The sequence below is a fragment of the Anoplopoma fimbria genome, chromosome 21 (assembly GCF_027596085.1).
Source record: "Anoplopoma fimbria isolate UVic2021 breed Golden Eagle Sablefish chromosome 21, Afim_UVic_2022, whole genome shotgun sequence".
Taxonomy (NCBI): domain Eukaryota; kingdom Metazoa; phylum Chordata; class Actinopteri; order Perciformes; family Anoplopomatidae; genus Anoplopoma; species Anoplopoma fimbria.
In genome coordinates, this window is record NC_072469.1 from 18,076,592 (window position 1) to 18,148,680 (window position 72,089).

The 72,089-nt window shown below is 39.9% G+C and overlaps 3 protein-coding genes across 5 annotated transcripts; all 3 read left to right on the plus strand.

Moving 5' to 3' along the window:
* Positions 1 to 1,352: 1,352 nt before the first annotated feature.
* LOC129110742 (TLC domain-containing protein 4-B-like) lies at positions 1,353 to 17,786 on the plus strand. The gene is made up of 7 exons (XM_054622933.1): positions 1,353 to 1,651; positions 4,368 to 4,537; positions 5,800 to 5,889; positions 7,657 to 7,715; positions 8,297 to 8,391; positions 13,958 to 14,031; positions 14,337 to 17,786. Exons 2-7 carry the CDS (start codon positions 4,383 to 4,385, stop codon positions 14,653 to 14,655), a joined length of 792 nt encoding a protein of 263 aa, XP_054478908.1. The 5' UTR covers positions 1,353 to 1,651; positions 4,368 to 4,382; the 3' UTR covers positions 14,656 to 17,786.
* Positions 17,787 to 21,945: 4,159 nt separating this feature from the next.
* Positions 21,946 to 26,907, plus strand: bco1 (beta-carotene oxygenase 1). The gene is made up of 11 exons (XM_054623211.1): positions 21,946 to 22,009; positions 22,103 to 22,231; positions 22,323 to 22,452; positions 22,887 to 23,034; positions 23,136 to 23,286; positions 23,639 to 23,859; positions 24,005 to 24,262; positions 24,373 to 24,478; positions 24,616 to 24,710; positions 26,060 to 26,171; positions 26,397 to 26,907. The coding sequence occupies exons 1-11, from the start codon at positions 21,946 to 21,948 to the stop codon at positions 26,549 to 26,551; spliced, it is 1,569 nt and encodes a 522-aa protein (XP_054479186.1). The 3' UTR covers positions 26,552 to 26,907.
* A 9,160-nt stretch (positions 26,908 to 36,067) lies between these two features.
* Positions 36,068 to 43,810, plus strand: zc2hc1a (zinc finger, C2HC-type containing 1A). Of its 3 annotated transcripts, none has more exons than XM_054623057.1 (10): positions 36,068 to 36,150; positions 36,719 to 36,792; positions 37,402 to 37,518; positions 37,675 to 37,722; positions 39,611 to 39,752; positions 40,196 to 40,338; positions 41,306 to 41,411; positions 41,539 to 41,614; positions 41,845 to 41,949; positions 42,539 to 43,810. In XM_054623057.1, the coding sequence occupies exons 1-10, from the start codon at positions 36,132 to 36,134 to the stop codon at positions 42,666 to 42,668; spliced, it is 960 nt and encodes a 319-aa protein (XP_054479032.1). In that variant the 5' UTR covers positions 36,068 to 36,131; the 3' UTR covers positions 42,669 to 43,810. The 3 variants fall into 3 exon arrangements, with proteins under 3 accessions (XP_054479032.1, XP_054479033.1, XP_054479034.1); XM_054623058.1 differs by having other exon boundaries at positions 37,696 to 37,722; positions 42,539 to 43,808; XM_054623059.1 differs by lacking the exon at positions 37,675 to 37,722 and having other exon boundaries at positions 42,539 to 43,809.
* Positions 43,811 to 72,089: the final 28,279 nt, after the last annotated feature.

Below are 72,089 nucleotides of genomic sequence, written 5' to 3' on the forward strand. Positions count from 1 at the left end.
AAACAAACAAAACTATGTGTGCCGTCTATTGCCCCCGGTGGGTTGCACAAAGCCCAGCAGATGTTTATTGTCTCTGCTTAACTTGACACCTTATCTCCTCATGTTTGCTTTAGTTGTCATAGTTAATGTTTTTCAGCAGCAATAAGGTTGAGGACAAGGATATGAGGGTAATAGCAGGTGCTTCTTTTACAGCGAAAAAACACTCCTATTATTGAATTCCAAATATCAATATTCACATGAGGGCTGCACGGTGGTGTAGTGGTTAGCACTGTCGCCTCACAGCAAGAGGGGTCCGGGTTCATTTCCCGGGCTAGACGGCCTTCTGTGTGGAGTTTGCATGTTCTCCCCGTGTCAGCGTGGGTTCTCTCCGGGTTCTCCGGCTTCCTCCCACAGTCCAAAGACATGCAGCTTAGGTGCATTGAAGACTCTAAATTGCCCGTAGGTGTGGATGTGAGCGTGAATGGTTGTCTGTCTATATATGTCAGCCCTGCGACAGACTGGCGACCTTACCAGGGTGTACCCTGCCTTCACCCATTGACAGCTGAGATCGGCTCCAGCACCCCTGCGACCCTTAACTGGATATGCAGGTTACGGAAAATGAATGAATGAATATTCACATGACCCTTTTTCATGTGTGAGTGCTCTGCTGATTGTGATAAAGGCCTATCCCTATGCTGTAAATACACTGGCCTTTCTCGTTCGATTTATAGGCGATATAATTTTAAATTGCTGACACTGGTCATTTAATCTGTCATCTGCTCCTTTGGTAATGTGTATTGGTGGACTCGGCACTATGGCTGACATCTGAGAAGGGACAGGGGAGGGGACCACGGCATCATTCGCTTTATAAGACACTGGGAGTTGAACCTGCTGTCGTTTGTATTCGAATAGTCCCCTTTTAATTGTCTATGAATGTAGCCTCTCATGAAACTACAACCCAGTAAGAGACCATGTTTACAGCCCTCTGATGCTGTCTCACCAATTCTCACACAGTAGCCACCTGGGCCACTCATCAGGCCATGCAGACTGTGACAAATATATGACAAAACATTGATGAATGTCAAAGATCGAAGTGGTGTCAGTGAAGGGATTGGATTTGAGGGGCCAATCATCAGAGGAATCATTGATACTAGGACTAGGTGGGCTGCAGTTTGCTTTACTGGCTACCCTGGTCTGATTTACCCCCGGATCACTTCAGCAAGGCCTTGGCTATAAATAGACACAGTGAGCGTTCCTGGGTTAGACCACTGGGGTGGTGTGCATGGCAGTGTGTCTTTAAGAATGCAGCTGTAATTCGAGCCCTATAGAGAGAGAGAGAGAGAGAGAGACACAGAGAGAGAGAGAGAGCTTGCAGCTTGCAGCTCCATCTCCATCGTTCCCTGTAATCGAGCGTCGAGCTGCGCGATCTGCAATAATGCACGTTTCGTGTCGGATGGGATTCTCGGTAAACACCGCGGAGCCGTCAGGAGCAGGAGCAGGAGCAGGAGCAGGAGGCGGACACGTCTTTGTTTTATCCAAATAATAGCAACAACTAAAAAATGGCTGGATATGGCTGTGGCTTTGACTCAACACACACGGCTTCGCGAACGACCCTGGACACCATAACCAGTTGAGAGAGCGCGGCGCAGATCATCTTAATGAACGTCATAAGGTAGGCCCGTGCTTTATTTCCACTCTCTCCATTATGCACGGCTGGTATAAAACACACACACACACACACACGTAAACACGACCAGGCCAGTGTTGTTGTTGTTTTTTTACCCCCTCCACACATTGCATAGCAGCAGCTGGTCATGCAGTGCGGCGTGAACCGGCCTCCAGTGTGCGGTCAGACCTTCATACCACCGTCCTAATAGTCGGGTTGATCGTTCGCTCCAAGCAATCGATTGTGTCCAGCATCTCTGAAATGCGATGTGATGCATATATAGGTTATAGTTATTTTCCGTGGAGGCTATCGTTTTACTCTTTTAAAATAATGAAAAAAAAAAAAAAGATCCACCCGTCTTACGCAAGGGCATGTTCACCTTATGTCGGTGTAAGGACATGAACAAATCTCTCAAGCAAAACCTGTTTGAGTCCTGTAGAGTGAAAATATAAATCCCCCCCCCCCCCCCCACCGAAACAACAGTCCTTAACATGCCATGATCTATATCGTAAGGGTTGACAATAATGATTCAGTGGGGGTCTGTCTGAATAGCACTTCTTAGTTTGAAGGTGATTCCTCTAAAGTCAGTATCTCCTGCCTTGTGTCTTATGACTTCATTATGGTCTGAGGGCAAACGGGGGAAAAAAAAAAATGTGTTATCAAAAATAGTTGGCCTCTTGATTGGAGGTTATAGTTCCTGCCCACTTTTTTTTGTTTGTTTATCACTACTGGTTTATCTTGAATCAAGGGCAATGACTAAACAACCCTCAAGTGGGTCATCGGCTCACGACATTTGTACCCAATTCACTGTTTATTGTCAGGGATTTCAAAAACTGTATGTCTTTGCTGAAGGAACACGCTCGACAAATGTGTTTGTTTAATCCTTCGTTTTTCAGTGGTATCTTACTCAATCCTCAAGTTGACCTTTTTAACCATTTGCCCTTGGCAGTAGGGTCCTGCGTGGTAACTTGCACAACACAAACATGTGTGTACATAAACCAATCTCTGCATTTTGTAAGAATGGCTGAAGACACTTTTACCTGGATATCTATATATCCCCTCAGTTAAAATCACAGTATAGTATAGTTTCACTCTAATAACAAAAGTCTTTCTGCCTTGCAGCATGCTACATTAAAGTATTTGTTTCTCACTTCAATCATTCAATCACATCAATGCATTACAGTCAGGCTAAATGAGTGAACTCTGTGGAATTGGCTGTTCAGGTCCCTAGTGACTTTTTCTTGGCTAAAGGGATCCTGTGAGACACTGTTTGTCCTCAAGCATTTCTTTGGCGTAATGCAGGAACGAAAAGGCACCAAGGCCAGAGCTCCAGGGACTGAGATGTGTGTTTTTAAGTGCGTCTTAGCTGGGAGATGATCTGTTCTCCTGCTTGCGAGAAGTAAATATGTCTATAAAGTTAACTGACCTGGCATCTCACCAATAACTGGCACAGTCAAACCAGTCCATATGCAAATAGCCCCAGGCAGCCCTCATAAAACAGTTCAGTGGTCCGGACTCACAGTGGCTGCAGTGGACCTTGGTCAGTGACATACATTTACTGGCTGTGAGCCAGTGTGTCTGCAGAGCTGCTCGTTTTGGATCTTCGCTGCCTTATAGAGAACACTCACTTTTGGTCCAAATATAGATATGATGAAATAGATTTTTTTTTGGGTGGCTTTCTGCCGTTGTGCAGAGTTCTCCTACACATCATGCTACTTCAAATCCTAGATTTTGAATTACAGTATGTATCGATATGAAATGGATTTTATTGAACCATCCCATGCTGATCTCACTTCATACCATGTATCCATGTTCCACTGACATTTTCCAACCGACCGGCTGACCTGTTTCCATTTAGTATGCTCTAACAGCAAAGCTGTGATGGCAGCCTCCCGTAACCCGCAAAAATAGAAAAAGTACAGCTGTGCAATACGTCTCTTAAGTGTTGCCATTGTGATGGGGATTCGTACTCATGTGGCCGTATCAAAAGTTATATTGATGTATATTGGTTTCATAGTATTTCCTCTGACACTTAATTTGTCAAACCAATCCAGCCATACAGTGCATTATTAAATCCCATGCAAACTTGATCAATATAAGAGGAGTAGGGCTATTTAAATAGGACATGTTTTTGGGATTATTTATCACTGGTACTTGGGTGTGTTTTATTAGCAAACAAAGCGAAGTCCAGGCTGGGTTAAAAAGCACACTGTTTGCTGGTTAGTTGATACAGTAGGTGGGTATGCCCATTTTTGTAGTAGTGCTTTCTGGGAAAGGAGGCGTGTGTGTGGTTTTAGAAGCTGTGTGTGTGATGAAAACCACAATGACTGGTTGTAGCACACAGATAGTGTGTCTTGATACATGTACATACATTGTCAGAAGAGCCACACTTCCTCTTTAACATATACCCAAAAGGTAATACATAATCTCTTAATACATTTTTTCAGACTTTAAAGAGGTAAAGAAGCTGATGGAGCAGAGTTAATGACTTGTTATTGTCCAAAATATCTTTGATAGTTGGTATTTCCCACACACTTCCAGTAATATGTAATCCATCTGTTCTGAATAAGGCCAATGGCAGCCCTCCTACTAAAGGGGCTCCTATTGGCTGACAGGTGTGATTTTTCTGATGCGTTATAGTTTGTAATGAAACAGCTGAGCATGGCTAACTTTCCTCGTCTTCTTTCTAACCTGTACCTTCTTTTCTTCCATCCTCCCACAGTGGGGTTGGGTGGCCATGGACCCATTCAGCCTGCTTATTCTCACCATCTCGGTGATCAGTTTCATCACCTTTCAGTGGCTCTTCCACAAAGTCAGTCCCTGGATGTCCACTCACATCAGCCTCGGCTTCCTCAGCCTCAGCGACAAGCAGAAGGTGGAATGGAACTCAAGGTGACATCACACACACTTTTGATCACGATGGGTTCCGAATATTTACATGCAATTTACAGGAGAGAGTGCGACACTGCTCTCTGTTCAGATGTTTGCAAGAGGTTTGTTTCAGTCTACCCACACATTTCCTGTGACAATAGTGTCTGACTCACTAGTGGGATCATTGGTGTTTATTTGCAATGTTTGCTCCACATGCCACTGTTTTTTAAGGTGCAGGCAACATGTTGAACAGCACTTTAACCTAATAATTTAACATTTAACAAGTACCTCAGTTTTTACAGATTGTAAAGCATGGGCATGGCATTTTACTGAAGCAATGATATAGCAATTCAACTTCACAGTTCAGCCATCAAAATGAACGGACAAGTAGTAACGCTTCAAGGGCACAGTGTTCAAACTGATGAACAATTTTATCTAAACAACAACCAAGTGTTATCAAGTTGTCATTTTGCTGTTGTATCTGCTAACTTGTTATGGGAACATTGCAGATACTGGTTAGAACAAATAGATTATATCAAAAAGAAGGATTGTGTTTGTGTCTTGAGCGAGTGAGACAGGCAGACCGGCTGCTGTGATCTTTGAGCACTACGAGTACAGTGAAAGTCCTTCTGTAGATTAAAAGATGTCAAGGGGGGGGAAGAGTGTTTGAAGGGATACAGCCTGGTCCAACTCGCATGAATCACTCGTTTTCATTTTCTCTCATATTCCGTTTATTACTAACAAGAGCACTTGTGAAATTGAAATGGTCACATGGCTTACGAGCAAATGAAAGGGAAGGATTAGTGGAGTTGGATCCAGGCTATGGGGATCCTCTTCTGAGGGCCCATGACTTTACAGATTCTGATGAAACAGTCTTACAGGCAGTGGGGCTGTCATTGTGTCTTACTGACTGACTGACTGACTGACTGACTGACTGACTGACTGACTGACTGCTGAGAACTGTCGGACTGTCTCACCGCCTCAGTGACTGACTGGGACTGTGTGCTGCTCTGCCTGACCCTTCGGCAGTGTTTAATCTCTTAGTCTAATTGGTCTCAATCTGTGTGCAGCCGTGGCAGGCAATCAGTTGATTCACTGTGATGACAAAAAATTACACACTGAGGTCTAAACCTGTAGTCGAAAAAGAGCCGCATGAATAAAGATAGATACTCAATCTTCCTTTGGCAACCTTACTGATCACACAATCTCTGACATGTGTCAGCACTGTTCTTGTCTGACAGGAGAAGATCATCACGCCTGTGTGTTTTGGTTTTTCATTTCAGGACGGTGTCGACGTTTCACGCACTGTTGGTGGGAATCTTCTGTCTCTACATCTTGTTCTTTGATGATCCTGTCAATGAAGACCCAGTCTGGTGAGGGTTTGGCTGTGAATCGCATATTTTTAACCTCTACTTTCCATACTTTTTCTTGGTCTTTTTATACAGCGTGATTATTTCCAACAAAAGGCCAGAATGTCCAGTTGTAGATTAGCAACCATAGGCACGGCAGGTCTGTCAAGCTTTGGACTTGTCCACATGTTGAAGCAGGGTGTAAGTGGTTCTAGTAAGAGGCATTGTATGTATACAACAAGTTTGAAGGTTGGTTTCTCTTTCCAAAAACACAAGTGCAAAAGTGTAAGAAATAGCTAAAACTGTGAGTTTGCCTGCTTTAACGTTAGCATGTCCGACTAATTAGCTGACTACCTACCGTAGTGAAGAAGCATTGCTTTCAAGGTCAAGAGGTAACGTTAGCATATAGCTAACTTCATTTTTATGTGTGATTAGAGGTTATGTTAGGAAAACCCCTGTTTCGAACTGTCACATCCACTGTGTTGGAGCCAAGACATCGCCTATATCAGAGTTCAGGATAACATTAGCACTCCAAGGCCCAAAGCCAAGCCCGTCACCAAAGATAGTGTTGAATTTGTCAATACTCGTGTTTGTTTCCTTGTAAAATGAGGCGTACTGTTTGAAAATATGAACAGGAAAGCCCAAATTTAAATGTGTTATGTTATATATAGCTTTAGCTTTAATCTCTTAGCAATATATTATTCATGTAGCTGTCGAGTTCATGTTTAAGATCTTTTTATTTGGTTCTGGTTGTAAAACAAGTTTTCTGGAATTATTATAAAGTCATTAGTAAAACAGTGTGTAACAACCAGCTCAAGGAGATAGTGCTGGCTAGAGCTGATAAAATCTGGAAGTGAAAAACCTGCTTGTGGGTGAAATCAAACACCCATTGTTTCAAAGATAACCTGGAAATCTAAGCAGTCAATCTTCCACCCTTTATGTGAACTTTATGTGCTGTTCTAGCATTGCAAGCATTACAAGCATAGCAGCAGTAACTAATGGGGTTAGGGCTTAGTGATGATATCCACCTCTGCTTCACGGAAATTGGAAATCCCCTTCAACTCATTCAGGTGCTGTGTACCTTAGTTTCATTTTTGATACTATCACCAAGAGTGATCTAAGTCAAGACATTTACAACACTTACACTGTGTTTCAAAAGTTTGGAATCAGCTGTTACATTGATGCTTTTCTTCCTTCCTTCAGTAATTGCTATTTTAACAAGGACAGAAACGGTATAATTCAGATAACAAATGTATTATTTACATTTTAAATAGATTTGGCAGCAAAAGAAGAATATTTAATGATTTAAACATCCATTCAGTCAGTGTTGCATGACATGGGATAATACTTTTTTAACAGTTTCCCCCCAAAAAACTTCTCTCTCTCCCTCGTCCCTGTGTGTATGCTTAAATCGCGCTAAGAACGTGCGTGTGTTTATCACGGTAAAGACGGTATTTCAAAATCCATGTTGTGGCCGAACGTGGCAGCGGTGACAATGATGAAACCGGTTTACCGCCAACCAGTACTCTTATTCAATGGTCAGAATGGTTGAATCAATGTACATCGTTTTCTACTCCATGTCCTAAACATAACTGTTTCGAACAATAAACCTTCATACAAAATAACATTTATTTGTAAAGAGGACATCCTAAAAGCATGACCGTACCCAATCAAGCTTTTGTGGCAGGCCATTCCAAAGTTTTGACCAGCAGTGTACAAAAAGAGACTTTGAAGATTCTCTCACACAAACCCTATAAAACCAAATGTGTTTTTGTTTTGTTTTTTCAACAGGGGAGACCCTACACTGGTGAAGACTAATGTTGGCATCACAACAGGCTACCTCATATCTGGTAAGAGAAATATCAAGTTTACCCAGGTAATGGTTGTGAAAGCGATACTAAAATAACATGTACGTAGTTTTTAATAAGATGTGATAACTTAATGCTTAGATGACTCACTTGAATCAGTAATCTCTTTTAAATCATTTCTTAAAACACATTTTTACAGAATGGCTTTTAGGTGATGTCGTCGTTTTAATGTTTCGTTTTATTTGGTTTTACCATTTTATCTTATATTCGTTTACTATTTTATGTTTATCTATTTCACTTGATTTTATTTATTTTGTTCGTTTATTTGATTGTCACTTGTTATTTCATTTTAGTTTTTTATTTTAGTTTTATCCTAACGATTGTTTTTAATGTTTCATCTATTGCACTGTTTTGCTGCCTTGTCTGTCGAAGCACTTTGTAAACCTTGTTTTTAAAAGGTGCTATATAAATAAAGTTCTTATTATTATTATTATTATTGAGTTGGGGCCGTACAGTGCATGTCAGCTAGACAATAGATCATTTTCAAATAAAGTATTTCAATTTTACAGCAGATTTCACCCATGACATGTTATCTCTCTTTCCCCTGTGCTTCTGTTTTCCAGATCTGCTGCTGATATTTTACTATTGGAAGGCGATAGGCGACAAATTTTTTGTAGTTCACCATCTGGCAGCGTTGTATGCTTACTACTATGTACTGGTGAGTGCCCTATTGTCCAATAGCAGAACGTGCAGGCAAGATGGGAAGGAGACAACCAAGGGTGAACAGCTGTGTCCTGTCAAGCTGGGTCTTTTACCTAACTTAGCCACCATTCAGCAAGTGTCCCTGACTGTCTCCATGCGGCCATGCAGTTAATATATTTCGGTTGAATATGCACAAGGCAAGGTCAGTAAGTGCAACAAGTGACATACCGTAAACTGTACAATCACATCAGAGAAGGAGACCGTATATGGTTGTTTAAAGTCCATCTCTTTGGCTTTATGGACTTCATTCAGTCAAAGTGTAAAAAAATGCTTAAGTAATGCACTAGTTGGTGAGTTACAGTATCTCCATAAGTAGTCACTGTTTCCCTGCACAGTCTTGGGTAATCAACTCGAGGATATTGAAATTTTGCTTTAGCTTTAATCTCTTAGCAATATATTATTCATGTAGCCGTCGAGTTCATGTTTAGGATCTTTTTATATGGTTCTAGTTGTAAAACAAGTTTTCTGGAATTATTATAAAGTCAACAGGAAACAGTGTGAAACAACCAGCTCAAGGAGATAGTGCTGGCTAGAGCTGATAAAATCTGGAAATGGAAAAACCTGCTTGTGGGTGAAAGTTTTAAAGATAACCTGGAAACCCAAGCGGTAAATCTTTCACCCTTAATGTGATGTGGGAAGGATGTGGTTGTATTTCTTAACCTGCCTGGAAATTTCAGATTCAAAATCTTAATTTAAATTATGTGAGGATTGCAGGAATAACATGACTGTAGGTTTCAGGTTTGTTTGACATTTCATTCAGGTTTAGCAATTTTTAAAGCTGCACTGTAAAAGCAATCTTATCCAAATAACATGATGGCTGCCTCTTGTAATGCACCAAATCAGCTATGTGGGGTGAAGGCATTCTTAGTGTCATTCTCTATGATTACAACAAAATCAAAATGTGGGTATTGTAGCCTGATGATATTATCACAACTCCTCTGAAGCACTGGTTATTGCTCGTATGCCGTAGGATCTAATCTAGATATGGAGACAGTTTAGTGTACTCAGCATTCATGGGCAGTGCTGTTCACTCTTGGTTCAATCTGAAACCCTCTAGGTCGCCAGGATCTGCTGATCAGTATTATGGAAATGAATGACTATGGTATTTTTTGCATGGAATGCTCAATGATGGTACTGGCTGATGACCCCCTCCCCCCTCACCTTGCCCTTACAATTTCTGTGCTTTTTTTGTTTCTTTTACCGACCCCCTGTTAATGTTGTGTGAATCTGACGTAAGCTGAGCTAAGCGAAGCTGAATGCTAAACTGTAACCACCGTGTGCATGCTTGCAGTTCTGAAGCATTCTACACAGGCAGGGATCCTTATCTTGTCACTGTGCATGCCAGCAAACAGTGTTTAACTTTTTCATAATTACTTCCCTGCCTATCTACATTACCTGCCGCCTGTCTGTTTTTGTGCCAGAGCCTAGTTCTGCCTCTTCTTTCTCCTCCTTATACTCCTTCATGGGATTCTCTGATAAGGGAAAAACTGACAAAGCCACTCAAATAATGTCATCCACATGACCCCAACATGATAGTGCATCACCAGATAGCAATACCATGTTGAATGTATTCTATCAGGTGTTCTCTGAGTTTACGGAATTTCTGTTATAAATGCTCTGAAAAGTTTCCTTTTATACCTTTTCTATTTTAGTTAAGCAAACTTACAGGGAATTCAGTTTGTTCCCCTAGGGAAACGATATTTTCTATATAGAGGAAAATGCAAAAGGACACTCAGTGTGCATTGCTCTACCTGAGTCCACATACTTTAACTTCTCTTGGAGTTAACCTTTTTTACGTTGCCCAAAAGCAGTAAAACACTATGGACATTTGGTTTCAGCGACATTTTTAGCGTTAACCAGTCCAGGTTTCCATTACCCCTTACTACATTCCAGTCACTGGCTGGATTTACAGATTTGATTTTCATCTCTAATGTGACTCAAATCATATTAGCATCAAGGTTTTTTATGTCTGTCTTCATTGCATTGATAATGAGGAATATCACTTTTCCACATCTCTGCCTCCAAATAATAATACGATTTAGAAAAGTGTCACATCGTTGGTTAAAAAAAAAAAAAAAAGGAATGGAAATCCAGCCTTTCATTTTGGAGAAACAGAGCAAGCCCCTGTATATAAAACAGTTAGATAAATGAAACGAAGTACGCCATACTGTTACTGGACACTCATGACTGTTTCCTTCAGACTGGATCTGAAATTCATGTTGGATAACAGAATGAATGCTCTGTGTTAGTCAATGGTGGCAGAAAACATATTGCGAGCCACAGTGCTGTAGCCGTATCACATTTGCGGTAAAACTCCAATAAAAGTGGTTAACCCTTGATGTCATTTTCATTTTATTTAGTTTTGTATTCAGTCAAATGTGTCGTATGTTGTCAAAGTCTTATTAGTTACTATGTTGGGTGTGTTTATGTGGAAGTTTTCATGTCAAATACACAATAAATTCTACCTACTCAAAATATGAATATTAAACCCTGCGACACACAGCCAAATTAAGGCCTAACTGAATTTACTAAGTTGGAAAACAAACTTCAGATCATAAGCTTGTTGGTGTGCTTTGATTATTGATTAATCGGTCGCTAATGGCTTGTCAAAACAGTGTTCAAGTAATGGTATGATTTTTTTTTTCTTCGATAGCTTAACCTGTATTTTGTGTGTTTTAACAGTCAAGAATAGCTTAATCAAAAAGATAATGTATTAACTGCTATGTAGCTATTAGATGCATGCTTTTTTCTCAATGTTGTAAATGTTGCTTCATATTTGCTTCCCAATGTGGTTGCATCTTTTTTTTTCTTCTAATATATCTGTCTGTCTGTTTGTCTGTCTTTCTGTCTCTGTGTCCTCCGCTGATTTTAACATAAATAGCCCCTCTTCAAACCCTACATGCAAAAACTGCCAACATCAAGTCGGATTGTGTCATCCCCGTTCATGCAAAAAACTACCAAAAGGGTTGTGTGTCATTTAGAAACCCAAAGCAGGTCTTGGTCTAGATGGGGACTTCCGTATTCCTGTCTTGTCTGCTACTATTGCTGTTGTGTTGCACTGAGCAGATATGATGCCCAGTCACAGTATGGACTTACCAGTTCCTAGAGGTACTAGTATGCTCATGCTAGGTGGAAAGTTCAAATCATACGGTACAAAAACTGCAATGCAGATTAGCCTGTGTGTGTCACATAGTAAGTATGTTTTAATGACCAGCTTTTATTTCAGCCCTGACGGTAAGTCTTCTTTTACACGCTTTTAAAGCCTAACCACTAGCCAAATAACCTTTAAAGATCTTTGAGGGTCTTTCGTGAAATTGAATGCTGTGATTTGTATCTTAATTTTGAGTTTGACCTATGTTCTGAATTTTTACGGTCAAGAGTTAGACCCAAAATCAGATACCAGAAAACATAAGTCAAATTCCAACTATTTTTATTGCAATTAAAATTAAGATGAAGATCACAGCAGTATAATTCAGCCTTTCAGTCAGTACACAAATGTATCTGGCTAATCGCACAATTTTAACACCATTATAGTTCTCAGTGCTTGATCTTAACAATTTCATTTAGCAAGGTAGGCCGGGTCCACACTGTCCAAGATGGGGAGTCCTGAAACTCTATTTAAAGACAATTTAGCAGCATCTGAAAATTGTTCAATTGGAATGGTAATTAGACTATTTAAGCTTATCATATGGTAGGGTCACTCAAGGGCTTAATACTCGCCTCAGTCCAGGTCAAAAAACACTGTTAGTAGTTTGTATATTTGTAATAATGGAACCGTGGTTATCTTCATTAGCAATTGTTAAGAGCACTCATAATCCAGTTTTGAGTTCAAGTAGAAACCTGCTGAAGATGATCTCATACAACATGGAATTCAGGCCTTGAACTTCTAAACAATGACATGTTTGGCAGTTAAACATATCGCTTTTTACTCTGCATGGCTTCTGGTTGCTCCTTTAAATAGTGGCTGTCTGAATGAATGTATGGTTGTACATTATATGTATCAAATTCTGTGCTGTGTTGATATTTGCTCAATTCCCTCTTAATGCCAAGATGTCATTCAGATAAACTGCAGTGCAGTGTGGTCTTCACAGTGTGTGTTTTTGCTGTCTTGATGAAAAGACATAATATGTGAGTTAGCAGTAGTTTGTGTTTATTGTCTCTCTAAAAGTAAGTCCAGTGTTGGTCGTTTTATACGTCTCTAGTTTTCTCGTGTTATCCTTGAGTTGCTGGCCATGTTTCCATTGAATTTGACTCTAAAGGGAAAACTCACCACCTATTTATGTGAATGTCCAATCAGTGTCAATGGTACATGTATTCCATTGAAACAATAGATTCCTCAGTGTGGCTATAATGACTGAGAAAAGTTGAGTTTGCATCTGAAAAATGTGTTTAGTAGTTCTCTTGAATACCTATGTTGAATACACTTCCTGTAAGTCGCTTTGGATAAAAGCGTCTGCTAAATGACTGTAATGTAATGTAATGTAATGTAATGTGTTTATCTTCTGCATTCAGTGCCATCATTTGACGCAACAGTGACTCAGTTAGTGGGAAGGAAGAACTACAGCCTAGCTTAATTTCCAACAGCAAAAATGGCAACCCAAAATATGAGTGCAGGGGATGTTATGGATGTGGATACATTTTACAGTATTTTGGCTAACTCGAATATACAGCTGTGTTTACTCGAGCCAAAGTATGCGCCCAGAGAAATGCAGCAGAGAGAAGCAGAGGTTGTGGTAGCATCAGCAGTTCTAGAGGATATGTTCCGGCCATCAGAAGTTCACGCATAATGCATGGCTCTGTGAGTAAGATAACTCGGCTTTCTCGGTCAATATAACATGCACTGAGGAATGAATTGCCTCAATTGATGACCCTTGAAATCAACACTGGTTGGACATCCTAACACAAGGTGTTTTTGTATTATTGCAAGATATGTCCCCAAAAATTCTAAAGCTGAATTTCCATTAACTTTGCTCAGTATTCCTGGTCACCATAGAATTAATCCTTAAATTGTTCATGCTCCCCAGGGAATGAACCCTTTTGATTTTAAGACAAATGTGTCAACAAGCCCTTACTGCGGACAACTGACTTAGATCACAATGTATTTCAGTTAATCTGTTATTTTGCTCCTTTTACAGTAAGGACTAGTTACTGCTCACATAGAAGAAGAGTATGAATCATTAGGAAATCAAATTAAAGACCAATCTAATTTTAGCTGAAGACTAATTGTGTGCCCTGAAGGAGAAGGTTCTTTTCTTAGATCTGCCAAATAGGTCTATATTTGGGAGGACGTTATCTAATTTTAGACTTGAGTTCCCCACACAATTTAAGTATGTCTTGGAATAAGAAATATAATATAGTTATGTCTAAAGATTCCTTGGAATTGGAGACGTACCTTAGTGACATGGTTACTTTGAGGAGCTGGCGTAAAATCAGCTTCAGACCTGCTGATCCAAATGACTCGCTGTCTTGTTTTTGTCCCTTTCATGTTTCGTTGTCTTCCTGTTCTTACCTTGTTCTTCCAGGGCGAAGGAATGTTGCCTTATTTTGCTAACTTCCGCCTGCTTGCTGAGTTTTCTACACCATGTGTGAACCAGCGGTACGTACCTGTTTACTAATGGCCCAGGCTTTTGGGTCGTAAAATTCCGGTTTGGAGCTCAATGTATATTTCTGGACATTATATTTCAGAAGTTTTGTTTATTGTTAGGAATTTTAACTACGCAAAGGTAATCCATTGCTCTTTGGATGTTCTCTTTGTGTTCAGATAAGATACGTTAAAGTCCAGAGATACTTTAGACAGCAGGCCCATAACTGTTTATCTAAAGAGTGAAATTACTTGTGATTGTCTTCAACATTTGCATATTATGCTAGACTCTGTTTTCTTACCCATGTGTTATGTTTCAGCTGGTTCTTTGAGGTACTAGGTTATCCCAAGTCCTCCCGGCCCAACATGGCGAATGGCGTTGCCATGGCAGTAGTCTTTTTCGTGGTCCGCATCGCCGTCATGCCAGTCTACTACATTCGTATGTACGCGGTCTATGGTACCGAGGCGTTCTACCTGGTGCCCTGGGGTGGCCGTGTAGCTTGGATCGGCTCCAGTATCTGCCTGGACATCATGAACATTATGTGGATGCATAAGATTGCCCGCGGCTGCTACAAGGTGCTGCGTTCGGCACGTCAGAGCAAAGCCGCCCCCCCTCAGGAGAACGGGAAGGTGGATTAAAGGAAACAGGGTGTCAGTGGTGAGAGAGCCACAACAGAGTAACAATGACGTCACTCTCAGCGCATTGGGGAGCAGCAGCTCGGACGCTTACCTGTCACACCAGGGAAGAGTGATATCACAGGACCGAATGTAATGAGGGAAATTCAGTCACTGAGATGGACCGATGGACCGTTGAAACTGGCCATCCCGAAGCCATGAAATGACCCGTCAGCAATACTGTGTGCATGGCCAATTATTTTTCTCTTGAACAATTTACCACAACACAAAAGAGTCCTGGGACAATGGACTGTTAGCCCAACCACAAATTGTCAAAAAGTTTACCGTTCTCTACATACTTTGTGCTCAACAAAATACTTCATATTTTTGGGGGTTTTGTTTCATTATTTTCAATCCCAGAATTCATTTGATGAAACGTAAGCTAAAGATTTAAAAAGGAACCTGGAAAACATTCAGGGATTCCTCCATGCAGGTCAGTACCATAATATCATTGTCAGATTCCTGTTGAAGAGAAGGGTGGTCAAGCATTGCTTTTTTTTCTTTTCTCAGTAAATCTTGAGCTGAATTTGCAGGGACTCGATTGACAGAAGAGATTACATGAATTGCAATCACAGAGAAAGATAAGTATGGATTATTCAGTTAATCACTCGCCCACTGTCATTCAGTTAAGATAAGTTTATTTAGTCTTTGGTTGCATTTGAATGGTGTAATTTATATAATGTAGGGTTGAAAGGGCCCCGGTACACTGTATGTTGTCTATTTCTTTTGTCTTGCTGGGGTCAAGTCAAATGAGTTTTCAAACATACAAAAAAGTAAAGATATTGTTTTTAATGAAAGGTCGCTGGTGTACAGAATACCCTCAAAACGGGGAAACCGAATGTCAATGCTGTGTTTGTACACTGACGTGAAGCAATGCAAGACGTTGTCCTTAATAATAGTGAGGCGACAGTTTTCATTAAATGTGTGTACAACCTGAAATTCCACAGAATGGGGAAAACTAAAATGCATCTGTGCATTAACACAGTTTTGTTGTTGACACTGTTTTGTGGGAGCGATCATTTATGTCACATGGTGCAGTGCATGTTAAAGGGTGAAACTGACCTGGAGTGTCACAGACAAACCTAAAAGACATATATTAAACACAGAGTACAGACAAAGAGCAGCTGCTTTCAAGTGCTTGTGTATGCTAAGAGGGTTAGTGGGAAATCTGACACTCCTTTTAGTTATTCAGGCAACAGGTGTTGACCTTAAGTTCATATAACGTCCACACTTCCTATTTTTGAATATCTTTTCAGGCACAAGCTGTTCAAAGTTACCCCCTGGGCAACATTTTGCCAACAAGCTTCATGCTGCTATGTGTGTTTACCATAAAGGAATTGGACATTTTAGCCAGAGAATTGAATTCAGTACATGATTTCAACACATTCCTTTGACTAATGTGATTTGGCAGATTTTTAAGTTTGATGTAAAAAATCAAGGACAATAATCAGTGTTTCAGAGGGTAATGGTTCTGTACGTGTCAAAATATATTTTGCAGATTGATAGAAATAGCTTACACATGATTTCCAATCCGCTGTTAAACATAATATACACGTCCATATTTATTCATCAGCTCGATACAAGGATTATGGGCTTTTCTTCGGTGGACAGGAATGTATGGAAACGTAAAAATGTACGTTATAATTGTTTTCTTAAGCATCATTCTACTGACAAAGCTGTCAATCATCTAACAGCACTGAACACAGGAACAAATCTCCTCAAAGGGTTTGAAGAAAAATGTAGGCCTATCATTTGTTTAATTTAAAACTTGCAATTCATCGATGATTTACGAAACATGTACTTGAATTTTCATCGCAAATGTATCTTTATATGAGCTGTACATCAAAAGCTATTGTCAAATGTTTTGTGAAACAGAAACAGGGATTGCTAGTTTTGAAAATACGCCTTGCTATGTTCAGCATTTGATTTTTGTTGCCTTTTTTAAACAACTCATGATTGCACACTGAATACTTTGTTACATCCAAAAGGAAAAAAAAAAACGTTTTCCACATCTGATGCCTGTCTAATGTGATTGTTTGGCCTTTTGTTTCAAATGTAAAAACCAAGAGGCGTGTTAAGGCCGGTTGTTTTAGTGCTTTTGTTTTGTTATGGTTTTAAAATTTCAAAGATTTCGAGTATTTGTGCCAGTGCTTAAGCCATTACTACTCCAAAAGTATAATTTTTTTTCATATCCATGAGCATTTTCATACAGTGCCAACTTGTAACCATGATTTGATGGTTCAGACCAATTCTGTGCACATCCCCACTTCTGCACGCTGTAGCTAGTCACAGGATAATGAGACTCAGTGTAGTTTGGCATGGTAAAACGGTGTGAAATACTTCTGTCACTGTCGCCGTTTGACTACCGGCAGTGTGTTCGGAACAGGATGGACTCAAGCGGTTGATCAATATCTCACATCTTAGAAAAGAGTCAGGATGTGTTAATATTTCACTGGAATTAAGTGGAAACCATGCAAGGTCATGCATGGTCAGTATGGTCGTCTTCTTCATGCACCCTCTATAACTGCATGTGGTATTGCATGGGGATTGCACTGTAAACAAAATAGCGCATACATTTGCAAGATGAATTTTGTTCTTTTTTCTTTTTTTCCTAGTACATGTACATAATGTTTACTGAAACGTTATTCTTGTACTGTGCCACATAATGTAATCCACATGATGATGATGATGATGATGATGATAAGGATGCGATGGAAACATCATAAAGCAGATATTAAATATAATATCCAGCACAGAAATAATCAGTAAGGGAATACTTGAATACTAATCGGCACAGTCTATAAGAATCTGGGCAGTGCAAATAAACCTGAAACCTACGAGCATCTTGCATTATATGCGTACCATTGTCTTTAATTTATTAATCCAAGAGAAGTAGAAATAAAACAAAGCAGATGCTATGGTAATACAGAGCATGGTGCTGCTGGTGTTGGTGTTTCGGTTCTGAATGTTTTATGGGGAGAGATGTGAGTAGGTGGAGTGTTAAGTGACATTCTATGAATGTATTGGAGAAGAGAAAAATATATTTGTCATTTACATTTTTGTTTGTTCTTTACAATAAATACCAAATTAACGGATGTGATGTGTTTAATTTGGGTTCTAACATGTTTGGCAGCTTAAAACAATTAATGAGCTTCTAATGTCTCAGATATGGATTTCATTCCGCGGCTTGTTAACAGAAAAGCCAAATTAGTGGTACGCCCAATATTTGTAAAGATCACTTATTACATTGCTCACGAGATACCATTTGCCTTGATGAAGCTGTATTGAAAATATTTAAACTCAGTTACCTATTAAGTGAGTTTTACTTTGTCAATTTTAATGGCTGACTTTTTCCTGGCAGTAACTGATGTTCTTAGTGGGATACAACTTCTTATAGTCATATTTGAAGATAGCTTAACAACCCCATGCACGTTGAAGACAACAATCAAATTGCAACTTGACATGGCAAAGACGTTGTATACATATTTTCACAATCTAGTGTTAATTTTACAAAATGCCCAGGAAAGTAATAACACGGAAAAGGTTTCAGATGTCAGAGGACTCGGTAAATGCATGCATGCTTGAATAAATATTGTCATTTCTGTACCCTGCTGGTAAAAGAAAGGCAATCTTGACAACAATGGCACATAAATCCAAGACTGCTACTTTGTTTCCTTGCAGTTAGTGAAGTATGTTTTAACAAACTAACAATCAACACTAAATGATACATGACCTTAGCATGTTATGCCTCACACTGGCCACTAGAGGACAGTGTTGCCATGCTATTCAATTCTCTCTGGCCTCCCCTGTGATATCTGCAGGCACTGTATCCTGCAGTGGGGCTGTTGTTTTTAGTCATCATCAATGAAAAATGATAAACCAAATAATTATTTGTTGTACTGCGAATTTGCCATCCAAATGAGTCTTTGGTCTCTTACATACAGAATATTTGCAAGGCCATTGTGGTTATATTCGTGTGACGTCTAGCGGTGTTGTGGTATAGTTTGACTCGTCTGCCTCTCAGCTTTGCCCGTTTTTAACAATAAAATGGCCTTACCTCAAAATGAATGAACAGATTTGCATAAATGACATTAGGATGTGGGTATTGACAAAACACCAGAGATTACAAGAGTTACAAGCATGTGAATATGCTATTTACCTGCTAAAAACAAGGTGCATTTACACTTACATTTTCAGGACACTTTTTGGAACGAGGATGGGGCTAAAAATCTGTAGTAATTTCAGCTGGACCTAAAGGGAACCTATCGGGCGACTCTGTCACGTTTGTTTCCTGGAAACCACCATATGACAACCTTGATTAGATTGAATCTTGATTAACAAACAATTTTATTTAATTATCATGGCAGCAAGATTAAAACAACATTCCAAAGCATTCAAAGGTTTTCACAAGTCTCACAACCAATCAAATAAAAATATTCCCTGAAGTTGGATGCAACCTCAGTGTCTTTGAGGACACATATCCCTACACTAGCCAGCCATAAAACCTTAAGTACACCTAGCTCGTAATGCTGCTTAACGATCTTAATCTGTGTATAGCCAGTTTTATTAGCTTGCAACAAATAATATTTGCGTAAATCATATTGTTGCATTCATGATAACCTTCTAAATAATTTTACTGTTGAAAAGTAACAACTTGTTTTCACCTGATTGTGTTATTTTAACATTTATATAAACATATATTAAAACAGTTACCAAAACAGTGATACATAAGGTCAATATTGTATTAGTAGCTGCAGCTGTATTGTTTTGTGTCAGATTATGTGTTTATTTATCTGTATCACAGGACTTGGGCTCTTCATCAAATTGAGTTTTGATTACTATTAAATGACAGTTCTATCATATATGAATGGTTCTCTAGAGTATATTCGTCATTCTGAGCATTAATATAACATCAAACAACTAGTCGCTAACTCAAGATATAGTGGAATAGTGTCTACTTGAGCAGAGAATAAAGTTACTCTTCATCTGTGTGTGTTGTAAATAAACTTGTAGTTTAAGCACGTTTTCAGTAGTTTTCTGACAGTTCAACAAAGTTCACAATGACCAATAATTAAATTACTTTTTTTGCCAATTTGGTGTAGTTAACTTCTGAAACTCCGAACTTGTTTGGGTCATAAGAGGAAAGGAAAGACTTGTTATTTGTATTTTAGTATTGTTTCTCTACTGTAATTGAACCCCCTTTGACCAGCCCCGTCCCCTTTTTCTCTCAATCAATGACCGTTCATAATGCGGCCTTGACCTTTCACCTTTGTAGTGCCTGCATGTACAATAGGAGTATTGCTTACTGATCACAGCGTCATCATTTTCGTAAAGTTGAAGACTATTTTTAGAAGTTAAGATTGTGCATGTCAGATGTCACAGAACTGACGAGTAAGACAACTGGCCCTAAAGTCGGTCTAATGGTTTAAAAAAGGTGTAAGTAAAATATTTATTTTGTGGGGTATTTTATTTTTTTGCTTATGATCTGTGAACAAGTGGGCACTATTGTAATAAACTCAATTGAGAGGCATTTTTTTGCTGGCATAGGAACAATTTTGTATTATATGTTGCTATAATTTTTTAACACGTCAATTTTCTTAACTTTTTCAAAAAGTAGCTTGAACATTTTTTTTTTATGTAGCTTTAGTTAACAAAACTGGATTTCTTCCTAGGGTAGCTTTGTTCTAGTTAAACTTCTTCCAGTTTGGACTAATTGGTATCTTGCAAAGCTGTACTTTAAAAGTAGATTCCCCAATATTGAACTTGTCATTTCTGGTTGAACTACATTTATGTTCTCAAGGCTATCATACCTGTGTGTAATATCTTACGCAAGCAAACATTCGAATACACACAAACCAAAAAACTTATTTTATTTTTTGTATGTTAAAATATGAGTGAAGCTCTTTTTTTAACCTCACATTTATACTTTATGATGCCACACTTAGTTATCATTCCTGCCAACAGGGCTATGTTTCCCCTCGGATTGGCTGGTTACCCTTGTGTTTGTCTGAGGTGATGTGCATGTGGACTTTAATGTACAGATAGGATTTATTATTATTACTTTTTCAGTTAAGGGTTTGCCATCATAAACTGCATGCCATATTGTCAAGTCCTGGATAACAGCCCTGCAGCTATAGTTCACTTTTACTTATTCTATCTGGGAGTCATTACACATCCTTCCAAGAAAAATAATCTCTTAGAATGAAATCACCTGTAGAGCTAAACATATAAACCCAAGTCCACAGGCAATATTACGACTTAGGTAACCAAAGTAGATAACAGAAGTTAACCCAATTAAAAGGGATCTGGGCCCATTTTATATTTTTCCTATGGTCTGAAACAGTCCAACAATGTTAGATAACATGAACAACAACAAATCCCAAAACTAGAGTGCTAAAACTAGTATGCTAAATATGTTATATTTGACACTGGGAGCACCCAAGGAAATGTTCTGAATATGAGGGTACATTTTTCTCTTTGCAGAACTGAGAAATCTACAATAGAATAAAGGTCATTTTAGGTAAAATAATACCCTCTGTGTGACTGCGGTCAAGCCAGCCGCCTCTCAGGTTTGCCTGGTCAAACTAGCCGCCGCTGTATTCGGAGTGTGCGATTGCTCCAATACTTACGGCAATGCAATGGAATATATATCAGCCTTTTTCTCAAACTTTGATGTGGGATAAAAATATTGCACAAATATTATGAAGTATTTTTACTGTGTACATTTTGAGTAATTAAGGTCAAATCTCCCCCATAGAACAAGAATATGCCATTTTGGCAAACTTTGACATAAGTAGTTTATGACTTTGACCTTGGATTACTCAAAAAGTACACAGTAAAAGTACTTCATAGTATTTGTGCATATAGTTTAGTTTAGTTTATTCAGAATATATAAGAGTCATAAACTACTTATGGAAGAAAGTGTTCTTATTCAATGTCAAAGTTTGCCAAAATGGCATATTCTTGTTAAAAATAGCACTTGGAGGGAGGCCAATAAAAGTGATTGCGGATTATACAATCCATGCAGAGGAGCCAAAGGTGAAGCAGGAATGTATTTCCGCTGTAACATTTTCAGAGAAAACTTTACGGCAACATTTCGATGAAAGAGAGGTGAGAGGACAGCACGCACACATTTGCCAACTCCCCCCCCCCAACAAGACAGACAGGAGCTTTAAAAGGAGTGGTTCCCACTGTTGTCTACTGCAGTGTTTACTGAGGCACCTCCGTGTGTTTTTCATTGCACTTTCACCAAACATGGCTACGAACTATTCCAAGAACGCAGAGGAGAGCCCGGTGCCATGCAAGGCAGAAGTAAAAGGTAGGTCAAGTTTGTACAGTATTGACTGACCAACAGATCCACTGACTTTTATGACATCCCTGACGGTTTTGTGGTTTTCTGTTGCTTGTTTAGGGAGTATTCCCAGCTGGCTGCAGGGCACCCTGCTGCGCAATGGCCCCGGCATCTTCTCTGTGGGGGACACCAACTACGACCACTGGTTCGATGGGATGGCCTTGATGAATAGCTTCGCCATTAAAGATGGTTTGTCTAGTTTGATCATCATTCCTTGTGCAATCATTGCATATCTGTGAACAGACACTAAACGCATACACATGTTTTTTTTTTCTTTCAGGTGAAGTGAGTTACAGTAGCAGATTCCTTAGAAGTGACACCTACAAAGCCAACATGGCTGCAAACAGGATAGTTGTTTCTGAAATGGGAACAATGGCCTACCCAGACCCAAGCAAGAATTTCATTGTCAAGTAAGCATACTCTTTATTTTTATTCAAACCAGAATTTACATTAGAGTTATTCCTCGCATGCATCATTGTTGTAGTCCTACTTTATATCTTTAAAAAGGAGTTTCCATTGTTGATTTTTAAGTAACGTTAAGTTTAGTGCATTATATTCATTTTAAAATTGTAACATCTGCCATAGACTAAAGAAATCTTACAGTCTCTAAAAGTGGGGGAATCATTCAGATGCAAGCAACTAACTAACAGTTTTCTAAAAGATCTTCAATATGAGGATAATCAGTCTTGTGAGAACCTCCCTGCTGTTTCTCTTCATGTTGTGAATTTATCATTGAGACGCAAATTACATTTCTACAGGCCCCTCAGTATGAGCTTATTGATCTTTTGTGTTGGATGACCCCCTACCCCCCTTTCTAATTAATAGCTTTTATCCTCCTTTTCAGGGCGATTACCTTTCTGAACCACACAGTGCCCGACTTCACTGACAACGGCGCAAGCAATTTCATTAAATACGGAAAGGACTACTACGCCACCTCGGAGACCAACTACATCCGCAAGATTGATCCCGTGACACTGGAAACTCTGGACAAGGTAAAGTCTGCTGCTGACCTTGATTACTCACCAGTGATAACTATTAGCACACATCCAAGTGAAGAGTAGACCTCTGAGCTCATGAGTGGCTGAACACACAGGTGGACTACATGAAGTACCTGCCGGTAAACTTGTCTTCGTCCCATCCACACTATGACAAAGAGGGCAACGCCTACAACATCGGGACTTCAATAGCAGAGAAGGCCAAGACTAAATACATTCTGTTCAAAGTCCCTGCTGTTTCAGAGAAAGGTAGGTAAACCTGATAACCCACTCAAGGTGCTACTGACACTTCAGTGCATTCTCTCGATATCAGCTGTACTCTGTTGAAGAAAGTAAAGGTGTGGCACACGACTATGAAAATGTATAGTTGGACAGGAGGACCAGATGAAGAACAGCCATGGTGAAATGTGCCTGCTGCTATTGGTTCCTAACTCAATTTGATGCAGTGCAGTCCACACTTCTCAGCATTACACTATTGTTGCAGACTTATGCAGACAAAGTGTTAGATTAATCACTTCAAGGCCAACAAATGAAAATAATGCGTTAGCACAATTTTAAGTGTCTTTTTCTCAAACTTTTGCTCTTCACTTGAAACCTTCAGACAAAGACATGAATGTCCCCGCACTGAAGAATGTGGAGGTGATATGCACGGTCCCCTGCCGCTCGCTGTTCACACCCAGCTACTACCACAGCTTCGGCATCACGGACAACTACTTCATCTTCATCGAGCAGCCTCTCAAACTGGACATCCTCAAGATGGCCACGGCGTACCTGAGGGGAGTCAACTGGGCGAGCTGCTTGAAATTCTGTCCTGAGGAAAATGTAAGGGGTCACTGTTTCATTTCTTTTCTTATATGTCGCTTTTTATCTTCAAACTTCTGAAGTAAGCAACAAGTGTGCACTAGTCTACCAGCGTTACGGACAGAAAACCTGTGTTAACATAACTGTGACGGTCTCTCTTTAATAGACGCTGATCCACCTGATAGACAGGAAGACTGGCAAAGAGGTCGAGACAAAGTACTACACCGGAGCAATGGTCGTCTACCATCACGTGAATGCTTTTGAGGACGACGGTCACGTGATCGTGGATGTCATTGCCTACAAGGACAACAGCCTCTATGATATGTTCTACCTGAGCAAGCTGAAGGAAAGCTCCTCGTTCCGCGATGATAGCTACTCCAAACCAAGCTACAAACGATTTGCACTCCCTGTCGAGTCGGACAAGGTGGGGTTTTTAACAAAAAGTTAATTGATTTAATTGATTGATTTCATAATGATATTTGGAGAAGATGTTCCTCTAACACTTAATTTGAATACTTTAACTGTGTTTTGAAGGGCGCTGCAGTTGGGGATGACTTGGTGAAACTCAAGTACACGACTGCCAGCGCTGTGAAGGAGAAGGAAGGCAAACTGATTTGCCAAGCAGAGGTTTGCTGTGAAGGTAAAACCAATGCTACTCAAATACACACTCAGAGAAAATCAAGTAATTATTGTCAAAGTAGAGTTTCCTACAATGGGTCTTTAAGAGTAATTTATTTGCTCATACAAACACAAAAACTGTTATTTTATTACCATCAGGTTTTGAATTACCGCGGATGAATTATGACATCAACGGCAAAAAGCATCGGTTCGTCTACGGGAACTCTGTGGAGGAGTCTGCTCTCACAAAAGAGGTAACATTCCCTATTGTTCTTAATTTGAAGGACAGATTTTAAACGCTGGGCTATTGGGAAATAGTTTTCTTCCTGGCAGAATTGTTTTTACAAAGGTAGGAAGCGTAGTGCAGCAGTGACAATTACCAGTTGACGCAAAAGGCAGTAGGAAACACTTTGACGGTGTGAGAATTAGCGGTTGCCCCAACAAAGACCAAACGTTTCATGGCTCTGGATGCAATACCCACACATCCTTTCTCCTGGGCACACTTGTAAATCAAGGGGCCTTAAACAATGGGAAGAGGTGATCAACTCTGTGAGGCTTCAAAGTCATGAGTTACAAAGCTCTGTGCGTCCGGAGGTATCAAGACTACAAAGACAAACAAACAATAAGGAAACGTCTTTGGTTGAGACAATTAGATATTTTGTTCACTCCCACTGGAGGCAGAATTCCAACAACAATAGAGAGCTCCGGCATTTCTTTGAATTTTAATGGTGTTGGAAAAGGGAAAATGTAAAACGTTATGGCGATGAATAGTTGTCACACCAACTACAAAAATCTTTTAATTTAATGAGATATGTCAGGCTCATCCATTAAACAGGTGAAGTTATAAGTTGTAGTTTTAATATTTGCATACCCAAGGAAAAAATACATTGTATATGCAAACATGCTAGGTTTAAATCTATATTTATTTAGTGACTTGTGCCTAGTGATGGTACTTTTACAACTTTACAGCTCTTTTGTAAGTATATGGCTTGTAGTTGGGGCAAAGTACTGCACGGGCACACGGCTTGCGTAAGATATGCACTCTGAATATTTGTAAATGGATGACTCAGATGTCTCAGACTGAAATAATAATAATTAAGCCTTTATTGGGGAAATTATTTCTCTGCATTTAACCCATCCCAGAGGAGCAGTGGGCTGCAATGAAGCGCCCGGGGAGCAACTTGGGGTTAGGTGTCTTGCTCAAGGACACCTCGGCATGTTGCCGGTAGAGGGGTTTGAACCACCAACCTTGTGGTTACGGGACAAGCGCTCTACCTCGTGTGCCACAGCCGCCCCAAAACTCAATAAATCAAAAAAGCATTGACATGCTGTTGTTGTATTTGTTAGATTTACTTTTCAGCATAGCTCACAACCTTCTTCATTCTTTTTGCTATATGTTTTATATGTTTATATATTAAATATATAGTATAATTATAAATAATTAAGCGGCCTCTCAGCCCTCTGCTATGTCTGTAAATAATTGTCGATCACAACCCTCCTGAAGGTGTCATCAGATGCATGAGGCTTTAGTGCTTTGTTATAAGCCGTTTGTACAGGCTGAGTAAATCTTAACTATTTTTCCTAATCTATTTGTTTGCTGTAGATTGCCAAGTTTGACACAGAGACCAAGGAAAAGATTTACTGGCGCGAAGACAACTGCTCGCCGTCAGAGCCCGTGTTCATCCCCAGACCCAATGGAGAGTCAGAAGACGATGGTGAGAATACTGTGTGGTGTTTGAATTGTATATATGTGGTGTGTACATGCTACTATACAGCTAGAGCACAAATGGATAGAAATATCAGCCTATAAAGATATGATCCCTCACTGATAACATCTGTATTTAGGCTGTAAAACCAGCCGAAGTTTGATGTGATTCCTTAGATTTTTCTGTACATCCTTCTTTGCACTTTAACAATAACCTTTTCATCTCCGTTCACAGGTGTTGTCTTAGCATCGGTCATCAACTCCAATCCAGGCCAATCTTGTTTTATCCTGATTCTTGACGGCAGAACGTTCAAAGAAGTAGCTAGAGCTTACGTGAACACACCGCTCCACAAGGATATGCACGGATTTTTTATACCACAGGAAAACTAGTCAGTTGTTTACATGGAAAAATGTGCTGTGTGGCACAGGAATCCATTTGAACACTCAAAAACACTCTGCTGAATAGCGTGTTTTAGGCAACAGCATTATGAGAAGGAACATGTTTTCATGGATTACCTCATCTCTGTAAATTTATAGGATTGTATCAAAACACATTTTTTATTGGTGTGTTTATTTGAAAAGAAGATGCAGATTTCTTGATTTTGCATTGATCAAAATGTTGTTTAAGCATGTATATATATATATCACTGTTGGGTATTTAGTCCACCTTATTTTATTGTACTGTCATGAGACCATTGTATTTGTGCTCATCCTTTTCATTAAAAAATAAAACATGTACATTTCTGAGACGTGCTCCCATTCTTCAGTTACATAAGATCATGAGAATGAACCCAACCAACACTCCAGACCCACAGAGTCACATGAGCTATAACAAATTATCTCTTTAGGTACAGTTTATAATCTGTTGACAAAGCCCCTGAGCAAATAGCTTCTCAATAACCTAGTATCCCCAACTTCCATCCACGTAATTTAAGAGAAGATAACCTCTCACCTGATTATGTAAAAAAAAGTTAACTCACAAGCAAAGTCTATTTGGTACAGTACATTACAGCGCAGGAACGTTGTGTTTCGAGGTAAAGATATAGGGGCACTTTAAACTTCATTGGTGTGTAAGAGCTGACTTGTGTGGTGGAAATTCCAATACAATTTACTATACTAATACACAATTTATACTAATACTATCTATGTTCCGAGATGGGTCTCAATGAGCGTTGAAATAATGATCAAATAACAAATGAATGTCCTTGCGGTATTTTATTTCTTTGCATGAAAGAGCCAGAAGTTTACAGAGTCACAGGGAGCCTGCAAAGTACTGCACTCCCCTGTATATATGGGAAACGGGGTGGCCAGGCTCAGTTCTGAGTTAGCATCTCCTGACAGTGAATGTGTAATGGGGGGTATGAAGTACAAAAATGGTGCATGAATGTCTAGGAGAAGGAAGAAAGACAAAGGAGAGGATGAAGACCAAAAGGTGGGTATGAAGATCAGGTGAGGAGGAAGGACAGAGGTGGGAGAAGGCCAAAAGGTGGGGGTATGGATGACAAAGAGGTGAAGGGGCATGAGGAGCAGGGAGGGGGGGATAACACCTTCCCACAGTGTAATACTATCATACAGAGAGACAAGGTTCTCGACCTTTAGAGTAAAATCTTCACATCATAGTACATTTCATTCAAAACCTTTACACTATATACTTCCAACATACACTAATATGATTTTCCATTACACTTGCCATTACCCAGCTTTGTTAGTTTTGGATAAGACATTTACTGTATATTGGCCAAGCTATTATACAGAACATACTGTATAGGATTATGTTATTATGGTGAAAAGTCAAACAGAACGTGTAAGAGAAGCATAGGAAGGGAAATGCATCATTCAGTATTAGCTTCATTACTGGCTACTGCATAACTTTAAAAACGAATTTAAGGTTTTATCAGGGTTTAGGTCCGCTTATCTGTTGTATCACAGAAAGCCATTATAACCCCAGAAGATCTTTAATGAGAATTTCTTTGTAACACATTAAAAAAGTATAGAATCGAATAGGCCTGCAATAACAATATCAATAACATCATAGAGCCCTTTAACCACAGTATCTATTCAGTTAGATATTAATAAAACTGTGCAATCTGGAAGCGAATGTAAGTAGAACATAGGTGTTTGTTGAGGTCAGATCATATGGGTACATGTTTCTGTGAGTGTAATCTATTGCCTGATTCATATGATCAATTTGACAAAATCAGATATAACAACTTGGAGATATTAAAGCTTACCTGCAGCCTATTCAACAGTTATTGGGAATTCTATAAAAAAAAATCCCACTGAAGTATTTGTGTATTCCACAAAGTCCTCATCACAAGGACACCGAATACTGTAAACTATTTTAACATTATATTATTGCATTCAGTGTTTATTTGTGAAAACCCTTTTGTCATGTATTTATTGAGTAATGTTTCATAGAAATTAAAAGTTTAATAACATCTGTATGACAGCCGTCTTTAATCACCGTATGTAATGCCTAAGTTGGTTATCAGCACTATCTTTTGTGTTACATTTGTTTACAATAAGGCACCAATACGATCACGTAGGTAAACAATCATAACTATCCAATCACAGAAACCTTAATCCGCATTAATGGGTAATCACATTGACACAATTGACCAGTGGTATGGCTCCCCTGTTGCTGGATATCAGGTCTAAGGTTGACCACTAGAATGAGATAAAGACCATGATTACTCAGCCCTGTAATCCGTGGAAAAGACAAAATTCATTGACCCATCATGACGCAATTTAAAATATCACCTGTGAGATTTAATCGCATATTCGAACTAAAGTTGGCAAAATAAAATCTAAGGGCATTTATAAGTCATTGACAACAATATGTAAAATACAACATGATCATGGGTGCTCTAGGTCACCCGCAGTGCAGCACTACTCGTCATTAAAACACACTATACCTGCCTCAATTATTCTTGACCTGTACATATAATGTAAAAATGCCCAATTCTACAATTCTACAATAAACAGTAACATAATACATTATAAATAACACACTAGTGTACTCGAGTGCAATCAGTGTAACTGCAAATATGAAAACCAACTCATATTTAAAATACATCCTTACACACACATTCGCAGTTACACATTTGGATATGCTAAACGGCAGTGTATTGACCTATTGACCTCCTAGGATAACCAGGACACATTATACTGTGGACACTTCTTTGTGAAGGCTATGAAAAACTTGATATAACTTTGTACACCTTGTACTAAGAAGATAACTCCTGTATATGTCACAAAAAGGGCTGGTTTATATTTGCAAGGTCAGGGGTCAATGTGCAAGAGCAAAGCAAGAAACATGGCAACTAGCCAGTGAAACAGAACAAAGTTGTTCTTTCGCCTCGCTTTTTGCCTTGATCATGTTGACAGAGTGATAGAGCAGATCAAGATTGTTACTGGCTAAACGCTGTATGTCCTGTGTTTAAATATATATTTAAAGCAAAAGTGCCAGATCGCAGCGTCATTTACACACTTTCTTTTCAATTGAATCAGTGGCTTCTAAGATATCACACCTGACGTGGATAAACAAACAAACACAAAAAAAAACAATACCATCCTCACTTTGGATGTTCAGTTTAACTTTGAAAACACTGGAGTGTTACTGAAACATAACGTCCAGCAAGTTCACCCAAAATTCGATAGATAGATAAGGCTAGGAGAATTATGTCCCAAAATAAACACAAAAATAATTTAGGGAGATTGGAAATAGTCAACAGTGAGCACTGATAGTGGGAGAACACGTGTGCAGGTGTAGATGCAGAGGAACAGTAGGTGTCCAATCACTGTCCTCGGTTCCCTGGAAGTGTTTCAGCCGCATCACTGGCGATGAGCGGAGGGAAGACAACATTCTAATTCGGTTGAAACATTTAAGCCTGCCCCAAAAACCATGAACCTTGGCCTCTCTTCTCGTCCCTCCCTTTCCTCTCAGGACTATGACAGTCAAACTGGGCTGGTTTTAGTTTTCAAAGTCATGCTGTGTTCACCATGCATCACATCCAATCTCACATCAGCAGCCATGACGGAAAGGCAGCAGAAAGAAAAAGGAGGCTTTTTAAGGAAATTGGAACACACCCAAGTGCAAAAGGGAAACTGCGCTGTGGTCGCCATAGCAATGACTTCCTGACGGCGGGAGGGTGGCAGAAGGGGATTTGCTATGTCTGTTCACAATCATTTAATACAAGTGGCCAGTTAGAGGCCTAGTATACATGGATCAGGGAGACAAAAAGAAGCGTTTGTTTGAGTCCACAAATGTCAGTTTAGGTTCCCTCAGCTTGAGTCTCCTCTTCTTTAGCTGGAGAGCCCTGGCTTTTCTCAGTGTTTGCTCCCTCATCACCTAACAGACAGAGAGGAAGAGGGACAGAGAGGGACAGACAGTCAGTTTCACACATTAGGAACTACGTATTAAATCAGCAATGCGAATGAGGTTGTGTAAATCAGGGATTAAGTAAGTAAACAGCGGGAACAGTAGTCACCAAGGTAGAACCATGGAAGGATCAACTCACAGTGGCTTATGTTTAAAGTCATGTAAATATACTCTGTACTGAATAGTAATTTAGGTCTTAAAATGATATCTACCCCCTTTCCTTCACTGAGAAATCCAGAATATGCTAGTTGCTTATCACGACACAAGTACAATAAACACAACACACACTTAAGTATCAGCAACCAGGATCTAGGACAACAAGCTATATATAGCGTGCTTTGCAGGTGAGGCCAATGGGATTCCCACCCACCAGCGTGAATGTTGGGAAACACCAAGGACAGCCCCAGACTCAGCATCATGAACAGAATATATGAAATAAGATAATATATACGATGTAAGATGTCGCCTACTTCAATGAAAAGTTCATTTTCAGTGTTTGTCTACTGTAGGTTGCAAGTTTCCACGTTACACACATGTATACTGAGCCCTCCAAACTAGTTGTGATAAGACATCTAAGTGAAGTAAAGCTAAACACATGTTTGAGTGGATGGGGAATTTGATTTTGATGATGCTTTTTTTCTCTTGGTGATGAATGACAGAGCGTTTTGGATTCATTCAATACCAATTCTTGCAATAAAAAGCTACAAACAAAAATGCAAACTTTAGGCTTTTGGCATCCCCTTGTGGTAGTATTAACAATGACACTGCAATGTCCAGTGTTCATGCACACACCATACCCTTGATGGATTGCAACGCATTTTAATGTTAGTAACATTATCCTTTTCAATTGTTTCCTATCCTGGCCCCTGTGGAAATATGTGTCACAATGTCTGCCTCACTTGTGCATATTGCTGCTCATTCTGCCACTCTGTCCCCCTCTTTAGCAACATTTTTACTATTATTTCCAAGGTTCCTTTAATGCCATTTTCCATCCATCCACCAGATGCTCCCAGACTTTCCCTCAATTCCCAATCACCTGACTGCCTAATCTGTCTACACACCTGTTGTCACTTTCCTCATTTTGCTGTTACCTGGTCATCCCGGCCCACCTACACACCTGCATCTCATTCCCCCATCATTCACTCCCTACATATTCAGCTGCATCTCCTTCATTCCCTTTTCAGATCGCCGTAGTGACGTTTCTCACCTGACTTGTTGATGTTGAGCTGTGCCAAACTCTGTGACAGGTCAGCGGGTCCCTCAGCTCCAGTGGCTGCTGGGATATCGTGGATGGCGTTCCTTCGGCCGGACCGCCGAGAGGAGATGAAGTCCTCATAGCTCGCCTCCACATCCGTCATTGCTGACACGCCTCACCATAGCAGGGCCTGGTGCACACAAATGCGCTACATTTATTTTTAGGAAAAAGACTGAATGCTCAGAATTTGCACAGTTTATCCTAAGCAGCTTTGTGCAATAGATGCATGGTCTGTTTATGTTGACATAGAAACGGTGACACGGAGGGTTACCCATGCACCAATTCAATACATCCCTCCCTCCTCTTATTTTATGATCTAATCCCTGATTAATCCATTTTAATCTCAGTTTAGGGTACACAGAGGAGACAGATTCTGCAGAAGGAATTGGCTACTTGGTAGTGGAGTGGGAAACACAATTCAGGGTGCTCTTGAACTGATAAAATACAGCAACCCAAAACACACACTCAAAGGGGTAATTGTGGCACAAGGGAGGACAGTACTGTATTCAAATGTCATCCCACTTGGAATGAGCATGGAGCAGGACGGGAGCTGTGTTGCCACAGATATTTAGGTTAAACCCCTCTGTTGACAATCTAACACTCTGTATTAATCTGCTTGAGTGAGGCTGCCCTTCAGCAACTAGCTTCTGGCTTCCCTATCACATTTTCACTAATTACATTTTTTTTTTTTTTTTTTTTTTACGTAACCGGTCAAATTTTATATATATACGATTTAAACTACAAAGAAAAACAAGCGTTTCTGACACTTGATATCCCCTTGGACATTCGCTGGATAGTTTGGGTTTTACTCAGTTCCTTTTGGGGTTTTATCTAATAGGAAAATTTACAAAACGACCTCAGCTCCCACATCAAATTGTGGCTGTTTCTAGAGCCGAGCAGAATGTGATTGACCGTGGCTATTTCTGGATGCCTCCTATGTCATCATCTGAGCATGCTCCCACTCAGCTGTCATTCTCAAAATGCTGTTAAGACATGCAAGACCCAAGAGATGGTGTCCATATACAATTGTCAGCCTCAACATGGGGAAGCAAGTTACACAGGATGACTGTTCTCTAATGTAAAAGCAGAGTTTTAGTGTATCATGTCCGAGCCAAACAGTGCTGATAGTGTATTTTTGCAAAAAGTACAAATATCTGCATGATAAGGATACTGTTAGACCTTAAGAGGATAAATGGAAAATCAAACCACAATCAAACTGGATAAAGTACATTTAGCCAATATGCTATGCTACAACAGGCAACTATGCACCGATGTCCTGAACAATCATAAGAAACATTTATTCATAATCATAAGTAAACTTGCCATTTGTATTAATGCTTGTTTGATTTTGTCTTAAGAATATTATGACTTTATTAAATTACGATATGTTATAGATTACTTTTTTCTCAAGCTGTTACAACTTCTCAGTACAGAAAGTTTTGAATATGAGCAGACATCTTGCTGAAACACAAATGAGCTCTGGGATTTATAAATTAAATTAAATTAATTAGTGTATCATTGAGGTGAATAGGTGCCACATGTACATTTAAAGAGGTTATGACTACTCCTGAAGAGCCCGAGAGCCTTACTGTATTATAGTCATTATATTCTGAGTTGTCACCTTGTGGCTGAATGTTGTTATCTTTTAAATAAATAAAAAGACATTTCCACTATAAGCTGGTGCATAAAAATCGACGAGAATCGACTGAAGAGGTAGTTTTATTTGAAGCCAAAAGTGAAAACAAATCTTGGCATTTCATTTCATATGTATATACTCTATGAAATATGAATTGACAGTTTACATAATTTAGTCACGCTGTTGCACCCATGAAGTAGAACATAAGCCGTTCAGCAGTGTGTATGTATGTGTGTGTGTGTGTGTGTGTGTGTGTGTGTGTGTGTGTGTGTGTGTGTGTGTGTGTGTGTGTGTGTGTGTGTGTGTGTGTGTGCTCAGACAGAATGTGTCCTGTCCTTGCAGAGGCATGCTCTGCTGTCCTTACTGCGAGGGGGAACCAGAGCACAGCTGGCCTGAACAACAATATATCTATCACATACTCCGAGCAAATATTTCAGAATCAAATCACTAAATAATACAGCAGGCCAGCAGACTGTGTCCTCTCTGTCACTGACTAAAAGGTTGGCTGCTCCTGGTCTGCAACCTTTTGATTAGTTGCCAAACAGAACAGTTGCAGGGGAGTGAAGCCCCATAAAACTTATGCATGTTATTCAAACTGGGTATTTGTTAGTCTGTGTGTGTGTGTGTGTGTGTGTGTGTGTGTGTGTGTGTGTGTGTGTGTGTGTGTGTGTGTGTATGACAGGGCTAGTAATGTAGCCAATTAAATGCCATAATTCTGTATGAGCTGCCATTGAAACCCTTAATTTGAGCAGTTTAAAAACAATATAATCCATTAAGGGCTAAGTGGAGGCGCTGCAGCGCATCAAGTGTCTCTGACAAATCACTGTAATCACAGTAAAGACCTAACCTTTACAAAAAGACATGCCATTTATCGACACGCTCATACTGTTTCTAATAATAATAATAATAATAATAATAATAATAATAATGATAATAATAATAATAATAATAATAATAATAATAATAATAATAATAATAATAAAAAAATCAACAGCAATATGTCTTTCACCTTAGACAAAGACTCCCATTGAGATCATTCAGTGCCAGTTAACGCCTGCGTGGTTAACGTTACACATGGAATTATGATGCATGCACACTCCATTCCTACTATTATTATTAATTATTATTATTATTATTATTATTATTTATTATTATTATCATCAGCAAGGTACCTGTTTGGGGGCAATGGACTTCCCAGTATTCGCAGGGGTTAATCACATCAGGTTGAATGCCACTCCGGAATTCCACACACGACAGGATTTACTATTGTGAAGCTAATGCCAGAATGCAACTACTTCCGGCTGCATTTTCAAAATAAAGCCCTTTGTTGTGAAGTAAAACAGCATGAAACAGTGCGGGCTGGAGATTAACTTTTTGCATCACCTGCCAAATGACCTGCTCCCGGAATATCCAGTGGTTAATTTATTTATTTTGATGGTATAAACTAGATTAGTGCTTGCATCCATTAAACGTATGTATCGGTAAAAAAAAACAAAAGAACTAGGTTAATAGGACTTTATATCAAAGTGGCATACACTAACATTACCAATGAAAGTCAAAATGGTCAGATGACAGAAGAACAAACAGGGCAATTATTGTGTGAGTGTGTGTGGCACAGAGAGAGAGAGAGAGAGAGAGATCACATAGAGCAGAGAACCAGTGTGAAAACAGTGATCTTGTTGTGCCAGTCAGTAACACGTTGACTGTGGTCTCATAGCATCTGGCTGTGAATTACTCCATTCAGATGACACATTTGCCAAATATGCCAAACAGGGAACTTCCGACTGTTTGAGCCAACAAATGCAACAAGGGAATACAATAGTTTCATTGTTTGGGAGCTGTGATCACAGTCATCTTTAAAGGAGGTCCGTCAGCAGACAAGGTTTAAGTAAACCAATTTGTACAATTTTTGATTGTATGCAATAAGTGTAAAAAGGCCTTCTTACAATAAAATAAATACTAATTGTTCTATCTTTCAGGGTAACGTGTGCATTTCTATTCATTATATTGTTGTTCGGCCCTTGCAGCTCCAGAATTTACTAGATTTCAGTCAAATGAGGGAGGGTGATCATTGCCTGATATTAAAATTGCTTATTACTTGGTTTAATGTAATGCCAAACCCTCGCTGAACCCCACGGGCTGAGCCGTGCGGTGACATCCAATGAAATACTCGGATGTTGGCACATGAAGCGGCACCACACAATCCAGTTGCTATTGGAAGCCAAAGATCAGTAAAGTCAAGATACTTCACTCTCAATTCCAGCCCTTGAAAACCAGTGTCTGTAAAACCGACACACCCGAATTATAATGTCACAGGTAAGATCCTACGAACGGAATATGAATAACTATATAGGACGGCATCTAGATGATACATAGATTAACTGATATCATGAGTAAATGTTCGCAAAACAACACGCTAAAAATAAGACATAGCCATATTTTGCATATGTGAAAGGAACCTCCTAAATGTGTAGTTGTCACAACACTATCAGTGACCTACCGAGACCCCATTTATTGCTGCATTCCGCATGTATTGTAATTGTAATGTTTCTGGAGAGATAGAGTTTATGTTACCAATTTGAGACTGTGCCCTCCGTATTTGAGCCAACCCGGAAGTAAGTAGGAGGGAATCCTCTCAGTTCCACTCGCTGCTTTTGCCCGTCTGTAACAACAGCAGCATCAGACAAGAGATAACCTAATGATGGAAGAATTTGAAGGTGAGTTAAAATCCCGTCTATGTGTTTATTTATATCGATGTTTCATTTCATTTTTATCATTTCAAATTGGCGAATTCATTTTTGTTCAGCGACCTCTTTTTTTTTTTTTTTGTGTGTGTGTGGGATTTAGCCCAAGTAAGTAATGCTAGGTACCGTCAGGGCCAAAGATGAAGCTAGCGGCCACTGTGTCTGAATGGGTGTGATCCCTTTATTAGCCATAGGAGCTATCCAGTGTTAGCATGCTGCTAACCAATGCAACCTTGGCATGAGTTAAAGCAGATTAAGGTTATGTCTTCCGTACCATTATGCCAACAGTAAGAATATTTAAACGACCTTTTTTGAATCTGAAACATTTGCTAACGTTACTCTCTGACTGACGTTACTTCCAGTCTGTTTCTCAGCATTTGGAAAATAATGGTGGAAGGCGTGTACTAACAAACCCAATGTTTGTCTACACATGATCATTTTAACAGTAAGAAGAAAAGGTGTCCAGCTGTGGTCTATTTCTGTTTTCTGTGATATTAAACTTCCTTGACTTTAATCAGGATTGAATCTTTTATTCTTGCAGACAGTGATGCTCCTCCTGCTGTGGATCTGACTCAGTGTGGCACCTGTCAAAGATGGTTCTTCCCTAAAGTCCTGGTAAAAAAAAAAAAAAATACAAGCACTCCATGGCCATTTGTATCATTCCTTAATAGAGATATAAACTGATGTGCTGTAATAACCCCATGAACAGTACAGTGTTTTAAGAGAAGGAACTTTTTATGTTCATTCAAAATTTGAGACTTGATAAATAGTTGATAATTAAGAATACGCTAAGAAAATGTTTTCCACATTTATTTTCAGCTGATGGCATATCAGCTGTTTGGATGTGTTATTTGCTTAAATCCAAATAGCCAGTAGGACCCTTTTGAAGGGTGGGTTTTAACAAAGTACTAAAGCTTTTTGCTAAAGCCACCGACTAGATTATTTAAAACCCTGACCGAGGACCTGCTGTAGTGCTAAAATGTATTGTCAAACTTGAGTCAAGGATTGCAGATTGTAGATAGTAGTTTGTTGCTATGTAATGGAATTGGTTACCAAGGAATCAAACCCCCGAAAAATAAGTAAGCACAGTCAATGCGATTGAAACAAAAAGGCAGATAGGTTAATAGCAAGGCACACATCTCAAATGTTTCCAAAAAACATGTAGAAACAGATTAGGTTTGTGTAGTTTTCGTGTTTTGTGCATCATTTTTTCTCTTCCTACAGGAGAAGCATGCGAAAATCTGCCAGAAGTCCGCAACCAAAAGGAGGAAGGTTTTTGACTCTAGTCGACAGAGAGCTGAGGGTACAGACCTCCCCACGCTCAAACCCATCAAACCAAGGGTAAGACTACACCCTAGGAGGGGGATGGATATCCAAATCATAATTTCCAATAGATTATTAATAGGAAGAGAAAAGCTGCTCAACGTTGTACATCTCAGTGTGGAATCTCTGTCAGAAAATTACTGCAAGAACATTATAATGACTAAATAAATTTAGGCACTTTCAATTGTATTTCAGTCAAAAGGTTCCTCTTCTACTGGGAAAGTAAGTTGATTCATATTTCTTTCTTTTGTCCTTTTTTCGTGTGAGCATTCGATTTTAGTGGCGCAGTTAATCCGCTGAAGCCCAAATGGCATTCACTCACTGTTTCTGGCTTCATAAATATCGGTTTCCTCTCTTGGAGCCGTTGGCTTAAATAGTCTGGAGGCATGTCAACTCAAACTGCTGGTAGTATTAGTTTAATAAAAACACTGAATCAGTGGTATTTTCCTTAACTTTCCTGAACTGACAATCTTCAAATGTAGCCCATTATATTTTGATTTTCTTTGACCATTACTGTGTTGACAGTATTCCCTCTATCTTTTCAAGCTGCACTAATTCTTTTGAACCTCTTGTAGACTTGTACTCTTACTCTTTGACAACTCACCTTAAGAAAACAGAACTTTTCATACACACAACCATCATAGTCATAAACTCCCAAGGCACTTAAAAGAGCAGTGTGTAACATTTAAGAAATGGGAATATAACATTCTTTTCTTTCATTAGTGTATAATGTCCTGAAACTTTGAATGGTTATGTTTTTGTTAGTTTATAAAAAGCCATTTATATCTACATGGGAGCAGGTCCTCTTCCAGTCCGCCGTTTTGCACCACCATGTTTCTACAGCAGCTCAGAATGGACAAGCCAAACACATACGTTTCCTCTGCTCTCCCTGTCGGGGCTGAGCTCTACCAACTACATAAACACTAAGACAAAAGCACACACGGAACTAAGTAGTTTAAAACAGGAGTATTTAGTTGGTTGTAATCTGGAACCCCACCACTAGATGCCCTTAAATCACACACACTCTCAGGTATTTCTGACTAACAGAGACTTGCTAATCACTACGATTGTAATTGTGCCCAGTTTGAAGTCTGTTGCCTGGCAGTTGTTAAGATGTCATCTACTACATATATATTCCTTTTTTTCTTCTTTCTATGGTCTTTGCTTGAATTAACAGCTGCAAATTCACTCTGTCCTTCCACTGGAATAACAGTATTCACAGTTTTCTGGCATGAACAGGACAACACAGAATCACACCGGTTTTAATGTGATTCTTTCTGTACCACACATAATGTGGCAATTTGGAAATCCTTAAATAGGAGCCTATCATGATAAAAATGTTGATTGAGTTATCAGAATTAACAATTATATAGAAATGTATCACATAGTCAAGATCTTGAGGAATAAGGAATATACTGTAACTGGTGAATGGTTAGAGGGAGTATAGGACAATTAGCTTCAGTTCTCCCACAATCGTCTTTATTTGTCAGGCACACATGCTTAATGAACTGGAGACTAACTGTATAGGAGGAAGTAGGAAGTCAGTACCAGCGGGCCTATCATTTTGCCACAGAAACAGCTCAGAGGATGCTCACTGAACTACTTCTGTCAGAAATGATCAGCTTTCGATAAGACTCTGACTGCCACTATGTAAAGGGAGGGGATTTTTTTGGGGGGGGAATAGAAACTTAATTAATTTGTTAAGGGAGTCGGAATCATGTTGTTAAAAGCTGCATTCAGTACAACCACAAATTAAATTAAATACATTTTCTGGCTTAAATAAGAGAGAAATAGGATTATAATCGTTTTTGGTCAGAAAATTTCAGATTGCATCTGTTTTTTTAGGTTTCCAGGTGGCACAGTAGCATGTTCTTACTTTTAGATCATTTGAAAAGAGAGTAGCGAGAGACACTTAGGTGACCTTATTTTCAAAGCATCTAGTTTTCAATGTGCACATTAATAATCAGGACACATTCAGTTCAAGTATTAACAATGAGTTATAAGGTTTACCATGACAGCATCAATAGCTGTCTAAGGTTGTGGTTAATAAATCCACAGAAAAACATGCTGGTGTAACGATGCGTCTCGTGTGTGTGTTTCCTCCCGCCAGCCAGAACCTCCTAAGAAGCCATCCAACTGGCGCAAGAAACATGACGACTTCATCGCCACCATCCGGGCTGCCAAGGTCATCACTCAGGTCATGAAGGATGGAGGACCACTACCCCCACCTCCTCCTCCTACGTATGACCCAGGTAACATATAGCTCTTAGGAGAGTGGAATAAAGCAAGAAACAGAAGAATGACATTAACAAACTTTGTGATTGTTTACGGTTACTCCTTACTGTTAAGTAACTCTTTATAATGAACAAATTAGCTCCTTACCAGTGCTCGTAATTGAGGTCTGGTTATTATTATTATTTATTTTTTTTACACAGTCGAGTTTGTGAAATGAGAAGCACAAAATACTGACAAATTTGAATGATGGGCTTGATATGTTTTTGTCTCAGAATGTCGAATCCCAAATTAAAATGTAACTCTATTAAGTGTACAGTTGCAAGAAAAAAAGAAAATCACACATACAAGGCATAACTTCGTCACGCAGTAGTACTTAAAACTGTCATTTTATACAGGATTTATGTCACTTTTTTGGGGTGGTTTTATGTGTATTTTCTCACTAACCTGTTTTGTCTATTAGACTATGTCCAGTGCCCTCACTGTCAGCGGAGGTTCAATCAGGGTGCAGCTGACAGACACATGAAGTTCTGCCAGGAGCAGGCCGCCCGAATGCCCACCAAGGGCAAGTTAGGAGAGGCCAAGAAGGCTCCTGGTCGCACACCGGTACACGCACGCACACACTGCACCGCTAAGTATTTGTGCACACGAACAGACAATTTGTGTAATTGTTAGACAATGTATTTTACTTAAGTTGACTTTGGTGGAATTGTCTAAATTAGATTTTTTTCTAAATCCAGCATCACAACTTTGATTTCCCATCGTAAATCTGGTTGTGTGCTAAACATAAAACATTGAAACCTGCATTGCAAAATTTGATCCTATGAAAAAATATTTGATTCATTGCACATGCAGCTCTCATCTAACAATAAGAACTGCTGTGTTTACCCACAGTGTTCATAACAATTAGAGTGTATGTGTAGATGACAACGCAGCCACTCTCGTCCAAATACTTGGCCAGCCATTTCTCAATCTTATGTTATTTATAATTCTTTACAAATTAAGAAGTGCTGTTTGTGAATTCATAATAATTCCTTTTCCAATATTACCATTGTTAGACGCCCGCTTTGCAGCAGGCGTAGAATTACCAGTCACTTAGCAACAGCAATGGCACATGACTGGAAGTTAATTAGGAAGCCAATAAAAACCGCAGGGTCCAAACCATTTTGGCTTTTTTCCATCATAATGAGAAAAAACATTGTTTACCAGTGTGGCATGGTGGAGTACATTTTCTTTATATTTGCTTTGGATCCGTGTCGCTCAGTCAGTGTTAACAACTCTCACATTTTCTTCCCCACAGCATTTAAAGACATATTTCTTTACAGGCTTGTAAAGAAAGACCATTAAACATATTTGCATATTTTAAGGTATCACTGTGCATACCAAATGTTCACACACATGTACAAACCACCAAGTGTGACCTGTGTGTCCGATCCCTATTTCTGTGTCTCCAAGAGGAGTGACTTTGTTGATGCTTTGCATCCCATGATCTTCCGGGGCCAATGTTTTGTTGTTTTGTATAAGCTACTTATTTAATTTCCATTGTCTCTCTCGCTCTCTCTCTTTCTCTCAGAGCAAGCCTCCTGCTCCTGTTAAGAAGGCCAACTCTCCTGCTGTGTCAAGCATCCCTTCACCCTCCTCTCGTTTACCCCAGAGATCAGGCCTCGGACAGCCCACTGGTATGAGCGTAGCTGTGTTGATCGTGCATCGCGGGGTGTTCCAGTTTATTTTGACCATTTTTTTTTTTTTTTTTTTTTTAAATGAAATGACTCTGCTTCTCTTAGGCTTTTCTCTCTTCTGCTCTAGGGATCCCATCTAGTAAGGCCTCTTCTGCAGGTTCAGTAAGGAGTAATCCCTCTGGCCTCACAAGCCCTCCATCAGGGTCAGTGCTCACTCATGGTGCTCATATGAAGATATTGTTAACACTATGATTGACTTAATTGATGGCTTCATAAGAATAACAGGTTACATCTATGAATACAGTGGGTCAACTCAAATGTGAGTTTTGTACCTGAAAATTACAGTTTCAAGCTTCGATCTGTCTTTACAAACCCAAGTGGTTTGCATTTTTCACACCCTTGTCTTTCTTCTCCTTCTGTTTTTCCCTCTCAGTGTGGGAATTAAGACTCGAGCGGTCTGCTCTGGCTATGGCCCTGTGAGGAACACTCAGTCGGGAACAGCAATCAACAAGAAGAAAGTAGACACCTACATATCTCGGTGAGCCAGTTAACTTATAGGTTTGCTAAAAAAAAAAAGCAAAGAGAGAATGAATGAAACGGCAAAATACCATATTGTGCTTTATTAGTGTATTGCATACAGATAGAGGACATTCAGGTCCCATTCAGTAACGTTTGTTTAAACAACAGGTTACTGAATGGCGCTTAATGTGCGCAGTCTAGCAGAATGGTGCCTTAAACAAAAGAGGCTGTACATCTTGCATAATTATGATGTCACTAATAATGCAAGCCGTACAGCTCCGGGTTGTGTTTACTTAGGTGATAGTAATGCTGACACTCTCAGCTTAATAAAATGAAGTAGTACACCTTGTGGGAAAGCATTTTTATCATCAAACTGACATGCTTACCTACTGTTAACACTAAAATATTTTCTACATTTGTTTGCATATTGTACTATCTCATATTGACTTAAATAATACAGTGAGCACGGCATACAGAGTATTTAAAATCCCTTCAACATTTAAACCGTTAATAATTATCACCAGCCCTGCACTAAAATATCATTATTAACAACTTAATGTAGTTATTTTCTAACCTTGCTACTTTGTCATCTTTGTTGAATTTCTCAGGAATGATGTCAATGACGGATTGGACAACGGTGGGATGAAGAACAAAGTCTGTCATGCTTGTGGGACCAAGTACCCGGTTGAATCCGCCAAATTCTGCTGCGAGTGTGGGGTCAGGAAGATGTGTATTTGATGGAGGTCAGGAGAGGGAGAAACTAGAAATATATGGGGATGCACTGGTATTCAAACTAGCATCGGAGAGGTTCACCAAAGCTAATCAGTCTTTATTTGCACGCTTGTGGGTCTAATTTCACGGCAGTAAAGTGGTCTACGGTGTTTTCTTTTTTTCGTGGCTGTTTAGTCTTCATGGAATTTGCTGGTCCATGCCACTTTATTCAGATTGTTTTTAGTGCGTCCTGCTTCATAGTATACAATTCTTGATCAGTACACATTCTTCCATTTGCATATCATAAATATAATAAACATAATCCACCATCAATTTATAGCATTTAGTCACTACGGTTACTGTGTCTTGCGGCTGATAGATTTCAGTGACAAAACTGATCTGGTATAAAGTTATGTGAAACTGTGTTAAAGTTCATGATACCATTAGCTGATGTAGCTAATGATACAGGAACAACCTCATTATTGTCAGTTAACCCTCCTTCTTACTGCGGGTACAGCATCGCGGCTGATTCCAACCGCTCATACACATGAACATTATTGCTGTGAAACTAGAGGGATTGACAACTGGACAATAATTCAGTTAAGCTGAGTCACTATCAGCAACTGAAAGCCAATAGTGCATCCTTAGAAGAGAATAGATATGAGTAAGAGAGAGAAGAGGTAGGTTGTAAAATTTGAATCAGGAGGTAAAGGGCTAGTGTTGGGTGACTCATTGGAAGGTGTGTGTGTTATTGCAAACTGTATCTCAATCCCAGTCAACCTTGATCTGAAATGCATTCCTTAATCCCATTTGCCTTTGCTTCCTCATAAAGAAAATATGTTCCAATTGAAGTGCAATATGATTCACTACTGAAGAAAATAGTGTGGTGTTCTAGAAAATTTCAGAAAGATTTCACCTTGTTTGTCTGAAACTGAACCGGCTGTTAAAAAGGTCAGTGCTCCCTTTAAAGCAACATTTGTTCCCAGCTCTCCTGTGGTTACCCTCACGGGCCTGATTTCTCAAGAAATATGTAGTATTTACTCAAACCTGTTTATCCCCCTTGATTTTATATACAGTGCAATTCATTATTTATTTTCTTAATCCATTTTAATTTTACTGAATGAAAAATGACTGCATCTCTTTTGTTAATGCTCAATGGAATTAAAATGTTTTTTCTCTGGAGTTGTATGAAACCTAACTGTACCCCCCCCGACAGTGTTTCTATTCAGTCTGTATTCAGTGCATTAAGGTATTTATGGTCAATAGTATCACTACAGTCATTTTAATATGAATGACACGATTTATTACCCCACACAGTTCATTAACAGGTGGGACGCTAGGAAGGAAAGGCCTCTCCTTGAGGTGCATAGGTAATAATCCTTAACCTCCACACTCTAAGAGTTATTAAGTATGATAATCTTAAATTCTATTCATGTACATGACAAGAAATGTACAAACTGACTTGGCAGGTGTGTTTTCCTGTGTTGATACGACAGCTGTTAGCCCTGATACAGACGGCTTGTGTATCTACCATCAATAAATAAATGTCTATGACGACAGCTGTGATGGAGTTATGTCTTTTGAAGAGAGAGGCAGCCGGACACATTACAGTAGATCATTTGGTGTAATAAGTACAAAGTAACACATTAGCCTTTACTTTAAGATATAAATATATATTTTGAAAACATATGCCATGTATATGCCAAACAGCAATTAGCTACATGATAATGCATTATGCTTGTCAATGACAGGATCAGAAAATACCTGTGGGGCAAAAGCTGCATGCGGATATGATTTTTTTTTATTATATATTTCCGATACACACAAACGAATGGTGTGTTCAAAAATGAAAGGAAAACATTTGGCTCCCTTATCTACAGCACAATCCTGATAGGATTAAACAGACAGGCAGGCAGGCACCATTAATCAAAGCACCAAATTCATTTGACAGGAAAGCTTGGAAGTATCCCAGCCCAGGGCTAGGTGTGTGTGTGAGCTGAACTCGGCCATCTGTGGCAAAATGAGCTTTTAAAATATCAGTCCCACGCTATGATTAACTAACACAATATCATTTTAAGGAGAGTACCGATGACTTGACACATAGCCTAAAACAATTCCCCAGAACAAAAAAGAATGACTAAAGATGTGCCAGGGCTAGTCGTTCTATTCCAAAGTGAAAGTAAAAGTGTGTTTGAACACCTTAATGTGTCCTGCTCATGCTTGAGCTGTCATCGCAAAGTGCAAGTTAATGTCATAGCATATATTTTTCTAACTTTTGGCTTAAAACAATACTTTTAGCTGCATGTTTTTTCATAGTTTACCTTATGAATACACCTTCCGGCATCTAAGAACTTCTTTGTGCTGTGTATCGAGCACCTTTTGTCGAGTCCGTAAGACATTCTTGTGCACATACAGTCCACTATGTTGGACGACCTTGGCACATTCTTTTCCAGTTAGCTTAATGGCTCGTGTTTGTGTGGCTTGGAAACTCTTCTGAAGACGAGTCAGTCGTCACACAGCATCCAAAACAGTTGCAAGAGCGATATACTGGTACTTGACAGGATATATAGCTTAAATGAAGTGGAAGCTTCCTCTTGCCCAATCCAATGAAGGTCTGCATAGGACAGAAGAACTGGCAGGAAGTTAAAGTTCTGTGCTTCACAATGAACTTGAGTTTGTTCTCAGGTGTCCGTTAGCATACTGTTCAGCATCTGGTAGCATGTGGTCATGGCAGAGAGGATAGCCACGGCTTTGCACAGTTTTTTTCTCTCCTTGGTTATTTTCTGATTGTTTCTTTTTTGTCTCGTTGCTGTCATCCTCTTCAACCTCATGCTGGGTTCTTTGGTCTAGACAATAGAAGTCAACACACAAACAAAAATGTGCTTATTAGTGTTATGTCCTTATTGGGTCGAGTTAAGCTCTGTGATCTCATGAACATCAGTTGGTTATAATGCTAAATCATAAAGTGATATACTCTATCACTGCAATACTTATATTATCAATGCATATTAATCCCTTTTCAATATAAATTGAAACCAGGCTCACCCTACAGTCTGTCTCTGACAAATCAAAGTCTGACCTCTGACAACCCTGACTGCAATCACAGAATAGCATTCTGCTTCTACCGTATATGGGGTTTGATCAAAGTACAATGTGTTTGTCAAATGCAAAGGGCATTCATCAAAAAGTTCCAAACCAACCAAGTGAGCCAATATTTTCAACCTGGACTTGTAAAGCCTGAGGCTCTAAAGAGGGCCTGTTTTGCTCCGCTGTATGATTCAGACTTCAGCAATGAGCCTGATTCAGACTTCAGCAATGGGCCTGAATCATCAAATTTGATTTTGATCTGACACTGTTCTGATTCAGGGATAAAGAGGGTGACGTCTCCTGTGAAAAATGTAGGAAAATACTTAAATTATAATATTAATAATAACCTTCTGTGGGCACATTTGCTGCTGTAGCTCATTTCTGGCCTGGCACCAAGTAGACTAGTGTAAAAAAGGGTCATGTTTGGATACACTCACATGCCAATAGGTTGTTTAACTAATCACTGAGTCACCCTGCATGTGGGAACGAAAGAAAAACTATAGCCTGCCAACATTCCATTGTCTTTGTCAGTAAAATATGCCGGACCAAAATCCCACACAAAGAAACTGAAATAATCAATAAATAATATTTACATCTTTAACAACGGAATTGACCTAGACTTACCGGTTTCTCAGGACAAGTGCAACGTAACGAGTTTAGGACAGACGTGGCCACTCCATCTGTGTGGGAAATGCTTAAATTCTTCATTTTGCAGGTTAGGAGGTGCAAGGTGCTCACAATGTCCTGCAGAATAGAGGTATATGAGTCTGAATTTGAGTCATACAGTGTACACCCTCTGTGCGGAAAACAGTGCTACAAGCAGTTGGCCAAATGATGTGTAAGTACTCCTTGCTTATGTAGGGGCATTCCTTTTAGCAAATCTTTTTACTAAAATGTTGAATGAGAGTGGTTTCCTGTTGGTCTAGTCAATGTTATTTTACTTGAATGTTCACCAGGCAATCCCCTTACATTTATTGGCAGTGAGCTTGTTTGAATTGCCCTCTCCATGAGTTTCATTTATGTTTTTATGTGGAAATAGAGTTGCTGTTGCGTTTAGCTGTACATGTAGATACCAAATGAAGAGCATGAGCACTCAAGCATTAGGAAATGATATACCAAGCAAACCACTAAATCAAAAGGAAAGATACATAAAAAATAACAGAACAGGCAAAAACAGAATCGCTTTTACTCACCACGTTGTCTGACAAGCAGTTATGTAGCTTGTGTTTTAGGGCTGGACAAGATGTGTCTTGCAGCAAGGTTGCGATAGTTCCATTCTTGAATGGATGAAAGCATTACAGGGGTACATATTAGCAATTTAGAAGATTTTATATAAGGGGGGCTAGTTTCAAGTGTACACTTTTATAGGAAAGTACTTTATTGCTTTCAAATCACAATTTTAGGTTATTCTCTATCACATTTGGATGTCTTTTTATATCAAAATTGTTTTGATTATATTTACAATTTGAGCTTAAGCATGCATGTTGCACCTTGTGGTAACAGATTCAAATTCAACATTTACAAAGAAAACGTACAAAGTAAAGTTGTTTTGGAAAATTCACTTAAAACCTCCTCCTGATGCTGTAAAATATTGCCAACCTCAAAGCATGTTAACGCAAAAGGAAAAAAAGAAAAAGCACTTTTCTCAAATTGTATTATCTAATCTACATTACTGTTCCATTGTAATATTTTGAGACACTGTCTGAACCTTGAATAATACACACGATCAATTTCCAAAGACCAACGATTCAGTTAGCGTGAGCTGACTAAATGACGAATTACAGATGGCTATCTGAAATTGTCATATTTCACCCTGTTAGTGTTTCTTTTTGCTACCGCAACATGTTCAAACCAGCTTTATTCCTTGTATGCCTGGCTGCACATTTCACAACCGAAACCTCTTAATAGTATGAAAAGAAAGAAGGAAGGAGGGAAACTTCAATCTGACTACAGTCGATGTACAATAAAATGTAATCTAATACCGAATATTAGGTTGCAGATGCTTTTGCACAACCCACATCTCCAGTTTCACAGTCCGCTTTGAAGTGCTGCTCTAACTTATCTGCAACTCTTTACAATTTCCCTTTTTCTCCTTAGTGATTTCATTCTGTAAGAGAACCCATTGATGTATTATGGCTGTAACCTGGGTTCAACTTTGTGCTCAAAGACTGTGATGGGATTGATCCCTTGAGATGTAATTTCCTGCCTGTAATGGTTGCTTCTTTCTGTAGGACAATACACGTCTATTGCCCTTGTGTACAGCATCGTAAAATAAATATATATATAAAAGAAAGAGTATTGGTATCTTACTGCGTTGTTGATATCCGTTTTAATGATTGGCTCGTACTCCTCTCTAACTTCTTTGGGAGGCCTTTGGCTGTAACAGGACAGAGATAGAGGTAGAGATAGAGATAGAGGTAGAAGCAGAAGAGCAAGGAGACTGATGCAGAGAAGAGGCTGAGAGTTTATAGTAATAGTGTGAGGGATACAGGGAGAGAGGGAGACGGAGAGGTCAGTCAACTTATCCAAAACATGTTTGCATGAAATACAGTTAAACATCTTTCATGTGATTAACCGTAATAACACTTGGCCTTAAACATCCATTCATTTGAGCACAGCTTTGTTCCTGTGCTCCCGTGGCTGCATGATCAAAGCAGTCTAAATATTATATCAATATCTCTATTGCTGAGACACATCTAATTTATGATTAAATATAACAACAAAAAGAGAAATTACAATATTTTTCATTTTGTCAAGAAACATTAAGGAACATTTAAGTGGCCCCAAGTGTGACCTTGCACTTCATGAAAAACACATCCAAATATCCCCATCGCCATCATCTCACCTATAGGACTGTCACAATGCTAATGGTGGAAAAGTAAAGTACATTCAAGTACAGTTTTGAGGTATTTGCACTTGCACTGTAAACTTCACTACATTTCAGCTGGGAGTAGTGAAGTTGCTGCAATTATGTTATTTGATAGCTTAATCAGTTTGCGGATTAATATTCAACATCAAACATATATTAGAATAAAATATGACAGGGGAGAGTGGGGCACAAACTACCATTTTGGTTTTGACTAAATAATCATAAAAAATATTTAAGAAACTTTGCTAGAAAAGTATAGTAGGCTATGTGCCAGTGTCAAGATGTGGGTGGAAAATGGGTAAATCCACCGACCCTCCAAATAATCCGTCTGGAGCTGTCCACAGTACTGAAAGTGCTGAAGCACTTTGCTCCTCAGCCTACAAAGCAACAGGTCATGGTGAGGACCGATAACATGACAGCGCCAGTGTACATCATACACCAGGGCGGTGTATGCTCAGCCAGGCAGCTGGAAATAACCAGGAGCTTTCTGCTGTGGTCACACTGACACCTACTCTCCATCAGAGTGGTGCACATCCCCGAGGTATAGAACCAAGCAGCCGACTTAATGTGTCGCGGAGTTTCGCAGCGAATGGAAACTGATGGAAACTCGTTCAGATGTTGTGGGGCAGGTTTGGAAGGTTAAAGATGGATCTGCTGCCTCATGAGGAAATGCACCATGGTCATTGTGAACACTATGGTGGCAACAGATTGCAAAAGCGTGTCATGGTTCCCGACCAAGATGCAGCTGCTGGTGGGAAAACAGTGGCAACTCCATTGGCGCAGAGATGCACTGTCACAGCCGGACAGCCCAATCCTCCACCTTCCGGAGATTGGCGGATGGCTGTGGGCCTGGCTGCTGAACGGGAGCACTATGGGCACAACAGCCCCTTCCACTACAAGGAGTAATGTGTGTAGATGGTCTGCTTCTCAGCGTTGGTGGGTGAAAAGAGGGTATGCTGCAGCCATTTCGTCCATAAAGGCTATGGACAGAGCTCGTTATTTGTGCATCCTTTGGTAAGGCGCTTTTTGAAGATTTACAGCTGGTGGTTTGGGCTCTTGGGGGTCCCCCTTTTGAGCTGATAGCCAAATTCTCTCTCAAGATGCTATCACTCATGACAGCTCTCCACCAAGCCCTGACATGTTTTTGGCGTCTTGCCTTTCTACTACAGAGGACGGAAGCTTTACAGTGAAATTCCTAATTAACACATGAAGTCTTAAACTCCTTTCGGAAGAGAATCATTTCACTCTGGGGCTTCCTTCCTCCGTATAATAGGACTGCTGTGAGACCTCCCAGACTCATTCAGTGTTAAATGTGCCAGGGGAAGAAATGCCAGTTTAATTTGGGAACAGCATGGTTGAATGGCTGCTTGTAACAAATGCAGAGGTAAGCTGGGCCTCTGGCGGTAGCTCGTGGAGGACTACGCCTTTATTCATAAAAACTTGAGTTACAATACATAACTAGCGTTATACAATCTGATAGATCAGCCGCTATCCGCATCACTGGCAGCAACACACAGAAACATCTCTGCTCACCTCTCTGTTTTTACCTTTCCATGCCTCATTATGTGAAAGAAAGATGCAAGAATTTGTTATTTAATTGTCGTTGTATGGGCGCTTATATGTCACAATTTACTCAGCCGTCTATGAGTTGGTTGCATTTCAAACGGCGCTATGTTTTACACTGTTATTGAGATAATATAGGGATATGTGACCTAAAGCGTAATGGAAAACAAGTACTATTTGATAATTTAGTTACGTGTATTGAAAACTGAAAACTTTTTGCCTCAGATCTCCGCAAAAAACGTCCAAACTTTAAATAAATGAGCGTGCTGTCTGCTGGTACATGTGTTTTCCTACTTCTGACCGGAACAACATCCGGCTCCACCTTGTGGAAATAATGTTGTGGAAACAAATAATACTATACTAATACTGACTGAGATGAGTCCGAAGTGAGCGTTGAAATACGATCAGATGACAAAGAGTGTCTTTGTGATATTTTATTTCTTATAAGAAAGAGGCAGGTTTACAGGATCACACAGAACACAACAAAGTATGCACTGGCAAGCCCGCAAAGTAATGCACTGGTGAGAAAGGCTTCACACTCTGAATATAAGGGACAAAACAAGTGGGGTGATCAAGGCTACTGGCGCCTGGGAAAAGGAGTAGGTTAGCGAGGGGAGAGTAAACACCTCCCTACACCTTGCCTGTGGATATAATATATTCAAACATACACAAATAGAATTCCCACAGTATAACTAAAACAATAGAATCCCCACAGTAAAACTAAAACCTAAATTTGCCATTACAGTAAGTAAAAGGTCTGTGTTACCTTTACCTTGAAGAGTTGCCCCACGCACTCCAACAAGGTTATAAATTATAACTACACTACAGGAAAGATGGTTACTCCCCATCTAATTTCCCGTGCTTTATGGGTTTGAATTTTTTGCAGTGTAATCACCATTGATATCTATACAACCACTGTGTTTATGATTGAATTGTTTACAGGAGCACCAAAGTCTTTACAATAGCACAAAGTTCCTCATAGCTCTATAGTGAGCTTAATAAGTTTGCTCTCAAACAGCACCAGAATAAATTGGTTATGTTCATCAGATTTAATGCTTTCAATGTCTTTTGAATTTTCCCTACAGGATCAGAAATAACATTTCTGTAAGGTGACAACACTAATATGGTATGCTGATAGATAAAAGACTGATGACAGAACACTCAATACAAAAAGAGACTTGAGACTTGGACTTGGAAAAAAAAAAAACCACCTGTGAGAATCTGTGCCATACAATTAACAAATAAGCTGATTGGAAGCAGCCACACCTTCACCAACCAATGGATCATAATGCTGCCCTCACATGAGAACATAAACCCCCCAAATTTAACAGCCAAATATAATAATAATAATAATAATAATAATAATAATAATAATAATAATAATAATAATAATAATAATAAAACGCTATTTAAACCTTTTTTCTTCTTCTTCCTTTTACCTAAGTAAAACGTTTAATGCAAGACTTGTGATACAGTATTTTTTTTATTTTTTTACAGTTGAGTATAAGTACTTTTGCATGAATAAGTTATCATCTGAGTCCACCCTGTTATTGATCGGTGGCATTGCGTCAAATTGAAAGCAGTCCTACCCAGAGTCTATAATTCCCGTAAACCAGAAAGCAGCTCCCGTAAATCCACCAAACCTTTCGGTTTCCTTCTGAGTAGTTAATTACACGGAATGCCCCTGTTTGGACAGCCCCGTGAGCCTCTAACGCACAGTTAATCTAGTCGCTCCGCGGAGGAGTCAAGTGGACGGACGCAAGTGTGGTCGGCTCACGGTAAGTTTCGCTACGCAGCTGCGCACTTTGCCGCATACTTTCCATGTGTACAGTTTCATCATCCGGGTTAAACACTGCCCTTGGCTTCTGCTTTATTATTCCGCTACAATGTAATGTGTTTAATATCAAATAAATGAATTGCGTCACCACTTTAGGCCACTTGCGTTTCCCTACCCCGTGCAGTACGAGCGTACATGTGTACTTACCATTGGTCATTCTTCATTTATATTCACCGCAGGCCAGATTGGAAAGTGACTTTTATTCTCTCGGGTCTTCATTGCTTCATTCAAATTGGTCAGATTTTTGCCCTCAAACGCAGTGGTCCACTCACTGTTCCAGAGGTTCCGGGGCTGGTTCTTGAGAACAAGGATTAACGTTACAGTCCTTTCCCACGTCCTGCGTAACGCTGGCATGTGATTTTACTTCCGTCCTCACCAACAGCAGAGGTTTCACTTTACGCTCAGATGAATTAAAGTCGAAAACGCTTACCTTTCAAAAAGAAAACATTGTTTTTAATAGATGGAGGCCACTGTTATCCAACTCTTATGCGCTCATGTGCTGGGCAGTTTTTCCCCACATATACCCATTTACAATTTAGGGTAAAATATTATTATATATTATTAAATATATATATTTTTTTATATATATATATATATATTGTATATATTTTTGTTATATAACATATTTAATTATAGACAGCTCTGCAGAACATGCCTGTAGGCTGATTTAATGATTGTTGGAACAATTCATTCATTCATTCAAATTACATTACATTACATTACAGTCATTTAGCAGACGCTTTTCTCCAAAGCGACTTACAGTCAGTAGTATATTACATATCATTCACCCATTCACACACTGATGACAGGCTACCATGCAAGGTGCCACCATCAGACTCTAACTAACATTCATGCAACATCCAGTCCACACCGATGGCAAGCCTTCAGGAGCAACTTGGGGTTAAGTGTCTTGCCCAAGGACACATCGACTGCCGAAGCCGGGTATCGAACCACCGACCCTCTGATTGGAGAACTACCTTGCTCTCCACTACGCCACAGCCGCCCCAAATGCTCCAATTCAGTAGAACCCTGCCTATTATACACCCAGGTGAACTGCAAAGGCTGCTGTATACATTTCCACAGCACTGTTGCAGCGAGGAAGTGCCTTGCTCAATTCCAGGGTAGAGTGTTTTCCTACAGTTATGGTTCTGGGAAGTGCCTCTGTTGTCACAGTTAGTTCTGTGAATTAAAATGCCCTGAACTGATTTTCACTGTGCACATTTCTGGTCTTTGCCTCCTTGTTCAAATTGTGCAACAATAACTGTATTGTAATTAAGTTTCAAAATGTATTGCTCCAGCAACACACAGATGCTGTCATTGTGCATGAGAGCAGAAAGTTTAAATGTATGTTTTGGACGTAAACTGTGTTAGTTTGTTTATTTACCCAAGCTTGTGGCATGCATTCAGGAATGAGGAAGCATGACTTGCTAAGTAGTGGTGTGTGTCTACTAAATTACTGTTGCTTTCTTTGGCTACAAGGTGTATCTGCTGCACCTTTGTATTAGCTTTTTTATCAGCAAGCATTAATGTTCTGCTTGCTTTAAATTTTGTTGTGTGTGTGTGTGTGTGTGTGTGTGTGTGTGTGTGTGTGTGTGTGTGTGTGTGTGTGTGTGTGTGTGTGTGTGTGTGTGTGTGTTACAGCTTTGGACCCCACAGTAATTATAGACATCCATCAGATTATGACAGTGTAGTCCTGAAGCATTACACCCTGGGACCCAGAACGTGATCAAGGTAACCAGGACAACTGCAATCAAACACACAGATGATGTTCCACGGCAAGATCACTCTTGTTTTCCTGGTGACTTGTGATTCACTTACAAACTATTTGTGCGGTTTACTGGGACACAGAGCATCAGGAGCATTTCAATAGTTACACTGCTTTCCCTTTGATTATCTGTGGCTATCATCTGTGCGATCTATCCTTTTGTAATGTTGAGGATACTTGTCAAACAATGGGACAAGTGTCTAAAGCAATGCAACTCCTTTTAAGACATCATGTACTTCTAGATAGGTTGGTTTGCAATGTGCTGATAGGAGTGTAGTCAAGTATTTCCAGGTTGTCAGATTTGGCTCGAGTGCTGTACTCTGCTCATAACATGCTTTGTGTATTCTTTCTGGAGAATCTGTTTATGGCAACTACAGCACATACGATAGAGAAAACACTGAAATGTATTTGAAAGAGTAATTTGTGATTAAGAAATCTTACAAAGACAAATAAAAATGTAGGTCATCCCTCTTAACAGGTTGAATATTTAATACAACCTTGATAGTTAATTAAAGCAGCCCCTGTACTTCTGTGGTATATTAATGATAATTAACTTTATTTATATGCCATTTTACTATTGACAAATTGCTAGCTGCATCTGAGTACAATTCATACTAGGAATGTATGTGGTTTTCAAAAGGGCCTGTTGTTTGAAGAAAATAGGATCAGGTTTGGTTTCTTTCTAAAACCAGATGATAAATGGTGAGGGAGCTGCTGATGACTGATACTGAACATGCCACAAAGGGGAGGAAATTTGTGGGAATGGTGGAGTCTGTATGTTTTGTATTTTCCTGTATTGGATCATTAAATGAGCAGACTAGTATTTCGGCTTGTTCCAACTCATCTACAACAGACCACACATACTGTAACACGATGGCCATGATAAATCTGTTTTTCTACTATTTAGACCGTCACTGGTTTTCCGATTACTTCATGCCATCAGAATACCAAACTTGCTTGAGCAAGCCAAGTCATCACAATGACCATACAGTCACCTTTTTTAGTCAAAATAGTTGTTTCTCAGTGTGTCAAAGCATGGATTGATTGTGGGAAGGGGCATCTGTGACTTTGGAGTCAGTTGTCATACAGCATCCCTTATGAACAATATTAAGTGCAGCAAAGGGTGGTGTAAGTAATAATTCATTTTAAATCTGTACGCTCAAATTGTCTCTACTTGGAGATAATGACATATAAAGAAGGCAGCATGATTGTAACTTATCTATCTGCTTTTATTTTATATTTTCTTCAATAAATACCAGTTACCACTCATTTTTGTGTGTCTCCCTTCTTTGTTAGCAAGCAAGCTGTTCAAAAGACCCCTCTTATTGTTCAATGTATAATAAAGCTACATGTTAACTGGACATCATCCTCTTGCATATTTGATCAGTCAATTGAATTTGTACATTTGAATACTATGTGACCTGTTGCACTTTACTTTATTCAGTGCCATCTGTCATCTTTTGTAAGTGGTGTAAAGCGTTATTGATCACCTAATAAGTATTTGCTCTATCTCTAGTGACAACTATTGATAAAGCGTTGGAGCCATGAATTGCAGATTAAATAGTTTCTTGTCAGAAAAACTTCACTTTATTAACAAAGTAGACAAGGAGGTAACATGACATTTAGTCATTTGTTCAATTTTGCTTCCGCAGCCAATGTTTTGTGCACTCCCATGTACTGGAAGCAGTTTTTCATTGACACTGATGTGAGGGTGTGACTCTGAAACACATCCTGGAAAAGACTCTTGCTTAATATTCTTAACTGAAAAGCTCATTTCTTGTAACCTTAGTTGCAACACATTTTATGAATGGAAAATGTGTGTGAGTGTGAATAAAAAAGGGGAAATAAAAAAGGGAATTTAAAGTCTCTCTTCCGTCTTTGTTATATCTTAGAACAGAGTCTAGCGCTTCGCATCATTCACAACTTGTATATGCCTCCACACTGATAAAGACATTTTTTTGTGCCACAACTCTAGAATTCTTATGCTAATTCTCACAAATGGACAAAACTTGTGCGACAGCATAACATTATATGTGAGGCACTAGCGTACTCCCAACTTTGTTTTGGCGACATTTTGGAACAGGCCGTTTCCAATTTCAACATGATAATGACCCCATGAACCAACAAAGAACTTGACTGGCCTGCACAAAGCGTTGACCTCCACCTCATCCAACACCTTTTAGGGTTAATTGGATCACTATCTGCGAGCCAGGTCTCATCAGCCAGTGTCAGTGCACAACCTCACTGATGCTCCTGTGGCTTAATGGGAGGAAACCTCTGCAGCCAAAATGTTATGGCAATTGATGCCGGACGAGTGATGGCTCTTATAGCAGCTAATAAATGCCCACAATTTGGGAAAGAGAGTAACATTGCATTGTCAATATCAATTTCACGTGACTACACACATTTGGCTATGTAGTGTATATCTCTTACCCTGACGGTTTACTACAAAAGTATCCCCTATAGGCTTTTCCTTGCAGATGGGTGTTTCACGCTCATCAGATAAAATGTTTGAGAGTTCAAGGTAGAAAACTTTGGCAGAAGCCGATATATATTTCCCACTTAAGAAACCTCCTGCCTAATTAGCCGGCTCATATGCACACCTGTGTTTACCCGCTGTCTCCGCTCTGCACTCTAATGATGCTGCTTTCTGATGCTGTTGCTCCCGCTTCTTCACTGCCTTGGCTTCACTTCTCTGTCGTGCTGAATGCGTTTTTGTTTGCTCTCTCCACTTCCCCAACATCCATCCACTGGCTGTGTTCTACCAATCTCTGATGGGAGACTGGCAGTGATCTCTGTCTGTGTGCTCACCTGCTGCTCAATAAGTTTTCATAGGGAGCTATAGGAAACAGGATGAAACAGGAAACTTGATGCCAAACCATATTGCATTTACCTTTTACTTTAAACTTTATGTTTTTAATTAATGAGTCTCTTTCAAGGTCATCAAGTCATGTCTTGTTTCAGCTGTATAAACCGATTTCTCTGTCCCTTCATCATATTTTTTGTGTAAATAATATACTTTGGGTCGTCTGTTTTCAAAAACCCATTGTTAAATCTATATCTGAATTCTATAATAATGGAACAAAACCACTCTTTAATCAATGCTTTTCACCAACAAGTGGACTGTACCACACTTTACAGGAAAGGTCATGGATGACTGTGCGGCTGAAAGTTGTTTTTCTTTTTCCCTTCTCTCAGTTTTCCATATTCATGCAGAGACCAACAGGACTAAATGTCAGTGGTCATAAGTTTATTTGTGTTGCAAAGAAATATCCTCACAGGCATGCCAATTAAGTGACTGTACAACATGGCAGCACAAATGGGGAAACAAAATTATATGTTTTACATAAAACATCTCAAGGGTCTTTTTTTTTACAGCTGCACTTCATGTGTGACAGCATGGGACACATTTGTAAGGGTCTATTTATAAACTCCTTTCATAGCATAACCTTCAGTGCACACACACTAATGATAGTGGAAACAGTACATGCACATTCAAGACTGAGGAGTCAAGGAGAACATGAAAACAGGATGAACTGTACTGGCTTCTGTAAGCCCTAACTAGATACTGCTGGAAAAAAGAAACACAAGTTTAAATTTTAATACAAAAATCTGCAGAAACTTAATGCAGAGGCCCTTGAATCTGGAGACTTTTATCGAATTATTTAGAAAAAAACAAGTCGTATCTCAGCTTAGTGGCACCATCTAGTGGTTTATCTTCAAACATGCATACACACACACACACACACACACTCCTACATAAATTAAAGATATTTGTATTAGCCAAAATTGACCCTACTCACTTTATTTTATATTTTCTCTGGCTTTTATTAAGCCTTTAAGAATCCGTTCCCAATCTGTAAACAGCAGGCAGAGATATGCAAAATATAAAAAACTCAGTTCATTGGCAATATGGGAGGGATTTTTGAATCTTTCAAATTCCCTTTTGTCTGCAATGCTATTACAATATGGCATGACGGAATAACCAAGATAATTATGTCTGTTTTGTCCATATGTTCAGGATGAAAACAACAAACACAAACAATTCCATAATGACACAGAGAAGGAAAAACAAAAGAAAAAGAGAAATCAAAGAGGCAGTGAAAGCAGACTGCAAAACCTCCTGCTGTAAATGAACGGAACTAAAAGACAGATGAATGGTGATAATTAACGAGATTCTCCAGCAGCCAGTTTTCAACAGTGTCAGCAGTGCTCTAAAAGCCATAGATGCTGGTACTGAGTAAGGTAACTGATGAGCATGTCAGAAAATAATGGTTGATTATTCTTTTTCAAAACATTTATTTATCCAGGGAGTTTTCACTGAGAGCAATCCCTTGTTCTTGGGGAATACACACTATTCATAGTTGGAAGCTGCCAAGAATCAACCAAGAAACCTAGTAACATTATTCAATCTATTCTAGTTTAAAGCCACTTTCTCAACTGGTAAATTGCATTTGAGTTTCTGTACATGCTGTTCATTCCTTGCTATATATTTGCTATAGGTTAAATAACGATTGTTATTAAAAGCCAGAAAAACATGGTAACTGTGTGTAAAAGTGAAATGGCTCTCTTATTTCACTTTTTTATCGTGGATTCTTCTCGTTTCGTTTCCAGTAGAAATAAGCACACTAACGACCCAGTTTCTACTTGATAATGAAGGTTCTCAGAGCTCATCGTTATGTTTTTATTTTTTTCCTGTTTTGTACCTTTGCAGCATTTCTTCAATCCCAGAGATATAATAACATATTATCTAACACAAAAATGATTTGGGTGGTAAATATATAACTCTGTGGTGCAGCTTACAAAAACAAATAAGATAAAATAAATAAAAAAGAAGACGATGAACAGAAATATACTGCCACATATTATTATCACTCGCGTTCTGGAACAAAATGACCATGAACTAAAATGACAAGGCTTGGCTAGTTTTTTTTATTCAATTTATTGATCTTAATGCTAAAATCATAACAGGCATTTAAAGATAAAAGGTCACTTAATGCCACCAAACAAATAAGTACTAATTCCGTTGTTAAAAATTGAGGAGGAAGTGTATATGTGATAGAAAATATTTGATTAAAGAATAAAAGAAAAGACACGATCATCTCGAGACAGTCAGATAAAAAAAGGAGAGAAAAGAGACACTTTGTGCACAATGGCCAATTTCAACATAATGAAGATATTTTAATATGTGCAATTAGTGAACAAAGTTAATTTAGAAAGAAAGAAGAAATCCACAATCTATTTTAGCCAGCATAACTAATATATGATATAGCCCCAGATCTGAAATACTCAGCTATTCTTGACCTTATGAAACCAGATGTGTGTGTGGCTGTGTGAAAAGTGAATTGGATAGGGGACTGGAAGGATGATGGAGTGCAGGTCAGGTGATATTATCATCCTCATAAGCCAACGGGGATCTGGTTGCCATGGAGTGTGCATGTGTGCAGAAGAGGGATGGGGGTTGGGGTTGGGGTTGTTGTCGTTGGTATTCCTGGAAAAAACAAACTGTCACATATCATTCCCATTTGGGCACAAAAATCACAATCGTATAATGTAAACCAAGCGGAAACTTTGTATTATAATACTGGTCAAAGGTTAAAGTTCGGTTGAGGGTTTAGGCATGTAGTGCTTATAGTCATGGTTAAGTTAGGCTAGGCCTCAAGGGAATACATGAGTGCCATTGTGTTGGTGTGTGTACAAGGAACTAATTGGTGACATGGATGACCTTCTTAAAGACACTTGCGTGCATTATCAGTCACAGGAAGAAGATGATGGTATTTGTATCAGTTCGCTGCACTTATTGAATTTGTATTTGTTTACTGCACTTATCCTATTCGTAGTAGTTTGTAGCACTTACTATATTCGGATTAGTCTGTTGCAATTATTGTTTTCGTAGTAATTTGCCTCTGCACTATACTTTTGCTCTGGTTTATGCTTTAAGATGCTTGTTTAAGAAAGGAGATGCACTTATGACTTCTGGTGACTAGTAGTTCTCTTGAATACCTATGTTGAACACACTTCCTGTAAGTCTCTTTGGATAAAAGCGTCTGCTAAATGACTGTAATGTAATGTAATGTAAATGTAATGCAATCAGGGGCGCCGCTAGGGATTTTGGGCCCCATGAAAAGAATCTTTACAGGGCCCCCAACACAGCGGCAAAATTTTTTGATGCTATTTTACATACAATTATGCATTTTAATGGTATTTTTGACTATCATTACCATATTTAGTTAATAACTTAGTGTCATTATTTTTTCTGTATTATAATTTCATCATCATTAGGGGCCTCTCTGGGCCCCCCTCCATCATGGGCCCCTAGAATCCGTCTCCTTTACCCCCCCTTTTCGGCGCCCCTGAATGCAATGGTTCAATGTAAGGGTTTCCTCATGAGCTACACTGACAAACTAAACAAAGACATCTAAATGTGAACATGCTCATATGACACACGTGTATTAATGTGTGAGAAACCTCCCATACACCTGAAGATGGCGCTCCATACCCTTGTATGATGGCCATGCTGAGTACCAGGGCGCATGAGCGGCTGTGAGAGAGACAGAGCTGCCGTCCTGCCTCCCTCTCCGGCGGTGTTGCCTCCCCGTCGCTGCAGTGCTTCACCTCCTGTCTCCTTCCTATCTCTCTCTTGTCTTGCTTTCCTCTCTCTCTCTCTCTCGCTTTTGGTACCCAGCGCCTCGCCTCATCCTCCTCAGTCTCCTCTCCACATCCAAGCTCTTCCTCCCCTTGCGGATGCCTCAGCCTTGCATCCCCGGCCCAGGATCCCGGCAAATGGTCGCCATCCCCGGCAACTCTGGACGCAGAGAAAAGGCGCACCGCTCCGCTGTGATCTGATCCGAGCACACTGCGGGTTTGACTTGAAGGAGAAGGAGGACCAGGTGCAGAAGAGGAAACGAGGGGAAGCCGGACGCTGACAGCGGCCAGGATCTCACTTCGGTAAGTCATCGCGTTATTTAGACTCCATGTGATCGGACAGAGAGGTTAGAAGGTGACAGGTCTTCAATGTGTTTGTTGTCGAGTATCATTCAAAAAAAAAAAAAAAAAGTAGGAGGTAGTTTTGTTAAAATCCAGAAATGTGAACATGACCTTTGGATGATGCATAGTGGGTGATTTGGTTTAACAATAATGCCATGCTTTAGATAACAAGCGTGCTGTAGAGTCCTCTCAGAAACAAGCGTCCGACTGGGCTCAGATCACCAACACACAGCAGATATTTGGCTCCAGTTGACTGCTGACCCAAATCCACCATTGGTTGTGCGTAAAAGTGCTCTAAAGCTGTGGGAAGCACCGTGTAAACAAAAGGGAGTATGTGTTGCTCTTCCTCGCCAGATGTTTATTGTTTCTATATAAGTTAAATCGTTTTTTTAATATCCTTAAACAGATTTGTACATGATGTTTTGGTATATGGTTTATTATTGGGCCGAACAGGTGCCTCAGGTGTTACAGTGCAGAATATTGCACTATTACTCATACGTCTCATTGTCCGCTGATAACCCACCAAGTTTGTGTGGAATTGCCTTTTGTCTGTAAGCTAGTCGAGCATGAGAGGTGATACAGGGATAAGACTATGGGTAAGACTCCATGCCATTCCCACAGCAGTACTTGTGCTTTGACGTTTGCAGGAGGGGGGATTCTGCGTTGGCAGTTTGTCAAGGGCGTACAATATATCCAGCTGATGATGTGGAGGGAGGAGGAGGAGGAGGAGGAGGAGGAGGGGGGGCTGGGACTGCTGCTGCTGTTAGGCATCCTGTGGCTACATGTTCAGCCTAGTGCATGTCAGCACTTGGGCAGGTGCATGATGGGCAGCAGAAGCAAAGAGAGGGAAAGGGTATTATTTTGCTCAGGTCTATATCACAATAAATCTTTTGAATTTCGGTCTGTGTCGCTTTGAATCTGTACAACTTTGGGTTTGAGATTTAAAGGTTGGACAGCTTCCTTTGTGTCCAGGTAAGCCTCCATGTGACAAGGAGAATACCATCCCCTCAAACTGACCTCTGGTGCATCAAAAATGGACCAGTCACACGCCATGTCCTCCACAGACAACCACTGCTCAGTCTGTTTCAAACCAGCACGTTATCCACTTTTCCTGGACTTTCAGTGATGCCAGTACCACACTCGCCTTACCCAAGAGCCCCATATCTTCAAGAACTTAAACAGATTTCTTTTAATTTTTTTTATTGTTGAAGGATAAGCAGCATTACAAAAGGCCTATCACTGTGGGAACTGTCTCAACAGTTCTTGTGCAATCTCTCTCTGTCTCCCTCAGACACACAGACACTCAGACACGAAGACACAAACACACTCCAAACCCTCTCTAAATTTCCTAAAGATTAGCTCCTTTTATGTCCAGTGAACGTCTCCAGTGGGCATGAAAAGCCTCGTCCTTCATCGCGGACACAGATTAAGCTAATTCACACAGCAGCGCAGGCCTAATGCCTAATCACTATGCTGCGCCTGCAGAACAGAACAGTCTTTATACTGTGGTAGCCGAGAGAGATGGAGAGAAAGACAGGGCGAGAGAGCAAAGGGGGGAAAGCTAGCCGCCGGTGACTATTGATCGGACGGAGGGGCTACTGGCAGGCGTCCACAGGATGGAGTGCTGACGACAGTCCAAAGAGCTGCTGGGATGAGCTGGTACTGCTGATGATAGGAGGGAAGAGTTTGAATCATAGTTATCCTCCCTGTAGCAGAGCAGGGGTCCAGGGAGGATTTGAAAATACTGTAACTGTTGTGAATTGCATTATCAATAGAGAGCGAAAATTGGGGTGTGGTTTGGTGTTGATGGTGTAACAGATCAAACACCTTTCCGTGACTGTCAAACCTTGTCATTCATGTATGTTTCACCATGCTGCAGGCCACTTATTGACACGTGAAATGAGCAAAGATTGAGATCAAGAGAGGGTTGAACTCCCTTTCCAAATGTCTGCTTTGATGTCTGGGTGCTTTGCCAAATTGTGTGCTGAAAGGATTGGCATCAAAACCATCTTTTCCCGGCTGAAAAGTAGCCCTCTTCAGCGTGTACGGTAATGCTTTGGCACACTGTACAGTATTGACTTTGAGAATCCATGTCAGCAATGAAATTTGATCTTCTGATTTGATCATATATATGATTTTATCATATTCTTGATAACAAGACAGGAATCTCTCAGTGGGATGGGACTGTTTCCAATTCTTCTACTTTCACTTGTTCCAGGAATTTTTCATAATTCATGCGATATGTAAGACAGCGAAGCAAGAGATTGTCCTACACCAGCACTACCTGGAGCACCTGTCAATGAGCAAGTGGATACATTTTTTACCACGTCCAGGGTTTCTTTTCTATACAGAAACCTGACCTTTGACCTCACCTGAAAGTGGACAACGCCAACAAGTTCTTCCCCACAGTGTCACACTGTACATTAATTATTTTAACATAGAAGATACACCCCACATCCATGTCGAAATATCTTTCCAATACCATATCGTTTTCATTTGTTTGTGAGAACCAAAATATTGTGTTAGATGACTGTTTAATATGCACAAATTTCTTTCCTCCAGAGAAGTAATGAGGCCCGCTGGCAAATATGGTACCTCTTTGAGGTGTGACACAAGCCCAGAGGCAACATCTGAAGCTGCTCATTTGTCAACTAGAGCTGGAAAAAAAGCTATAGTTGTATTGAATGTGTATCTTTTATTAGCGGTCTAGTTACTGGCTGATATGAAATTCAGCTCTAGTTATAACCTTTTCTCTTAAAACACACAAAAATAGATATTTTCTATAAAGGAGACGTCTCCTTATGTATTGTCCTTTCTATCTACTACAACTATGGGACTGAAATTAGAAAAAAAAACAGACCAAAGACAACTGTAGTATATGAAACACCAACAAGAAGAGTGAATGCTTTTCATTTTAACACTTTGATGTCCTTGAGCTCTGTTATGTGCCATACGTTGTTCGTCTTTTCTTCCATACGTTCACTAGAATGCAATGTGAATGGGCCTCAGGCAACTGGCTGACATTTGAACCATACTTGCCTATTGCATTGATTGCATCTTCATGGTCACAGGGGAGGAGCTAACTGACGGCCTCAGTGTGCTCATCAATCAGCCGGTTTGATGCTTACGTCGGTGACTAGATTCTTATGAGCTTGTTTAATGACATACAAAATACTGATGCGCCACTGCTAATGGACACTTTTACAGTACCCCCATTACTGTGGAATTGTTACAAGATTACATACATGTTACGCACCATTAAACCTGTAATATCACTCTTCTTTCCCCCAAGGGTGCTGAGCAGAGCACTCAAAATGGCTATCTTACGGGGATGTCCAGGTAATAGTCTAGATCTTACACTTACGTGCTCAAGTGTTTCCATGTGAGTCAGTCATGAAGTAGTCTAGGTATGATTGCTGTCTTTCCTATTATTAACCAGAGTGAGAACAATGATGCTGCACTGAGTTGGTCGATGAGCCTTCCTGATTTCTTATTTGTTACCCAGCAGCTTAAAAGTGAAATACTGGACTGGTTGTTTTTGAGCCCTTCATATCTGCATAGGGGGCTGCACGGTGGTGTAGTGGTTAGCACTGTCGCCTCACAGCAAGAGGGGCCCGGGTTCCCGGGCTGGACAACCTTCTGTGTGGAGTTTGCATGTTCTCCCCATGTCAGCGTGGGTTCTCTCCGGGTTCTCCGGCTTCCTCCCGCAGTCCAAAGACATGCAGCTAAGGTGCATTGAAGACTCTAAATTGCACGTAGGTGTGGATGTGAGTGTGAGTGGTTGTCTGTCTCTATATGTCAGCCCTGCGACAGACTGGCGACCTGTCCAGGGTGAACCCTGCCTGACAGCTGAGATCGGCTCCAGCACCCCTGCGACCCTTAACTGGATAAGCAGGTTACGGAAAATGGAGATGGATGGATGGATGGATATCTGCATAGGGAGCAGGTCCTCCTCCAAGGAGTACGCCATGTTGATAAAGGGGAGGTGTTAACGGAGCGGTATTCAGTTGATTGCAATCTCCAACGCTAGATGCCACTAAATTCTACACACTGCTCCTTTAGGACTGCATATGATAAACCAGAACATCTTTTTTTTGTACCTTTGACCAGCAGACACAGCTTATTGAGAATGGTTTAGGTGTCACCAACTCAGTGTGGTATATTTATTTGGGGATCCCTTTGTTCAACCAAAAGGTCTGGAGTCAAGGTCTCATTTTTATCACTTGAGTGTCCTTGAGCAGGACACAGAATCCCTTCTGCTCAAAGGATGTTGGTTTGTCACTGACCTTTTGACTTCTTTGCGAGGAAGGGGAAGCAGTGACAAATGTTCCCATGGTGGATCTGTTGCATAAACTACAGTTTAACAACAGGAAAATGGTCACCATGGGAATAGCGCTTAGAATGTTGAACTCTTTAAGATAGTATAGACAGGCTTTTTGCTGATATGACATGACCTCTTTACTTTAATGCCTTCCAGCACTATTAGTGTACCCCTCACCATCTGCTGACCTTGACATTAAATCCAAGAAAGATGGTGAAGATTATTTGTCGTTTAGAGGTGAAAGGAGAGGACAGTGTCATCTAAATACTGCATCTTATACTGTAACGTACAACTGGCCGGTTTGACCCGGGCACCTGCATATTACATTCCATTGGATCCAGATGGCAAGGTTAAAGCCAATATTTGTGAATGGGAAATTACTTATAGGTGATGGTTTTCCCCACTATGGGACAAAGACTTCGGTTAGCTTCATGACATCATCTACAAAAGTAGGGTCAAGCCCTGGCAGCAGTTAGGGATTCAGCTTTCTAAAGTCTCCCTGAGGATTTAATCTTCCCATCAGTGATCTATCACACTCCTCCTTCTTTCACTGCTAAAGAAAGTAAAGAAAGAGAAGAAGAAAAGTTGTCCGGCTTTAACAATGCTTTGGATTTATGGCTCGATTTCTACTGATACCACATGTAGTAAAAATATATGGGCTCATAGTACTGCAAGGTGGTAAAAGGTAAAACCAGTCACCAATTGCTGTGTATTGTATATTGTAGTGATAAATGAGAGCAGGACTTTGAGGAGCGCAGCAGGAAGAAGACGAGAGAGGGAGAGAGAGGAGGCAACGATGTGTCAGTGTTGGAATGAGTCCAGCAAAGCGGCAATGTGTGTGTGTGTGTGTGTGTGTGTGTGTGTGAGTGTGAGTGTGTGAGAGAGAGACAGTCATAGAAAGATGGGTGTGTGTGCATGCCTACCAGTGTGTTTCTGCCGCCGATTCTCCTCCCATCCTCTAATGAGCTCACTGCAGATGGGACTCCCTCTGTCAGCCCACTGCCCTGCTCCTCGCCCCCCACTCCATTATCCATTATCCACCCTCTTTTCCTTTTCGTCTTTAGTGCAAGGGAAAACGAAGAAGGAAAAAGGAAAGTGAAAAGAACTTGAAAAGAGAGGGGGTTAAGAATGCAGGTGAGAGATGAGGGACTTCACAGGAAGGGGGTAAAAAGATATGGGAGATGAGGTGTAAAGTGAAAGAAGGAGAGGCAGAAAATGAAGAGCTATTGACAGAGCTTGTTGGGGAGCGACATGTCCTGATGAGTGGTGACGAGAGGAAGTGGCAGGAATAGCTGATTGAGGGACCAGGAATCATCAAAAGCAAGAAGTGACAGAAAAATGTGATGAGGAAAAGCCTAGAATTGCACTATGCTATATTTACTACACTCAAAAAATTAAAACGCTGCATATTAAAACTTAATGGTATTTGTTCAGTGAAGGCCAAACAATGAGAGCAGTGCCTTTGTGGTTGCCTAGCCACGACATCACCTCTGTGCCTGCCACACTGTACTAGCTAAGCTGAATTAATAATTGGCTCAGCTAGCCAGGTCTGCCTGAGTTAATTGAGCATCAAAGAGAAGCCGTAGCTGGAGCGCAGATCATTTTGATTTCCCCAGGCGAAAATGTAACCCAGAGTTGGCTTGTGCATGTATGACTGTGGAAGTGGGCCTGTTTGTGTATGTGTGTGTGTGATTGTGATCTTTATTGGCCATTCATCCTCAGAATTCATGAGTCCACAGTTAGGGTAGTCTACTACTGTTTATTCCTGTTGCATGATTATTGGCTAAAACATCAAATCATGCTCTTTTCGCTGGCTGAACTTGCACTCTGGCCCTTTCGGTGAAATCTATGTGTGAGAAAGTAAGTAGACAGTGTCCGATATGTCGGATCGATCTTATGTTTAAAAATGCTAAGAAGGGATATGCAACAAGTGCCTCAGGTGTAAGGAAAAAATGTGAGAGCTGAAGTGAGAGAGAGAGAGAGAGAGAGAGATAGAGAGAGAGAAATATGGGCGTAATGATACGTTGCGTGGCAGGTAGAGGGGAGGAATATTGTTGTTGGCTTCATGTACAGTCTCTTTGCACAGCAACATAGCATCTTTCTGGCAGGTCAAGTGGGAAATAACATGTTTGATAGGCTATAAACACCTGCGCCTCAGTGTGTATGTGAGTGTGTCCGTGTTTATTTCTTTTCTGTTCCGTTAACGTGCACATCATTGCTTTTCTCTGTCAACACAGGGACAAACAGTGACATCAATGTGTAGGCAAGGGAAATATTAGCTGCTGCAATTTGGACTCTTGCTGGAAATGTCAGTGTTACAACTGCAGTTTTTATTGTTTGACAGTTTTAGAATATAAATCAAGTTTGAACAAATTTAAAATATCATGTATACTAATGTTCCAAATAATTAAAACGCAACCTGCGTAGTCTTATCTTGATAATAATGATAATAATATATGGCATTTTAAAGGGACATTTCACCCCATAAACAAAAGTACATATTTTTACTCTTACATGAAGTTTATTTATTAATATAGATTGTTTTGGTGTTAGTTGCCAAATTTCAGAGATATTGGCCATAGAGAGGTCTGCCTTCTCTCCATTATAAAGTGACTACTACGTATTTTTGATTTTGGGGTGACCTGTCCCTTTTAAGGGTATTGTGTCCATAGGCCAGTCACCTGCAGTTTTTTTATATATTCAAAAGAGAAATAAATCTCTAATCACACTGATGGGCTAGTAAATATACTCAACCTTTTTAAGAATTAAACATTCTATGAGATATCTCTTTGATTGGGCTGTACGTGGTGGCGTGGCTAGCACTGTCGCCTCACAGCAAGAGGGGCTCGGGTTCAATTCCCGGGGCTAGACGGACCTTCTGTGTGGAGTTTGCATGTTCTCCCGTGTCAGTGTGGGTTCTCTCCGGGTTCTACGGCTTCCTCCCAAATTCCAAAAAGATGCATCTTAGGTTAGGACTCTTGATTTCCCCTAGGTGTGAATGTGCGTGTGAATGGTTGTATGTCTTTATATGTAAACCCTGCGATAATCTGGCGACCTGTCCAAAGATGGATCTCTTTGATTCAAATGCAGCTATATGCTTAATGCTTAAGTCTAATGTAAAAAGCAGTGTGACAAAAACTAAGGCATGCAATATACCAGGAGGTTTGTGACACAAACCTCCGTTATTCTTCCAAATAGATGGGTTCATGTATAAAATATAACCTATACTTTCCATGTATCAGTTACTTTGTTTTTCTTTACTCATCTCACTCACAAGATCTTGGGTAATCCTTGATCCCCAACCCACACCCACCGAACACACACACACACACACACACACACACACACACACACACACACACACACACACACACACACACACACACACACACACACACACACACACACACACACACACACACACTCTCACTCACACACTGGTGTTTCATCTTAAAAGCTTGAGGCCAGCCAAGTGGTATAAATGCCACACCGGATGCCCGTGGTCGGATCAGCAGACAGCCCATCAGCAGCACACACTGATCCTTATCAGCTGCGTATTGCTGTGGCTACTTCCACCTGTCAATCAAATGCTCTCTCACATCCACAAAAAAGGGATTTGATGGAAATGATGGGAACGACAGAAACAGAAAGAGATAAGGCTCAGACCATTAATGGATCGGGCCACCTTATTTTATTGCCCTGGTGTGTGGGGTTTGTGTGTGTAGGTGTTTGTGTGTATGGATTTGTGTGGATTTGTGTCCACCTCGATCGATGGAAGAAGAAAGAAGAAGGTATAGTGACAGAGAGTGACATCAGAGATCAAAAGCAGCGAAAGGAATAGGGCAACATGAGAGGAAGACGAGACAGAAGGTGAGAGGTGCTGGAAATGGCAGCGCTACATGACATGCTGACTGAATTCGCAAGCAACCACCTGTAGGACACCGGTACCGCGGAGTACCATTGTACGTGAGGATTTAGCTGCGAGTGTTTTCACCACGTCTGAAACAGGAGGGGCAGCAGAAATAATGTTTTGACCGCGGGGCTTTTTATTAGGTTGTTTATTGATGTGTGTTGACACTGGAGAGCTACATCCTCGGCCGAGCCTCAGCTCCCGCTGTCCACATTATTCGATTTCATTTCACAGTCCCTGAACTAACAAAAGGCAGGGTTTTCTGTCTAGCTACACATTGTGCTTGTTCCCGGTAAAGCTTGTGTATGCGCTCTGTCCTAATATTCAGCGTTTTTATTTATGCCCAGTTCCTCCTGATGCATCCTTTGTTATACAGCACGCCTGACAACAAAATGCTTCCTTTTAACATAACAGGTTTCTTCTATTGGGTGTTTCCAGATTAAAATACGTGTGGAACTCCCGTGGACGGTTGTGCTGCAGAGAGCCAGGGGAACATTAAGTTATTCAGGAGTAAAGAATGATAAAGATGAGGTGCATGTTTTTGTTGTGAAGCTGGTGGTGGGCCATGAATTTTTAATATATATATATATATATATATATATATATATATATATATATATAAGACATCATGAAGAGGAATGCTTCATGTTAAGATCTGTACGTAAGCATGCGACTGATGCTGGAGCTACTTTGTAATGAAATTCATCAAGCTGGATGATGGGTAAATATAGTATTTTTCTTATTTTACGTCTAGAAGTCTACGGTGAGGTGTCAGTGGGGAAAGCTTGATATTTGTAATCTGTGCCCCTAATTACAAATCATCCTTTTACATTACTTATCATTTTAGTCAAATTTAAGTTTTTAACTGTTAAAATGTGTTCAAATGGCTTACTTAGCCCCTTCCCCTTCTGTCTTTAGAGGCTAAATATATCACAATGTGTTGTTTAACAGCCAACATCTGTGTATCTCAGTCAAGATCAAAATAAAACAGTATGAAGTTCAAATGCATACTGTTGCAAGATTATCAAGGGGACAATGACAATTGAACAGAAGTCATTTGAGGCTATGAATTCAATTAAGTAAATTGAGTTCATGAATAACTGTATTGAGATGGAATTTGAAGGGTTGAATTACTATTTTAAAGGAATTATTTATCAACAACTCCCCTTGTAGTTCTCTCTAGTTTACAGTGGGTGCGGCTTTAAATGTTCAAAGGCAAACAGGAGAATACTATTCATAAACCAACCATGGATGCATCCCAGATATTTTAATTGCATCCACGTTCCCTCACTTCCCTCACGCGTCTTTTCCTTGTGTCTTAGTCCCTCTCACCAGGGATGCATGGAGATGCAAAGAAACCATGCAAGGAGAGAGGAAACGAGGAAATATGTTTTTAGAGAAACAAGACATAATTTCCTCTGTAGTGTCAACTTTCTTTAAAATGTGAGTGTAAAAGGGATGCACAGAATTCCGGCATATTTTCTCAGCAATGGAAAATGCCTTGGTTACTCATTTGGCGTCAGATTGCCTCATAAATAGCATTTGACGTTACTCCATCGTCTGTGATATCTCCTACATGGTGACGTTACTCCATCGTCTGTGATATCTCCTACATGGTTATACTGTACAAATCCCAACAGTGGCCAGGATCTATAACAGCAAGTGCACATTCATTTCACTCATCTGTCTTCTGTGGCTTGCATCTGCTATGTATAATTCATCAAGCAACTCTCTGTTGATATCCGCATATAAATTAAGTTAGATATTGTGCAGCTCATGAATTTCTAAAAGCGTATGTACACGGCGGCACCACAGTAGTACATCAGCGGCTCTGCTGTCTCTCTTGCTTGCGAGAGAAATGGAGTGAAAAACATTTTGTGTTCTGGAATGTTTTCAATAGTGAAATGGGTAAAAAAATAGAAATAAAAAATGATGGGCCAAAAGCTTTTCATGAAATGTTCTCGAAGCCTAGCCACCCCTCACTGTTTTGCGTACCAATTATGGCTGGAATCTGCTGGGTCTGTTGGAGCTGTGTACTGTATCTTAGCAGCAGATAGCAAAAGGAGAACAGGGCTGCCTTGGCATGCCTGTGTCATTACCGTTCAATTGATAGTAAAGCACAATGACCAAGAGAAGATCAGAAAGCAGAGGTCGTTTGATTGTTTTAACCAACAACTAAGACTAAGAAAGTGAGACTGAAAGAACAGGTCTTGCTTGGGTTATTGACAAAGCTCCATTTATAAAAAGAAATGTAACAAAGTGTTGTGACCTGGTATTTTCTAATGCCATCAGGTCTTTAACTTCTTCTGTGAATTACGGTTATCTTGGCTCACACAGATTGTGTCATATCTGCATGCGTCACTGCTCATTTTAAGAGTTAATTTATATTTGCTGAAGGTTTTAAACAAATCAAACAATGCTGCTCTCACATTCTTAACCAAATGCTACAGTCATTTACAAAGACAAGATACCCCTCGCTGTTGTTTAGGCCAATTAGGCTCGAAATCTGCCAGCTCTGGGCTTGTGCCAGAGATTTGTAGTGAAAGTCTTTATTTGTATGAGAAAGGCCTATGAAAGGGATTAAAAAAAAAAAAAAAGGCTTGCAGATTCACAGAAATGCACAGAAATATCACAATTCACACACACACACACACACACACACACACACACACACACACACACACACACACACACACACACACACACACACACACACACACACACACACACACACACACACACACACACTCACACCATTTCTGTCACTCATCTCTCTTTTCTCCCCTTGCTTTCTCTCTGAGGACAGCAGATAGACAAGATGACACATATTCTAAAACCAAGAGACAAACAATTGATTATATACGCTAGAGTTGCAACAAAAACCCACTTTGCAGCCAGGGAATTGTGCACACAATCACAGACACATAGACTGCAGGAAAGAATAAGCCGTTTGCCAGAAAACCGTGGAGGTGGGAGGGTTGAGTTAGTATCTCCCTGCTCTGCTACCAGTTTGCTCATGTGATTTAAAATCAACTAATTTGAACTGCACTGCAGACGTGGAATGATATGTTTTTCTCAGTGTGTCTCTGCAAAGGAACCTTTGGCCTAG

Coding starts and splice junctions, on each gene's coding strand:
- LOC129110742 (XM_054622933.1), top strand. CDS start 4,383: ATGGACCCATTCAGCCTGCTTATTCTCACCATCTCGGTGATCAGTTTC. Junction 5,890..7,656: donor GTCAATGAAGACCCAGTCTG/GTGAGGGTTTGG, acceptor TTTTTTCAACAG/GGGAGACCCTACACTGGTGA. Junction 7,716..8,296: donor AACAGGCTACCTCATATCTG/GTAAGAGAAATA, acceptor TCTGTTTTCCAG/ATCTGCTGCTGATATTTTAC.
- bco1 (XM_054623211.1), top strand. CDS start 21,946: ATGGCTACGAACTATTCCAAGAACGCAGAGGAGAGCCCGGTGCCATGC. Junction 22,010..22,102: donor ATGCAAGGCAGAAGTAAAAG/GTAGGTCAAGTT, acceptor TTGCTTGTTTAG/GGAGTATTCCCAGCTGGCTG. Junction 23,035..23,135: donor CACTGGAAACTCTGGACAAG/GTAAAGTCTGCT, acceptor CTGAACACACAG/GTGGACTACATGAAGTACCT.
- zc2hc1a (XM_054623057.1), top strand. Junction 39,753..40,195: donor TCCTCCTACGTATGACCCAG/GTAACATATAGC, acceptor TTTGTCTATTAG/ACTATGTCCAGTGCCCTCAC. Junction 41,615..41,844: donor CTCACAAGCCCTCCATCAGG/GTCAGTGCTCAC, acceptor TTTCCCTCTCAG/TGTGGGAATTAAGACTCGAG.